At 44.7% G+C, this 72,089-nt stretch overlaps 1 protein-coding gene and 1 long non-coding RNA gene across 2 annotated transcripts in view; both read right to left on the bottom strand.

The window, feature by feature from the left end:
• LOC141917553 (BDNF/NT-3 growth factors receptor-like) overlaps positions 1 to 22,196 on the bottom strand; it is a 243,026-nt gene extending 220,830 nt beyond the window's left edge. Inside the window, exons 1-2 of the mRNA XM_074810810.1 lie at positions 22,121 to 22,196; positions 21,646 to 22,034 (exon numbers count right to left, since the gene is read on the bottom strand). Coding sequence (XP_074666911.1) covers positions 21,646 to 21,857 — 212 coding nt within the window. The 5' untranslated portion in view covers positions 21,858 to 22,034; positions 22,121 to 22,196. The remainder of the gene's footprint in view (positions 1 to 21,645; positions 22,035 to 22,120) is intronic.
• A 20,749-nt stretch (positions 22,197 to 42,945) lies between these two features.
• LOC141917696 (uncharacterized) lies at positions 42,946 to 47,327 on the bottom strand. The gene is made up of 2 exons (XR_012621409.1): positions 46,721 to 47,327; positions 42,946 to 43,249 (listed from the first exon to the last, which is right to left on the bottom strand). It is a non-coding gene; the product is annotated as an uncharacterized LOC141917696 (long non-coding RNA).
• Between the last annotated feature and the right edge of the window lie 24,762 nt (positions 47,328 to 72,089).

Genomic DNA, 72,089 nt, shown 5'->3' with positions numbered 1-72,089 from the left:
TTAAACACTGCAAAATTCCCTAATGATCTATTTTCTTACAAGCTCAAATAATAAACAAAGTTCATCAAAAGATATGCTAAAGCTTATGGACATTTTCAGCACACCTGCACTGATTTATGGTTATGCATCAAAATAATGAAAAATTTGTAGACTGGACAAAATATTTGAATTTAGCAGATTCAAATGGGTTTCATTTGCAGTCCTGTTGAAACTGTTAGGAAAATCTCGTTCCCTAACTATTGTACCAATTAGTCTTAAAAAGATAATACAGTTTCATACTATTAAGAGATACATGTGGGAGAGAGGCAAGTCGACATCGGCCTGTCAGCCCTGCGCAGCCCCTGAGAAGCAGCAAGGCTTTGATGAGAAACAGGCCTTGGGAGAAAGATAAGAAACTGCTGAGCTGTGCCAAGGTGGCAGGGAAAAACAACGGCCAGCTGCAACACTGAACTGTGGAAAAGTACTGAACTGTGAGAAGTTACCGCCGCGTGAACAGCGCGTGAACAAGAAGGTGATTGGTCTGCACAGCGCGTGTTAGAGTGGTCTGATGCTGATAGGAGAAAAGGTTGATAACTGTCTAATTGCTGATTTGCTAATTATGAAGTAAGAGCTTTGGCGAGAGCATAAGTATGTACTATTGGAAGAATAAAGGGTCTTTCCTTTTGCACTTCATGGAGAGTCCGTGCCTCAACTGCCACAGATATATATTTTACATTGTATACTGCGTAACCCTGGTTAATTCAGCATAACTAAAGGACCTCTGCTCACTACAAGGAGGACAGCCCCCACCTTGAAGATAAGGACGTTTGTTTCTCAGAATCTTAAAGCCATCCATAAAGAAGAAAAGATACCCCTGGACTACGGAGATCACACCAGCATCCTATCCCCTCTAACACCTCTTGTGAAACCCTCCCATTAGCTGGCATCGTAGATAAGGAACTGCAGCAAGACCGACTCCAGGGATGTCTAGATCAAGAAAGAAGCAGATGGATGATGATGCAATAGAATTATAGTTGCTTTGCAAAACAGTAGTATGTGTGTGTTAAGTAGGGATTGGTCAAATCATGTTGTACCTGAATGCTTGAAAGTTATAAGAACCCTGTGTAAAATTGCATTCGGGGTGCCCCAATTTGCAAAAATTTTCGTGACAAAACCAAACATAAAATAAAGCTCAAGGGGTGTGAACTCACATAGTTTGAAAATAAAACATAGAACTATATAACTTTGCATATCACGAATTACAGTTTCAGACAGATGTAGGGAACGATGATATAGTCTCCACTCAAGACAGAAGTTTTTATATGTAAGACTAAGCTCCCCCAGGACAGACTCTCTAACAACAGGCTAATGAGCATAATGTAGATACCTATGCTAGCAGCAAGTTCTTTACAGATATACAGACTCAGTCCTATTCCAATTTATGTTATTTTGATGTCTTCATCTGGTATCATCAGTCCCAGATTTCAAAAGGCTGACATCAAGAAACAAAATATTCCGTAACTCAGAAAAGAGGCCGAGTCTCCAGTTAGCACACTGTGGACTTAACTAGAATTAAGCAATTTTACAAACGGGTGCTCGACTCTTTGCCTATGCAATGTCTCCTGACAAATTCTCAGCAAGTCTTGTGGGTTTTTTTGGTTTTGTTTTTGCTTTTTTTAAACTGTGAATCATTTTGTATTTCACAAAGAGTAGAAAACTGTGACTATATCACAGGCTCCTTAAGTCATCCTTTAGGTTTTTTGTCTCCCATTTAGAGTATTTAACCATTAGTCACAGAACACTATGGGAGGTAGCTTTCCATATGCCAGAATATCAGTTATAAAACTGACAGAACTAACTCTTGGACCTTCCTTTGCAACCACTGATACACACTTTTTGGGAGCAAATTCTTCACTACATGCATCCCACATTCAGATAAGGTACTGTTCAGGGCTATCAGGAACAAAGGCCAAGGTCACAGATTATAGTTAGCTTCAAGAACCCCTTATTCTTGATCTGTGGCTGTTTCAATTGCAAGGAGAAACCAGGAGTCATTCTGCTCCATGCCAAGAGGCTATGATTGTCCAATTAGTAGTATCTGATTAGTAGCATACAGATTCCATTGTGAATTGTTTCTCCAAAGCAGACATTGTGAACAATTAGCACCAATCTACCAGCTTAAAGCAGGAGAAAGCTGGAATTAAGTGGAGATCACAGTCTTGTTTTGACACTGCAAAACCTGATCCATAACCTTACTTAAGACTGCAATTCCCTGGGAAATGGAAAGCCCGTGGCCGAAACCAGGACAGTCTCCACCCCTTATTCCATACCACTGACGTCATGCTCAGGTTCCAAATACATTCTAAGGAATCACCATCCCTTTCCCGGGTCTCACAGATATCACTCCCTTAGTCTATGGATCATCCTTCCAAAATGTCTACTGAGTTCATTTAGTCCATAAATTTGGGTTCCATCTGTCACGACAGTCTTTAAGGCTGGAGGAATGAGGTGGAGTTGGCTCAGTCAGTGGAGCAAGAGGCTTCAGATGTGGCAGGAAGATGTTGTGAGGCACCAATTGCAATAACAGGGTTATTTGACAGTTCGATTCATTGGCTATTTTCACCTAAAAATCAAATCTCCTTGAGGCACAAATTGGACTTCTCTGTCCTCCTGCATTACCCACCAAGTTCACCCAGGTCCTTGGGCAAAAGTAATCCCACGCATGGGTTTACCTTTACCTGATGCAGGAGTAACCCAGACGGTCTTACCCAGTATATTTTTCATGTGCACTACAGGGACTTTATCCCCATCTACAGTATTTAAGAGGTTTGATTGAGCAGGGTCAGCTTGCTTGGCAGATCCTCTGGTATTGACTAACCAGGTGGCTTTTGCTAAATGCAAGTCCCAGTGTTTGAAAGTTCCACCCCCCATTGCTCTCAGTGTAGTTTTTAGCAACCCATTGTATCGCTCCATTTTCCCAGAGGCTGGTGCATGGTAGGGAATGTGATATATCCACTCAATGCCATGTTCTTTGGCCCAGGCATCTATGAGGTTGTTTTGGAAATGTGTCCCATTATCTGACTCAATTCTTTCTGGTGTGCCGTGCCATGCCGCCATAAGACTTTCTCCTCAAGGCCTAAAATGATGTTCCGGGCAGTGGCATGGGACACGGCATGAGTTTCCAACCAACCGGTGGCTGCTTCCACCATTGTAAGCACATAGTGTTTGCCATGCCGAGTTTGTGGGAGCATGATATAATCAATCTGCCAGGCTTCCCCATATTTATATTTTGACTATTGTCCTCCATACCAAATCTTAGCAGCTTGATCTGCCTGTTGGTTGTTCCGATGTTCTTCAGTGGCCCGGCTCATTACCTCTTCTTCTGGCACCATTCCAAAATGTTTGCCTTCTGGCCAATTTGTAATGAACTCCAGTATTCCTGGACAGCTGGGGGTCCATATTCAAGCCCATTGTGTGATTAATGCAACCCATTTACTCCACATGGCATCGGCTGCATGGTGTGTAGAAGGGACACTCCCTTTGAACATCCAGCCCAGTACTGGCAGTCGGGGTGCCAGGAGGAGCTGTGCTTCAGTCCCAATCACCTCTGAAGCAGCTCAAACCCCTTCATATGCTGCCAGTATCTCCTTTTCAGTTGGAGTATAGCGGTCCTCAGATCCTCTGTATCCCCGACTCGAAAATCCCAGGGCTCAACCTGGAGTCTCCTCCGGTGCTCTCTGCCAGAGACTCCAGGTAGGGCCATTCTTCCTGGCTGCGGTGTAGAGCACATTTTTAACATCTTGTTCTGTACGAACTGGCCCAAGAGATGCATGGACTATTTCCTGTTTAATTTCTTCTGTTTCCAAGGCAGCTATACCGAAAGCCCATCAATACACTTTTAGGTCCATAAAGTACCCTCTCCTGAGATAATCTATACCAAGAATACATGAAGCATCTGGGCCAGTCACAGTGGGGTGTTTTTCCCACTCTTCCCCACTTAGGCTCACCTCGGCCTCCAATAAGTCAACTGTTGAGACCCCCCTGTCACTCCTGAAATACAAACGGGTTCTGCCCCTTTAAAATTTGATGGCATTAGGGTGCATTGGGCACCAGTGTCCACTAGAGCCTTATACTGCTGGGGGTCAGAGGTGTCCAGTAAACTCGATTGTCCCTGTCTTCCGCCTGGCTGGAGGCAGGGCCCCTCTAATGTTGGTCATAATACCCACTAACGACAAATGGGTTAATGTGATGTGCACGGGTTTCAGTCTCATCTTGATCGCTTACTTCTTGTGAATACAAGTCAGAAGTTCTTCTCATAGGATCATGAGCAAAGTCGACCTTTCTGCTCTGTTTGGTCACTTGATTACTGGAAACCGGAGCAGCATTTCTCCTAAAAGAACCCCGTTTTGTACTCATTCCTCCTTCCAACGTATTGTCGTACTCGGCGAGCCAATTCATTCACTGTTAGTCCCTCTTCATCTCTCCAGTCCATTACTGCTAATGCATTGGCATATGATGAGGGTGTGCTCCGTACAAACTTCCACCACATGGGCCGGGTGCATTGGACTTCATCTGGATCTGTGGGTAGCCGTGCATTATCTGGGTCATAGTAAACCATCTCCCGCACATCTCCCTCAAGTATTGGATACCTCTCTCCATAGTGGTCCACTTACTTGGACAGCACACAAAATCTTCCTTGAAGGGATACCTCTCCCTCACACTTGACAGAAGTCGCCTCCACAGACTGAGATTTTTTGTCTTCTTTCCAATGGCTTTGTCAATGCCCCCTTCCCTAGACAGGGATCCCAGCTGCCTGGCCTCCCTGCCCTCTAATTCCACACTTACTGGCCCCGCTATCCCAGCATCAGAGCAGCCAGGTAACGAGTTGCTCACCTGGATGGCAGCTGAAATCTTTTCGCACATCTCGCAACTCAGGGATAAGGATTGGGTGACTATCACTGGCTCTGCCTCCTCCTCTTGTTCTCGTGATGGGCCTGGTTCATCGTCACCCTGTATGCCATGAGGGGATTTTCTTGTGTATTTCTTCTTCTGTATGGGAGCAACTGACACTGTCATGGGTTGGTTCTCTGGTTCAGCTGCAGCGCCTGTGGTCAGGGTTGTAGTGGCTGCAGTTTCTGTTACTTGGTTACCAGGTGCAGAGCCCTTCTCTTCCTTTTGAGGGTGCTGAACAGTGTTTAATAGCACTCGGTAAGCGTGGGCAAGCCCCCAGCATGTTGCAGTGAGTTGTGTCTCTCTGGAATTACCCAGGTGACAACATACTTTTTCCAAATAGTTTACTAATTCTTCACGATTCTGCACCTGTGCAGGAGTGAAGTTCCAATACACCGGAGGTGCCCACTGTTCTAGGTACTTGCCCATGCTACTCCACACCCCCAGCCACTCATAATTCTCCAATCTTGGGGTAGATTTCCAAGGGATACTCTTAAATAGTTGCTTAACCCTGAATAAAACCTGAACCACATGCAGGAACACACTGGCTCCCAGCAGTAAGAGGACCATGTTTATATCAGCATTCCAAAGGTATCTGAAATTCCTGAATTCCTCAAACACAATTGTAAATAGCCCCAGTGCCAATGACAGCCCCCCATCATAGATAAGCATCACATAGTATAGCAAAAACAAAATCTTAACCCAGCTCTCAGGGACTGTGAGCAACAGCATGGGAAATACGTATTGCAAATGAGGTGATAAAATCTTAAGAAGCCAAGCAATCAACATTATTACCCGTTCTGCCATTATCTCAAACTTCGTGCCCCACGTTGGGCACCAAAAACTGTCATGGTTTGAACTCAGCCGGTAGCAAATCGCCACATGACTTTCTTTACTTCCCCTGCCCCCCCCCCCCCCCCCCCCCCCCAGTGAAATAGGGGAGGGACAAAAGAAGAAATTTGTAGGTTGAATAAAAAAAAAAATTACTAGCAAAAACAACAGTAATAATAGTAGTCCAAAACAGGTAAAATGCAGCAGTGGCTCACCGAGCGGTGACTGGTATGGTACAGAGCCCATCCCCAGCAGCGATCGAAGCGCACCAGAGAATCCCGCCCCACCAATCCGGAAACAGAAAACAAACAATGCCCATGAGAGAGCACAGGCCCGCCTATATGCTGAGCTTTGACATCACATGACATGGGATGCTCCAGTGGTTGATCAGGACCCAGCCCTTCAGCTGTGCTCCCTCTCAGCCCAAGGAAAGTTAACTCTAGCCTGGCCAAAACCAGGACATTACAGTATGCAAACATTAAGACAATAGTAAAAATAAATTAATGACCACAATGCAGAATTTAAGAAAACAGTTACTATATTTAGAAAATGGGAATATGAAATGTAATGCATCCTTGGGCTTACTTACATCTCTAGTTTGGCTTGAAGGCATTTGTTCTGTTCTTTTCAAGTAGCAGTGTAACAAATCAAGGTAACTCTCAAGACATTTCATGCAGCTCTCCAGATTTGGGATTCATGTCCTTAAGCAACACCTTCAGAATTACTTTCCCCACAATGAATGCAAAGCTTATTTACCTATTTTCTCCATTAGGATCTCTATTCTTGTTGCCACCCCCTGAGCTCCATGAAGTTCATACATTTGATACTTCGCCAAAGCATCAATTTTTAACATTTCTCCAGAGGACAGGCAACAGCTTTTCCTTAGTAAAGATTTTTGGGATATGCTGATATCCCTTGATATGGTCAGAAAGAAGTATCAGCTGTCCAGACAATAAAGAATTTATTTATAAAGGCATATCTTAAACACTGGCCTTATACTTTTCTACAAAAACATTTTCCTCACTGTGTATGAAATAATCTCTGGAGACTGACAGGAAGGGGCTTAAATTCCTGTACGGACCCTTTATAATATATACACAAAAAATCACACAATAAATAAACATACAAAAGGAGAGCAATGAATGTGGCCATTTATTAGTTCTTGACAAAGAGTAGACATAAGCATTAAAAAATTTTCTTTTAGATTTGGCTTGCTAGGAAGAAAGGACATCTTCAAGGGATGAATAAATACAAAGAAATATATGTCACAATTCTTTGTCCTATAGAGTCATCTAGTGCGATGACTTTTCAGAGACTAATAACACAATCTCTCTTTTTTATCACTTGCATACACCACCTCTGTAGCTGTCACTGGCCTTGATGCAAATAAGACTGACAAAACATCAGTTCCATAATAGTGCAGTAAGACTGATCCTAACCATCCTTTAGACACATCTTTTCAGGTCTTTCAGTGAATCAAAACATGAAAGCATCTTGGTTGATATCAAAACCTTTGAATTCTTTTTTTCCCAGGCACTCATGTTCAGGAAGTGACTTTGTAGAAGGTATGTCTTAAGAGTTAGATAAACACTTGCTGACATAATTCAGTGTGCTTTACAACATTTAAGTCCTTTTCCTATCTTCAAGTTTTGATACATTCAGTATTCCCCGACTCTTTGATTCAACAGAAGAAATTCCCTCAGAAATTCCCTCTGAAGCCAGTCTTCCGCCCAAGTATATTATTTCCACTGTTTGACATTAATAAGTAGTTTTGTTCAGTTAAAAATTACTGTCTCTTTTAATGTTAAATACTCTGTTCAGTCCTTTCTGATATTCACTGAATCAAGACATATGTCCATACCTGCTACACTTTCCATTGTCTCATTCATTGCATGCAATATACCTCAAGCTAAACAGATCAAAAGGTAGTACTTTCAAATGACGGAATGAAACTTCAAAGCTTAAAGCCATCTATCCAGGAAAATCCATATATATCCTGTTAATGCATTAAATTTGCTGAATAATTTGACTCCTGACATCTCAAACAACATTGTCCTTTCCATAAGTCAGCAAAAATGTTTCTTTTTCTGGTTTTATTTGTCTGAAGAGTCTACATATGGTCCTAGTCCCCATTCTTTTTTTCTCTGCAATTATTAAAGAGAGAACTCAATTTGTAGATATTTTTCTGTTCTTCAAATGATACCATCTGCTGCCTTAGTTCACAACTCATTTCCTAGCCTCTTTCTCAAGACTTGTGAAACATTCTGCATAGCCCTGACTACAGATTTGTGTCATCTCCAAGCCATATCTTGTCTCTTAATGGAAGACATTTAATCTTCATATTATGCTACTAAAACATTCAAAAAGGGCTACGGGTTGTCTTTCTGAATTTCCATTATAGTAACTCTCTTGATGCTTACCTCAGCTTTCTACGCCCAGAACAGGTTGCCACCTTCTGCATATCAACACCTATTACCATTTATATTTAACTGATACAGCATTAAAATTGCTCCTCTGTTAAAGCATTTCATAGGCAGTCTTTATTCTTCCACATTTATACGCTCTTTACAGTTCCCTATTTCACTTCCTGTTATCACATTTATTTCCATTCCATTCTCTGTCCTGTATAGTCCATCTCTGCTCATTTTAATTGGCCAATCTTTTTAATTGATAGCTTCTTCCACTAGTATTCCTAAAAACAGCACTTCATCTTCACTTGAGGAATACCATTCTTCACTTAATACAAGGAGTTTCTTGCATGCATTGCATATTTTAGTATAATGATGTGTTTATTACACTTTCTGCACATTTGTCACTATCCAGAGCATTTCTAATACTCATGCTGATTGACATATTGCTGCCACTGTTTCCATAGCTTTTCATATTCTTCTACTTGGTCAATTTAATTTCTGGGAAAATCTCCCTTGCAATGGTACACACAGTAAAACGTTCTGTGTCTTTCATCCAGGTTTTTATTTGCATTTCTTTTTGTTTTGCTGCTTGGTATATACATATTACCTTTTCTAGAGCGGGATCAAATTGATGTTGTTACTATACTTCATGAACATTTACTCTTTTGTAAGTGTTCATTTTCCATTTTGACATCATTTTAAGTCTTTGACCATCTTCTTTGTTTCCCTTCAAACTTTGTTCTCATCCTGCATATACCTCTTTCATAAGATATTATTTGGTACAATGGTCTTCAAACTTTTTTACTATTTCTCCAAAAGCTGCCTTCTCCTTACCTACCACAATTTTCATGGCATTCTTCATTTACCTTTACAACTTCTGTATCTGCCACTGCTTAAGAGAAGACTAATATTTTTCTCATTCTCCAGCCTATTTATCCTTATCCTTATGGTTTTCCTAATTATGCAACACTGCTGCACATACCTTTCAGAATTCCTCCAATCTACACACCTTCCAGCATTCCCCCAACCCTCAGGATGGGTGAAGTGTTCACCTGCAATTACATCAGATCGAGCTACCAGTTCAATGATAACTACAACTCTTTAGGGTTGTCATCTCCTAAACCTTTCACTTTAGATACCAACTGTGGAGAGCAAAACTGTTTCAAGATAAACTGTTTATTAAAAATCATAACAAGATTCAAAGTCCTGTACAGCAGGCAAAAACTGCACATACAGGCATACCGAAAAGGAGGGAATGACTGCCCTGTCTCCACGCAGACATGAATGCCATGGAGAGTTGCAAGAAATGTTCAAGGGCAAGGAAGATCAAAATGATCTTTCTTCCACCCCCTCCCACCTCCAGGACAAGTGGTAACTATTTCTGTAGCTGTGCCACCTAGGTCCATGCCCTCCAAAAACATGGGCTTTGGGCAACAAGACAGACGCTGCACACAAACACAGTCCAGAATCTGCAGTGATGTCTAGTGCTGAAAAAAACACCCAAAAGTTCTATCCAGCACTAATATTTTTTCACTTTGGTATCTTTATGCCACATATGGATTTGTGCCAATTCAAAATGTTTGTAAATCTATTTGAACCTAACCTGAAAGGTTGTTAGGCGTTGGAATGGGCTGCCCAGGGAGGTGGTGGAGTCCCCATCCCTGGAGGTAGTTCAAGAGGCGGGTTGACAGAGCGCTTAGGGCTATGGTGTAGTTGGGATCTGTCAGTGTTAGGTTAACAGTTGGACTAGATGATCTTCAAGGTCCTTTCCAACCTAGATGATTCTGTGATTCTGTGAAAAGTTCAAACTTTTGTGTACACATATAAATACACGAGGCATATACAGTATTCAAAATATATTTACATTGCTCTGACCCTAAACTTGAAAATACTTTGGCATATGCTTAAGTACACTGCATAGTTAGCCACATAGAAGTTAACAGAACTGCTCCTAGTAGGAGAGTCTGGCTGAGCCAGAATTGGTTTTCCCCTGTAGCAGCCCTCATGGTGCTGTGTTTTATGTTGGGAGCTGGCAGGGTGTTGATAGCACACTGGTGCTGTGGCTACTGCTGAGTAGTGCTTACACAGCACCAAGGTTCTTTCTGACATTTCCCCCCCACAGTGGGACGGGGTGGGCAAGATCTTGGGAGGGGACACAACCAGGACAGCTGACCCGAACTGACCAAAGGGATATTCCAGACCATATGACGTCTGCTCAGTATAAAGCTGGGAGAAAGGAGGAAGGGGGTGGGGTCACCCTTGGTCCTCCGAGGCAACCACTACGCGTATTGGAGCCCTGCTTCCTGAGAAGGCCCGACATCGCCTGTTCATGGGAAGTAGAGAATAAATCTGTTTTTTTTTTTTTTTTGGCTTCCGCGCACGGACCTTTGCTTCGCTTTGCTTATATTAAAACTGCTGTTGTTTTACCCACAAGGGTTGTTTTGTTTTCCTATCTTATTTTCTTTCCCCTCTTTGCCCTGTTGAGAAAAAAAGGGGAAAGGGGGGGAAGTGATAGAGCGACTTGGTGGGTACCTGGCATTTAGCCAAGGTCAAACCACCACATATATGTATTTACAAGCTGAGGATCACTGCATGCATATTGTATTCCAAAACTAATTTTTAAAAAATTAGGAAGGGACAAGACTCAAGGGGGAAGTAAGAAATGAAAAAGCAACAGATTATTCACCTCCCTATCCACAAAAGGGATTTTACCTTCCTTAAACAGACCCATATTCACCAAATAGGTTCATCTGGAAAAAAAGAAGAAAAAAAATACAAGTCTACGTGAGATAGAAGATCACAGATTTGGAGGAAATGCTGGAAATAATGTTCAACTATTATCCAGGAATACCAGGTTCAATTCTTCCTGAGGGAATGTAATCCCAGTCTCCCAAAAGACACTATACTATAAAGTAATCAGAGAGGGCAGTCTCAGCCTTACCTGTTCATGCTGTTATAATTTTTGTCCTAATTGAACATTCAAGTGGAGCAGGAACAGGATTCAGCTGTCTCACTATACAAATAAGTATCACAGTCACTTAGCTAAACAGACAGTTCTGCTCTGTGGCACAAAAGCATATTTAAGTATTCCACACAAATTTAGGCAACTCTGACAGGATGACTCAAGACAAATTTACATCTGTATGCCATATAGGATAGTAGTTAAGATGCTGACATGCAAAACCTTGGTTCAAACCCATGCTGTGAATCAGGCAGAGCAACCCTGCACAATACTCCACTGAAATGGTTTGTTTTGGACCACACAAACAGCTTACTCCACAGCATGATGCTGTTCGCTAGAAAGGAGGTCTTGCTTTTCTCACTCAGTGAACTAAGTCCCCAAAGTTTTCTTATAGTCAGTGGAGAGAGAGACACTTACATCAGATAAGTAAGTAGATTTGCAGTAAGAATCTAATTTAGGCCTTCTGAATCACTTCCTGGAAGAGGCGGACTCTCCATTGCTGTCAGGAGAGTAGCTGGCTGAGTTAAGTGACTTTGCTACACAATTCATAGATACTTGCCAGATTTTAAATGCTGAGGTTTGGGACAGTCCCAGACATGCTTAGCAAGTCCAGCATATGATACTAACAGCATATGCTGTGAAAAGTCCCCCATGCATGCTCAATAAGTCTGACATGCCCAGTATGCACACATGATTTATCTGCATATGCTTGCTGTGCAGTCTGGCATTTAGAAAATCAGACAGTTGTTGCAAAAGTATGGGGAAAAGTCACGTCCTATATGGTCTTCATACAGAATACAGCATCTGACTGTGTAATATAGGATATCCATGTTACACAGGACATCTGCTTAATAAGGCCCTAATTATTTTTATATGTATGGTTCAGAAATAAAAAAGGTAAAAAATATTTTGTTTAAATCTAAAACCAAAAGATTTCTTTTGTCTTAACTGCCAAACCAAGATGAAAAATAAATAAATAACTTGCCAGCCCCAATTAGAGTTCTATCAACAGATTCTCCCATAAGAAGCTTAGAAGTGTTACCATTTCACTGTTTCCATTTCAGCAATAGACTAACTTAGATCAATTGCTTGTTCTTCTTTTCTTTATACATAGGACAAACGTATATAGTGAACTAGTGAATCTAGTACAAAATTCTGTAGCAATTGCAACTGCCACTGTTTTGCACATGGAACTACTGTGCAGCTGTGGCAGGTGCCACCCACCCAATGAAAACAGGGCTTCTTGGCTGCTGAAGCGTAGCGGCTATTGATTACCTTTTTCCGTGCCCTTATTCTCAGGGCTTTATGGTACTTGGGGCCCTCAGCCAATGGGAGCTGATACTGACCACAGATCAGATTTGGCTTGGGTATAAATGGAGTCCTTTGGGGGGCCCATTTTGAGCTAGTCCCCCCTGGAGTAGCACACTGCAGTTGAAGACTCTCCCCTTGGGTTGGGATGCTGCCTAAGGAAACTCCTTGAGGTTCCTATGGGTCAGGACACTGCCCTGAGAAGTTCCTCGAGGTTGAGAGCCCTCATTTTTTTAGGTGAGCGACAGAGTGTTTTGGGTTGTTGTTAAAACCTAGGAAGTGGTGATAGTTTTGTTCTCCTCTCACAGACATTCAAATCTGCTGTTGTATGCTTGCAGAGTGCTAGTTAATTGTGTTGACAGCACATTTTTATTTTTTGGCTGTTTTTTGTTTATTTGAGACCCTCCGCAACAGCAGGTTCATTTAAACATGGAATTACTTGAAACTTTGTAAAAAAACACCCATCTAAAAAACTCAATCTCAACTTCATCTTGCCTCAACATATTTAGTCTTCACACAGTAGGAAAACACTTGGGATCCAAGAAAAGCCCCAAGCCAAAAATAAATCACATGATGGACTAATAGGCCTCAAGAATCAAAGTTCTTTTCATCCTTAGCATATGTTCTCTAAACTACTCTACATTAGTGAAATGCTAATTCCATTGGCATTTTGCCACCAATTTTAACAAGGCCAGAATCTGAGCCTTGGCTTCCCCTTAAAATAAAAGGTGTCTAAGTATCTTGCTGGATCGGGAGCAGTAGGCTTAGCAAAAGGCTGGTTCAAGTTACACCATTTAGAGATTATGATCTTTTAAACTGCTTTTACAAATGTCTTGGGTCTTGTGTCTGCCTTGTTCTACTTTCTCTTAGTTCTGTAAAAAAATTTTTTCTTCAGGCCCTGATTAGAACTAAGGAATATTAGCCTGAAATCTGATCTTCAAGAATGTCAGAAACAAGAGTAGCTGATGTGGTATTAAATATATTTAATCATTTCAGCTACAAATGCTGTTGATAATCATCAGTCAATACAGGTCATTTTCTTCCAGGAAAATTTTTTAAAATATACATATTCACAATAGAATTTTCATGGCATGGCTCCTTTACCAGAAGTGCATTAGGATTCTGTAATGCTATGGTTAATTGTAGCTATATAAGAAACAAGATCTCAATATGCATATTTCAGGGGATGCTAGTTTGGTTTGCTTTGCTTTATGCAGTTTCTGAAAACTTAGGCTCACAATCAGAAAGGAATTAAGGTGCATCCTCAATATATTTGATTTCAACAGCAGCTATGTGCCTACATACATTTGTATAAGTAGATCTTTGTAAACGCAAACAGTGTCCAGTAATAGTTTGTATTCACATCCCATGCAGCATAGGCATATGGCTTTCAAACCTCTATGAATTTATTTCTCCATTTAAAATGCACATAAATGATAAGTTAATACAAAGAGTGCTTCCCTTTTTAAAGGACAGTTTTCAAATAAAGGTTTTCCAAATATAACAAGCTAAAGATACATTTAACATCAATAAAGTATTGAGAGGGTTTTTAAAGATCTCTGCTCTGTTTTTCATCATTTTTATACTTCATTACCTACTATACTCACCCAGCTTGGGCAAAGAAATCCTACTAGCCACCTTTAGTGACACGTGACAAACACTGGAGAGAGAGAACTGCAGTCTAAAAAGTATGTTATTTTCTTCCCTTCTTACTTTAAAACTAATTCAAAATGAAGAAATAAAACCTTTATTTAGTTACAGAAAAGTTTTTGCTTTGGAGTTGTTGTGGTTTGAGCCCAGAGGGCAACTGAGCCACTCACTCCTTCCCCCTCAGGAATGGAAAGGAAAAAATACAACAAAAGGCTCAGGAATCGAGATAAGGACAGGGAGGGATGACTTACCAGTTATGGTCACAGGCAAAAGACAGACTCATTACGGGAAGAAAAAGAACATCAATTTAATTCAGACACTAACAACAACACTTAACAGAGAGAGTAGGACAGTGAGAAGTATAACCACATCTTAAAAACACCTTCCCTCCACCCCTCCCTTCTTCCTGGGCTCAGCTTTGCTCTCAATTTCTCTACCTCCTGCCCCTTAGCAGCACAGGGGGTCAGGGGATAGGGGTTGCAGTCAGTTCTGCTGCTCCTTCCTCCTCAGGGGGACAACTCCTCACACTCTTCCCCTGCTCCAGCACGGGGTCCCTCTCACGGAGACAGTCCTCCACGAACTTTCTCCGACATGAGTCCTTCCTACAGCTGCAGCTCTTCCTGAGCTGCTCCAGCGTGGGTCCCTCCTGCATTCTGTAGTCCTCCCAGTACCGAACTACAACAGTGGGGGCTTCCCACAGAGTCCCAGCCTTCTTCAGGCACAGCCACCTGCTCCAGCGTGGGGTCCTCCATGGGCTGCAAGTGGGCATCTGCTCGACCGTGGACCTACATGAGCTGCAGGAGGACAGCCTGCCCTCTCACCATTAGGGGAGTCTCTGCTCCAGTGCACCTCCCCCCCTCCTCCTTTCTTCCACTGACCTTGATGTTTGCATTGGTATCTCCTTCACAACTCCTCCTCACAACTCCCACTCCTCCCAGGTTCCCCTTCTTAAATATGTTATCACAGAGGTGTGGCCACTGTCACTAATTGGCTCGGCCTTGGCCAGAGGCGGGTCCGACTTGGAGCCGGGGGAGCTTTGAGAAGCTTCTCACAGGGGGCCACTACTGTAGCCCCCTCCCCCACTACCAAAATCCCCCACCACACACACAAACCCAACACAAGAGAGATTTGAGATCTAGAATCTCAATAGGCTTCTTTCTCTTTTATACTTTCAGCATAAAAATAATAAAGGAAAAAGAGAATCTGAAAAATCTGGTAAATGCCATTCTAAAGCTATTGGAAGCTGGACTCCTGGGCTTTCTGTTTTCTCATTAGTATGGAAAGAAGTGGAAGTTTCATAAAAGCAACATATTGTAGACCGAAGTCTCAAATTCATACAAAGTATATAAATCCCAAACCTCTCTTAAAACTCTTGAGTGACTAAAGACATAGAACTACAGGTAGTGTCTTGCTAGCCCAATCCTGCACAACACTGAACACCTCCTGAAGGATGCTGCCCTCCTCCAGCAACAGCCAGCTTGCACTGTCTCAGCATGCCAGAGACAACCCCAGATAAGTTCCTAAGGAGTCCCATGAGTCCTCACTGACTGGAAGAACAAGGATTAAAGCAAGGAATGCAAAAGGTTACCTGAGATCAAAAAGAAACCAGAATATATAAAACCCTATGGTTTGTGATATTTGGGGTATATTTAGAGCCTGGAAATTACAAAATTGATTTTTATAATGCTTAATTTCAACTCACCGTAACCAAGATCTTTAGAAGAAGATGAAAAAACATGGACAGATTCCTAAAAGGAGCTATTGTATCACAACTGTCCAAAATCCCTTTAATAATTTGCAGCCTGATGCCTTGTATTTTACTGTATCATTCCAAAACACCAGAAATAAACATTAAATCCAGCCAAGCTGTGCCATCCTGCACAGACAAAAGTGTTTTCAGGAGGAAGGGGATGGGGATTGAGAAGCCCTGTTGACAGTTTTATAATATATTTAATCTTGAACAGAGTCTAAAATTCTAAAATGAGAGAGACCCAAAATACCAACAGCACTGAGCTTCATATGAATTTAAACATGCTTTTTTTTTTTAGCATGGGCTCACATGACTTGTTAAATAATTTACTCTGTAAATTACTTATCCTGTCTTATTTATTAACAATTCTAGAGTGCTTTATATAACTGCATTAGAAATTTACTTTGTGGTTTTGAAATGTATACACTACACAATCACCTCTCTCTTTTACAGGGGAAGAGCTAAAAGACACCTACCATTTTGTTGACAAGCAGTTCTTCCTGAAATACACTAAATAATTTCAAACCTCATTCACCTGAATAATCATAAGACAACATATTAATGACTTGATACTAGAGCTGCTAAACTAGGCCAGAAATATACTTGCACTGCAAGAAGATACTTTGATAGCAAGGACTATGAAGAGTCATATACACTAAAATATACTAAGAGTACATTTTACTTAAAGAGAAAATATTAGATCAAGCTTTTTACAAAAAATCCTGAAAACTTTTGAAGTGACTCATTTACTATTGTATTAATATTTTTATTCAAGTGATCTTGCTAAGAATTACTCATGTGCCATTGTATCTATAGTGTATGGATTTAACAATATTTATATATTAACTTTACTATCACCATTCTTGCTCCTTAGCTCTTAGTTTGAGCTTCAATGCCTGATTACATGATTTTAATTCAGGCCTCACTCTGGAGTTCAGTTTATCTCTAATAACACCAATGCTAAAAAACAATTATTATGATTAAGCTGTGTTGCGATAAACAATTTTAGCATGGGCACATGCTTTCCAGACTGAGACCAGCACATGTCAGCACCCTAAGCAAAAGGACAAAAATCTAATCTTATTGGCTGATCATGGCTTGAATGAGTGTACTGTTCTCTAGGTAAAAAACTGGCTGGATGGCCAGGCCCAAAGAGTTGTGGTGAATGGAGTTAAATCCAGTTGCCAACCGGTCACAAGTGGTGTCCCCCAGGGCTCAATATCAGGGCCCATTCTGTTTAATACCTTTATCAACAATCTGGATGAGAGGATCCAGTGCACCCTCAGTAAGTTTGCAGACAACACCAAGTTGGGTGGGAGTGTTGATCTGCTTGAGGGTAGGGAGGCTCTACAGAGGGATCTGGACAGGCTGGAGCGATGGGCCGAGGCCAATTATATGAGATTCAACAAGGCTCAGTGCCAGATCCTGCACTTGGGTCACAACAACCCTGTGCAACGCTACAGGCTTGGGGAAGAGTGACTGGAAAGCTGCCTGGCGGAAAAAAGGACCTGAGGGTGTTGGTCAACACCTGGCTGAATATGAGCCAGCAGTGTGCCCAGGTGGCCAAGAAGGCCAGTAGCACCCTGGGTTTTATCAGGAATAGTGCGGCCAGCAGGTCTAGGGAAGTGATTGTCCCTTTGTACTCAGCGCTGGTAAGACTGCACCTTGAATGCTGTGTTCAGTTTTAGGCCCCTCGCTATAAGAAAGACATTGAGGTGCTGGAGCGGGTCCAAAGAAGAACAACAAAGCTGGTTAAGAGTCTAGAGAACAAGTCTTATGAGGAGTGGCTGAAGGAACTGGGGTTGTTTAGTCTGGAGAAAAGGAGGCTGAGGGGAGACCTTATTGTTCTCTACAACTACCTGAAAGGAGGTTGTAGTGAGGTGAGTGTCGGTCTCTTCTCCCAAGTAGCAAGTGACAGGACAAGAGGAAATGGCCTCAAGTTGCACCAGGGGAGGTTTAGATTGGATATTAGGAAAAGTTTCTTCACTGAAAGGGTTGTCAAGCATTGGAACAGGCTGCCCAGGGAAGTGGTTGAGTCACCATCCCTGGAGGTATTTAAAAGATGTGTAGATGTGGCACTTAGGGACATGGTTTAGTGGTGGACTTGGCAGTGTTAGGTTAATGGTTGGACTCAATGATCTTAAGGGTCTTTTCCAACCTAAATGATTCCATTATTCTATTAGAGGCACAGGATTCTGGAAATCTGTCTTTTATCCATCAGAAGATAAAACTGTGCAAAAACAACTAGGAAGGGGAAGAGTGAGGAAGATAACTAAGAAAAGCACCAGGCAGAAGTACTCCTATGTCCTCCCATACCAAGTTTCAGCAGCTGAGTCTCACAGGGCTGATGCAAAAGTGCTCTGGAGGTCTTTCTGCTGATTTCAGTGGATTTGGATGGTGATCCAACTAGGAATAAAGTAATACCTGGACTGGAAAGAGAGTGTTTATTAAGCTCTAAAGTGCTATTTATCTATGGGCCAAAATAGAGTCAAGGCACCTAGGTACTAAGTGGTGGAGGCTGTTCAGTGTGTGGGAAACTGCAGCTGTTATTCCTACCAGCACCACCTCAACTTTCTCTCCCACTTCTCAAAGCCAAGGGGAAACCCTTGCTGCCCACTCATACCCTGCCTGCTCAGTGTCATCCACCTGGCCCATGGCCAACCCTTTGCACCACCATGGGTTTTACATGCCTGACCCAACCATGCAGTATCCCACCTGCAAAATTCCCAGTGCATATGGCCTTCTTCCCAGATAAGGAACATTCCCAGGCAAATCCAGGCATCCCTCTGATATAGGTATATTAAGAAAGTTAAGCATAACTGTAAAATAGTTAGCTATAGTAAACTTAAATTATACTTTAAACTAAAATTCCTTTAAGCTGTAAAAGCAAGGCATCTCTGAGCTGTAAAAGCAAGGCATTTCTGAATTGTAAAACAAGGACAAAGGACTGGGGCCTCTGACACCTGGAGATGGAGGAGATCTGCATACCTGGAGATGGAGGACACCTGCACCCCCCCCCCCCCCCCCCCCCCCCGCAGACAAGGGACACCTGTGATTTGCAACCCAAAGGATGACTCCCCATTCAAGGATATGCATCACACATCAAACCGAGAACCAAGGACGATGGCACCGATCAAGGATGCGCATCATATCACGTTTGGATAAGATGGAGGAAAGCATGACAATGTTGATACATTTATGGCCTACGGAAGAGACTGTTGATACAGAAATTCCAGGACTAATTACACATCATTATGAATATGTATGTTTGTATTGTAAGACCTCGTGGATATGTATGAGATACCTGCATTTAGGTCGGGGTTTCACTGGCTTAAGGTGTGCATGTTTGGTGGAGAGATCCCCCATGCACCCAGCGCTGAAATAAAGAATGCCTGCTTTCTAACACTCTGACTTCTGAGTTTTAGAGAGATCTTCTCCGACCGACTTTTACGGTATCACCTCAGGCAACATTCCCAGAGAGTCAATGGATGCTTTGCCTAGGACTGTGGGACCCACTCCAATCAAGAGCAGGACATAAGCAATAAATGAAGGATTGGTCTCAAAAGACATTCAGGAAATATAAAGGAATATATTACAAGAAATTAAGTGTCTTATGCTCTTCTCACTCTCATTTGTACCAAGAGTAATTCCACCAGAGATCAATGGAATTGTGTTCCTGTAACTACAAAACATATAAAAGAAAAATCAAGCCTGAGGCTTCCTAAATAAAATGCATGCTGCAGCCTCTTGAACAGGTTGATTAGCTAGAATAAACAAGACATGCAGTGTTAAAAAATATGTTTTCACACTCTGTATCTACCATATTAGAAATGCTTCCTTACATATTTATTATTTGCTAAGTTCCCACAATGAAATAATATGGCAGCTGCAGGACTCCAATTTTTAATTTATGTCTACAAACTAATTAAAGGGCCTTCATGATTTATGTTAAAAAATAAGCATCTTAAATACATGCAATAGCATCTCCTGAGAAATTCAGTACTACAAAATGTTTTTAGATCATCAAACACAGCATGCAATGTCACAGAATGAGACAGTAAAAAAATGAAAAGAAATGTAAAGATGCTGAAAAAGCATTCAGTGATGCTGAAAAAGCACAGAAAAGAATAAAACCCAAAAATATCAATGCAAAATGACTGGGTATGTTTTAAGTTGATCATGTCTAGCATATATATTTACATATGCATTTTTTCTCTGATCTTTTAAACAGAGCTTAAGTTCTAGGGGGAAATTGAACATACTGGATAACAAGACTAGAAAAGCTTATAAAAATAAGCAATAGTGCATAGCTTGAAGCAATTTTTTTTTTAAATTAAGCAGTCCACAGAATATTAAAAAAACATCTGAAACAATAACTGTTGTAACAACTTAGAAAGATTACTTCATTCTCTTAGGTCCTAAAAATCTACCGAAGGTAGGCCCTATACAAGTTGAAGAAATTAATGTCTCCAGCTTTTTCCACACACATACATGGGGAAATGCAGCAAACTGACTATAAAAAACTGCAGAAAGGTAGCCCAAGAGCTAGAATTAATCTGAAGTCACACCAAATTTAATGGCATTTTCTCATTGTTTCTAAAGGAAACTGAAAAAGAGGAGAAAGAAGGAGAAGGGAGAGTTAGAAATCTGTATATATTTTGGAAGTAAATATTCTGTTATCTTTTATATTAAAAATGTCATGGGAAACAATGCAGAAACAGCAGGTGCTGGGGAAGATGGAAATGGACAAAACAGCTGTAGAGGGGTTTTTTCCCCATATCTATCGTCTACAAATCTGGTATCCTAAATTTTTGCTCAGCAAGTCTTTGCAGCTTTTCTCAGGCAAAGTATGTAGATTCCACAGAGCTGTAAAAAGGATGGATGACTAAACACAAAAAGCTACTGGATTCCTTTACTGAAATAATTTGCAGTCAAACAAGGTTGGAAAAAACACATGGAGTAAGAGGGGAAAAAAACCAACCAAACAGAAACCCTTCCACTTTCCTCACTATTAATGAATGAGGGTTTCCTAATGCTCCAACACTTGCTGAGAGACAGCGCAATGTTCTTCTGCAGACAGTATTTTCTCCTTCCAGCTACCTTATAGGGAAGAGCAAAGCAGACTCACGTGCCTATGACCAGGGCAAGGAAGCTAGTTTGCTCTCCCTTCTATCAGAATGTGCTGCATCGCTTTCTTCCCCTCCACACACTTTTTTTTAAATATAAAAAGAATATAAATATAAATTTATATTTATATAAATATAAATATATAATATAAAAAGAATATAAAGTGCAGATCTGAGAGGGCAAGGCCACCCACCAAACTCTCCATTTGCGGGACTAAACGGAGGGAGAAAAAATTAAAAAGGAGAAATAAAAAACCTTTCCAAATCTGCTGCCGAAGCAGAAGCAAGATTTGAGTGGTGCATACTCCACACCACCACCTGGCAGATGCAAGGGCAGGGAACGCAGGCCAGCTGCGCGCTTCTGCAACCCCGGGTATTTCCGCGGACCGCGGACCTCCGCGCCGACCTTCCGCTGCTCCGCTTCACTGCCCGTCCCGCTCCCAGGAAATCGTATCGCGGGCAACTAGGATCATCTAAATGGGTTCGAAATGATATCTCTGGGAAGTCAAGTCCAAATTAAATCACACCGGACTTTTAGGCTTCCAGCTAGAACATCAGTCCGCGGAGCAAGTGCATTTCAGCGCAGGGAACTTCCCCTCTGCCCGCCGTCCCCACGTCGCTCCGGTGGCTCCATCCCCGCCATCCCCACGCCCGGAGCTGGGGCCGAGCCGTACTCACATCTCGGTGACATTGTCGCCCTCGGCTCTCCGCTGCGGCAAGGGGAAGGACATGATGCCTGGCGTCGGCTCCGCGCACCAGATCCGCCAGGAGCTGCAGCGGCAGGACGCGGGGCAGCCCAGCGCGCCCCACCAGGAGCCCAGCACTAGGCAGCACAAGCCCCACAGCCGCGCCAAGCCGGGGCCCGGCCGTCTTTGCCGCCAGGACGCCATGCCGCCCGCGCTCACTCCAGCGCTGCCTCGATGTCCTCCACCTACAACCACTGCCGGGGAACACGATCGGAGGGTGCGCAGCCTTCGGAACCGCGGGCGAGCACCCCGCGGCCAGGGTTTACATGGACGCACCGCAGACGCCCGGGAGGCTTTGCAGGGCGGCGGGACCAGGCGCTGCTGCGAGACAGACAGAAAGGGGTGATGAGAGGCGAGAGAGGCCGCCGGCACGGCACGGCACGGCGTGGCGCGGCCCGCCCTAGTACCTGCCCTGGCCCTGCGGACGGGCAGCGGCGCCGCCTGACCCGCGGTGGTTCCCGATGATGCTGCAAAACGCGCGGAGCGGCAGAGACAGGTGGCAGAGGCAGCGCTTCCACCTGCGGGGGCTCTGCCGACCGATGCCCGCGGTAGAGAAGGAATGGAAGAAACAGCGCAGGTCGCGGCGGAAGCGGAACGCAGGGTTCTGTGCTTGCCGCTTTATGCACCGTATCCTCCTCCCTCTAGCTGACAGGGAGACAGAAGGAAGGAGCGAGACGGGGAAAGAGACGGAAACAGAAAAGAAGAAAGGGGGGAAAATAGAGGGGAGGACAGACGGTGAGACAGAAAGCAACACACGGGGAGAAAGAGACTTAGAGAGAAAGATGGGGAGAGTGAAAGACAGCCTGAGAAGGAGAGCAGATGTGAGAGAGGGAGACAGGGAGAGATGAAGACAGAGATGAGGAGCAAGAGAGTTGCCCTGTATGAGAGAGAGCTGCTGGAATGCATGGAGTTCTGTCTAGGGATGGATGATGAGCCAACTGAGAGTTTATGGCTAAGGATTAAAAACTAGACCAATACAGGTGACATTGTAGTGGATGTCTGCTTTAGGCTGCCTGATCAGTAAGAACAAGTAGATGAGGCCTTCTACAAACAGCTAGAAATAGCCTCACATTTTCAGGCCCTGTTCCTCATGAGGGACTTCAACCACCCCAGTATCTGCTGGTGTTTTACCCCGGGGGGGGGGGGGGGTATGTGAGAGAAAGAGAGATGGTGCAGGGTTCTTTCTGGATCTCAATAAGAAAGGCCTGACAACAAATGGCTTAATAAAATAGCTGTTTTAGTAAGACAGAATAAGAAGATGAATATAGATAACAAGTAAATCTTACATCCATTTAGATGCTTGGAACCCTGTGTTCATGCAGAATCAAACAGACCCTGGATGGATTTCTCCCATGGCATGCTGTGCAAATTCTGTCCATGGAGAGAGGTTCCTCCTTTTTGGTCATTCCAGCTATTATATAATTTTCTAACAAGAAAACAACTCTATTCATAAAGGATGTTTGCATGATAACTTCTTGCTGCACTTTTAGTTAAACACAAAGCCATGCAGGTAGTGCAATTACCAGTACCAAGTGGGAGCTCCCTGAAGGCTCCTTGTAAAATGAGCTAGCTAAGTTTGTCCTTCAGCCAAGGAATCTGCAGAACAATGCAGGCCCGAAGGCCACGCTGTACATGCAGCACAGCATGGTACAGCACAGGCCTGGGCCTACTCAGGTTAACTGTTATGTGGATCATTAACTCCTCGACGTACAGCAGTCTCCCCATCAGGATCCCTAAAAGTGAAGGAACAACACAGCAGGGCAAAAACAATCCAGGAGATTCCTGAAGAGCATCAATGACAATTCCCTGACACAAATGTTAGAAGGGCCAAGGTGGAGTGATGCTCTGCTGGACCTCATACTCACAAACAAGGAGGGGCTCATTGGGGATGTGAAGGCTGAAGGCAGCCTTGGCTGCAGTGACCATGAGATGGTGGAGTTCAGGATCCTGAGGGCAGGGAGCAGGGTAAAAAGTAGGCTCACAACCCTGGACTTCAGGAGAGCAGACTTTGGCGTCTTCAGGGATCTACTGAAAAAAGTCCTATAGGATAAGGCCCTGGAGGGAAAAGGGACTCAATAAAGCTGGCTAATATTCAAGGATGATCTCCTCCAAGCTCAAGAGAGCTCTACCCCAATGAGAAGGAAGTCAGGCAAACATACTGGCAGGCCTGTGTAGATGAACAAGGAGCTCCTGACAAAACTCAAACACAAAAAGGATGCATACATGTGAGAGACTGAAATGTCATATGTCTGTCTCAAAGCTTGCTTGTGTCTGTGCAAACCTCCAGGACAAGCTGCTGCGGCCTGTGAATTGGTCTGGGGAGTATCGCCCAGGAAAGCGGGAGTGTATTGAAGGATGCACCCCCCCCATTCCTTTGACGTTGCATTGTCAAACTCCTTAGATAAGCCTCAAAGGGGCAGATTGTACTGAGCTGGCCCCATCCTGTAGCCATTTGTGGCTCTATTGTGTAGGCCAGACCCCATACATGCATGGCTAATGAACTGACAAGAGGCAAAAACGTTTCTGCCGGATGCAACAAAACCTGTGGGACCAGAGAAAAAAAAAACTAAAGGTGGGCAGATATGCTAATCAGCAGATGCGATGAACTTAAAAAGGCAGCAGAAAATTTTGCTCAGTGTGCATCTACCATCAAAGCCAGATCCGTGTGCACCCACCACCGAAGAACTGAAGACTGAGGACCAACGGGATGCCACTGGATCCATGGTGGTGACTATTCTTGCAGCCATATCCCACATCCTTGCTTTATTTCTGCCTTTTCCTTCCATTCTGTCCCATTGCTACCCCTCTTCACTTATTTAATAATAAAAACCTGTTTTAGGTATACGGCATTTGACCTCGTTTGTGTCTTAATCTCACTCTTGGGATCATATCGAAACCTCCCCCGACATTGGATCAGGACAATACAGAAGGTAGAAGAAAGGACAGGAAACTTGGAGGAATACAGAGCCATTGTCTGAACATTCAGGGATGAGATTAGGAAAGCTAAAGTCCAAATGGAATTGAATTTGGCAAGGGATGTCAAAGGCAACAAAAAGGGCTTCTGTGAGTATATAGATGGCAAAAGGAAGACTAGGGAAAATGTAGTCCCACTGCTGGATGAGATGGGGCACCTGGTTACACAGGACATGGAAAAGGTGGAAATACTGAATGCATTCCTTGCCTCGGTCTTTAGTAGCAAGACTGGCCTTCAGGAATCTCAGGACCCTGAGACCAGGGGGAAAGGCTAGAGTAAGGAAGATGTACCCTTGGTGGAACAGGGTTGGGTTAGAGGATAAGAATACTTGAGCAACCTGGACATACACAGGTCCATGGGCCCTGATGGGATGCACCCACAAGGGCTGAGGGAGCTGGCTGATGTCATTGCAAGGCCACTCTTGATAATCTTTGATCAATCATGATGACTGAGAGAAGTGCCCGAGGACTGGAGGAAAGTAAATGTTACACCTATCTTCAAGAAGGGCAAGGAGGAGGACCCGGGGAACTACAGTCTGGCCAGCCTCACCTCAATCCCTGAGAAGGTGATGGAGCAGCTAATCCTGGAAACCATTTCCAGACACATGAAGGACAAGAAGGTCATCAGGAGTAGTCAGCATGGATTCACCAAGGGGAAGTCATGCATGACTGTATTGGGTCTGGCTGGGGTGGAGTTAACTTTCCCCATAGCAGCCCTCATAGTACTGTGCTTTGTAGTTGTAGCTTGAAGGGTGTTGATAACACACCAGTGTTTTGACTGAGCAGTGTTCCCACAGCATCAAGGCTAGTAGGGGTGGGCAAAAGGTTGGGAGGGGACAGAGCCAGGACAGCTGACCCAATTGACCAAAGAGACATCGTGCTCAGCAATAAAAGCTGACGGGGGGGGGGGGGGGGGGGGGCATTAATTATTAAGGCATTTGTATTCAGAAGCAACCACTATGCATACTGAGGCCCTACTTCCCAGGAAGTGGCTGGACATTGCCTGCTGATGGGAAGTAGAGAATACTTTTTTTTGCTTTGTTTCCATGTGCGGGCTTGCTTTTCTTTATTAGACCGCTTTTATCTCAACCCACGAGTTTTTCATCTTATTTGCTCCCTCTTTCATACTAAGGAGGGGAGTGATAGAGCAGCTTGGTGGACACCTGGTCATCAGCCAAGGTCAACCTACCACAGTCTTTTTTGGCACCTGTGCTGATTTTGGCTGGGACAGAGTTCATTTTCTTCATAGTTGCTAGTATGGGGATGTGTTTTGGATTTGTGATGAAAACAGTGTTGATAATACAGGCATATTTTCATTATTGCTGAGCAGTACTTACACAGAGTCAAGGCCTTTTCTTCTTCTCACCCCACTCCACCAGTGAGTAGGCTGGGGGTGCACAAGAAGTTGGGAGGGGACACAGCTGGTGAAACAAAGAGCTTCATTCAACAGTCAGAATTGAGTATAACTGTTGAGCAGTGAAGTGCTAAGGCTTGGACAACAGGCCCAAGCCAGAGTTGACCTATAGATGAATCCTGTATATTTTATAACTGATAACCATTGTGCTAGTAGGTATTGTACTAAGTTATAACAACCCACTTATGCTGGTGTAAAAAGTGCTAAAGTGTTGAAATACTGCAGCCTGAACAACAGGCCCCAAGCTGAAGCTGCTAACTTAGCATGTAGTCATTAGTGAAATATGTAAACTCGCTAGTGAAAGACAAAATATAATCAGTAGTGAGGAGAGAATGTATCCAACTTTCCTTTCGCAACCTCATTCAAGGCTGAGTACCCAAGTATTTGGCCTTGTTAGAAACTCCCTTGGTTCCCCCCCCGAGCCCTGGCCAAGCTTTGGGTGGAATCCAAAAGGAGAATGAAACCAGATATTTTCCACTCAAAACAAAGGTGCCAGCTATTCTGGCTTGTCGATCTCTGGTATATAAGGCTGGACCCGCTCACAGCGACTTTGGAAGCCTCACCTACGGGTGGACGCACCGCATAGGATTTCCCACTTGCCGAGACAGGCTCTCCAAATCCTCGCTGTAACCGGGGCTGCCCAGCGACTGCGGGTCTGGATGATGATGATAATATATGCAAGTGGTGATGTATTTCTCTTAATCACTATTCTCTCTCTCTCTCGTGTAGTAATGATTTGATGCATTACCCTGTATTTCCTTGTTTGTTGCTTTAAGTGCACTATTCTGCCTTTTCTTACTGTATGTTTTCTGTATTACTCTGTTACATTATTTAGTTATCACCAGTAAAATACGCCTGCTCTTTTCACTCTGGTGTCCGAGTTTAATTGGTATCCTTAATCAGCAAAACAAGCAGGGATTCTTTATTCACAGCGCTGGGCAGCACTGGGGATTGCTCCACCACGAGTGCCACACTTACTAACAAAACTCTCTGACCAATATACACAAAAAGCATACATATGCATCACATCTCCTAGAAAAGGCAGTCTTATGCTAATGGCTTCTCAGAATTCATTTACATAGTCTGAGCATGCGTAGTAAAAGTAGAGTGAGGGTCTTCTCCCCTCCTTAGGGGTCCCCACAGCCTTTCTCACACTGTCCGTTAGTGAACTTTAGGTTTCTCATGTCCATATGTGGGCATGGAGTGACCTCATCTGTCCTTCAGCTCCTGTTTGTTCCAGCTTTCAGTCAGGTATCTTGACACTGGCGTCTTCTTAGGCCTTTGTTTTCTTTAGGTTCCTGCTATTAGGGATGTACTCAGGGAGTTTTTCAGACTGTCCAAGGTCTGTCTTATCTTTACTAGGCAAGGAGTTAAAGGTTTCAAAACATCTTACAAGTGGTTAATGACTACAGAGGGTAGTTAGGAAAAAGTATAAATTAAATTATATACATTACAGCAAAATACAGGAAAAATACAGAAAAAAAATAGTAAAATACCAGTGATGTCTATCGTTAAAACTAAATGTCTTATTTTACAGGTCCCTGTACATTAGCAATTTCAAGTATACTTGTAGCAACTTCCCTTCACTGGGACAGCTGAGCCCAACTGACCAAAGGGATATTCCATACCATATGACATCAAGCTCAGCATATAAAGCTGGGGGAAGGAGAAGGAAGGGGAGGACATTTGGAGTTATGACATTTTGTCTTCCCAAGTAACTGTTGCACGTGATAGAGCCCTGCTTTCCTGGAGATGGCTGAACACCTGTCTGTTGATGGGAAGTGGTGAATGAATTCCTTGTTTTGCTTTGCTTGCATGCACGGCTTTTGCTTTCCCTATGAAACTGTCTTTATCTCAACTCACGAGTTTTCTTGCTTTTACTCTTCTGATATACTCCCCCATCTCACTGCAGGGGGAGTGAGCAAGTGGCTGCATGCTTATTTGCCAGCTGGGGTTAAACCACGACAGAGCCCAACCTGAGGAACGAGACAAGAGCAGTTTTGATTTGAGCGTGCTATAGCTTTAGTAGTTATTAAATAGCATGCATCTGTGCAGCTCATGGAGTTTGCTGGCCCCACTGCTTATCTCTTTATTTTGCTGAGCTTGGGAACATGTTAATACAAACAATGGCTATGTGCTTTTCCTGGGCATTGATGCCTTTACTGTGCTGGGAGAGCTATCTTGTGGAGAGGACAAGGGAATATGCCTCCCTCTTTCTATCTGGGTTTGATGTGGGTGGTTTTATTACACAGGCTCCCGGGGTCCTTGTTCACCCTTATGTGAGCTGTTTAATACTACTAATTAACACTGTTGGCATATTGTCGGGTTTGTGAAATCTGGTGTCATCCTGACATAAGAGGAGACAACTTTTGGGTGAGGTGATACTGACACATGCCCTGAGGCAGCTGGTCCCTGGGTGGCAGGGTGTGTGGAAGGATTTGGGCAGGTGCCTAGGGCAGTTATCACCTCCCATAGCTTGGGAGTTTACACCTGGACAGGCAAAGTAATCCTGGTAAACTGACACATCACCTGATAGAAGGGTGCCTTGCCTACCCCAATGAAAACCAACAGCTTCTAGCACTGTACTGGGGCCGTGCCTGTGCCTAATGAGCCACAATTCAGTACTATCAGAGGGCTGTGGTTAAGATAGGGGCCAAAACCACCTCTGAGAATGCCATATTTAAGACCTGGATACAAACTACATCCAGGAACATAATTGAGACGGGGACCCAAGCTGCATCTGAGGACACCATGGTTGAGATAGGGACCCAAACACTAGCTACAGTAATTGCCCCAGTAGTGAAAAAGAAACAGTGGACAAGGAGGTCAATGGGTCCATATCATTGATTAGTAAAGGAGGAGGAAGAGGAAGGGTCTGATCAGGTAGACAGTCCTTCAGAAAAGGAACTGGAGGAAAAAGTGAGAGAAATCACACAAGAGGCAGAAACTACACAGTCCCTGACCTTGAAAGAACTTCAAGACATGTGGAAAGATTACAGCCACCAGCCAGATGAGCAGATTTCTGCCTGGCTGCTCCAGTGCTGGGATAGCAGGGCCAACAGTCAGCAACTAGAAGGTATGGAAGCCCAACAGCTGGGATCCCTTGCTAGAAACCAGGGAATTGAGAGAGGAATTGGAAAAGAGGCAGCAATCTGCAGTCTCTGGAGTCAGCTCCTCTCAAGTGTGAGGGCAAGATATCCATTCAAGGAAGATCTTGTGAATTACAAAGGGAAGTGGACTACTGCAGATGAAGGCATCCAGTACCTGAGAGAATTAGCAGTGCTGGAAGTCATCTATGGTGACCTAGATAACAACGAGGTCTCCAAAGATACAGATGATGTCCTGTGTATACAGGCCATGTGGAGGAAGGTGATTCAAAGTTCCTCAGCATCATATTCCAACAGCTTGGCAGCAATGTATTGCCCACATACAGCTGCACCAACTGTGGAGAGAGTGTCTTCTTGGCTCCAAAATTCTGAAGACAATCTCTGTACTTCCTCATCCCCACAGGCCAGCAACTCAGCTGTCAGGGGTGCCCCATCGAGTCAGTCCCCTCCTGTCTGGGTCAGAGGGAAAGGGAGCCCCAGGCTCATGCTATGTGGTGCACTCTGGTTCTTCCTGCGTGACCAGGGGGAGGACATGAGGAAGTGGGATGGTGAACCCACCTTTAAGCTGGAAGCCATTGTACATGAAGTGAGAGGGAAGACAGCTGTTAAGAAGGGGTCACCCAAGAAGGCTGTCAGCATAGTTGCTGTAGAGACCCAAGAAGGCAATCAGCGATCTCCCAGACATAGAAGAACTGAGATCACCTCCCTTGATCCTGGTGAGGGGACTTCTGGTCTGGCACTGCAAGGGTCAGACAGTGAATACTCTGACCAGGAACAGGAATAGAGGGTCCCTACCTTTGGCCAGGAGGAGGAAAGGGATGACCAGGTATACTGGACTGTGTGGATTTGATGGCCTGGCACATCAGACCCACAGAAGTATAAGGCTTTGGTATAGACTGGTGCACAGTGTATGCTGGTGCCATCAGGGTATAGGGGCACAGAACCCATCTGGATCTCTGGAGTGACAGGGGGATGCCAAGAATTGTCTGCATGGGAGGCTGAGGTGAGCTTAACAGGGGACAAGTGGGAAAAGCACTCCATTGTGACTGGCCCAGAGGCCCCTTGTATCCTTGGCATAGACTAGCTCAGGAGAGAGTACTTCAAGGACCCAAAGGGGTACCAATGAGCTTTTGGTGTAGCCACTGTGAACACAGAGAAGATCAAACAGCTATCTACCCTGTCTGACCTCTTGGAAGATCACTTCATTGTAGGATTGCTGTGAGTTGAAGAACAGCAGGTGCCAATTGCTACCAGGATGGTGCACCGGCAGCAATATTGCACAAACCGAGATTCCCTGGCTTTTATCCATGAGCTGATTCATCAGCTGGAGAGCCAAGGAGTGATCAGCAAGACTCACTCACCTTTTAATAGTCCCATATGGCCAGTGCAAAAGGCTGATGGAGGGTAGAAGTTAACAGTAGACTACTGTGGCCTGAACAAAGTGACACCACCACTGAGTGCTGCTGTACCAGACATGTTAGAGCTCCAATATGAACTGGAGTCAAAGGCAGCCAAGTGGCATGCTACAATTGACATTGCCAATGTGTTTTCCTCAGTTCCATTGGCAGAAGAGTGCAGGCCACAGTTTGCTTTCACGTGGAGGGGTGTCCAGTATACCTGGAATCGACTGCCCCAGGGGTGGAAGCACAGCCCCACTATTTGTCATGGACTAATCCAAACTGCCCCTGAACACCTGCAATACATCAACGACATCATTGTGTGGGGCAACAAGGCAGAAGAAGTGTTTGAGAAGGGAAAAAGTGTAATTCAGATTCTTCTGAAAACTAGTTTCCTCATAAAGAAAAGCAAGGTCAAGGGACCTGCACAGGAGATTCAGTTCTTGGGAATAAAATAGCAGGATAGATGCCATCATGTGCCTATGGATGTGGTCAACAAGATAGCAACTATGTCTCCACCAACTAACAAGGAAACACAGGCTTTCCTAGGCCCTGTGGGATTCTGGAGAATGCATATTCCAGGTTACAGTCAGATGGTGAGCCCTCTCTATTGAGTAACCCAAAAGAAGAACCATTTTGAGTGGGGCCTTGGGCAACAACAAGCCTTTGAGCACATCAAACAGGAGATAGCTCGGGCGGTAGCTCTTGGGCCTATCCAGACAGGACCAGATGTGCATAATGTACTCTACACTGCAGCTGGGGATCATGGCCTCACCTGGAGCCTCTGGCAGAAAACATCAGGAGAAACCCGAGTTTGATCATTAGGGTTTTGGAGCCGAGGGTATTAAGGATCAGAAGCCCACTACACCCTGACTGAAAAAGAGATACTGGCAGCATATGAGGGGGTTCGAGCCACTTCAGAAGTTGTTGGTACAGAAGCACAGCTCCTCTTGGAACTGCTATTGCCCATGCTACACTGGATGTTCAAAGGAAACATCCCCTCTATACATCACGCAACCAGCGCTACATGGAGTAAGTGGGTAGCACTGATCATGCAACGAGCTCGAATGGGGAAACCCAACCACCCAGGAATCCTGGAAAAGAGTAATCAGAAAAAATGTCAGCAAATTTGCTACTCTGGATTTTAAGAGAGCAAACTTAAAGCTACTCAGGGAGCTACTTAGCAGTGTCCCCTGAGAATCTGCTTTTGAGGGTTTAAGGGTCCATGAGTGCTGGTCAGTTTTTAAGAACCACCTTTTAAAAGCACAGGCACAGGCAACTGCATTGTGTCATAAGTCAAGCAAGTGGGGCAGAAGACCAGCTTGGCTGAATAGGGAGCTCCTCCTGGAACTCAGGAGGAAAAAGAAACTGTATGATCTCTGGAAGCGAGGTCAGGCTTTGCAGGAAGATTACAGAGCTGTGGTTCCTATATGCAGGGAGAAGACATGAAAGGCCAGAGCTCAACTAGAGTTGAAACTGGACAGTGTGATGTCAGACAACAAGAAAGGCTTTTTTAAAGTATGTTAATAGCAAGAGGAGGTCCAAGGAAAACATTGGACCAATAGTTGTTGAAGATAGTCACGTGACTAATAGGGATGAAGAAAAAGTGGTGGCAGTCAATGCTTTTTTTGCCTTAGTCTCAGACCTTGGGCTGCCCGGTCCTCTGAGTTGGAGGACCAGGACTGGGGGAACAGTGACTTTCCATTTGTGGACACTGCATTTGTAAGGGACCAGCTGTACCAGATGAATGTTCACAAGTCCATGGGGCCTGATGGGATTCATCCCAGAGTACTGAAGGAGCCAGCGAATATTATGGCAGGACCCCTCTCCATCATCTACCAAAGGTCTTGGGAGTCTGGGGAGGTCCCTGCTGACTGGAAGCTAGCCAGTGTTATTCCAATTTACAAGAAGGGTGTGAGGAAACTACAGGCCTGTTACTGCTGAGCAGTGCTCCCACAGCATCAAGGCTGTCTCTCCAAACCCCCCATCCCCAAAGGCCAGTAAGCTGGAGGTGGGCAAGAGGTTGGGAGGGGACATAGCCAGAACACCTGCTGATGAGAAGTAGAGAATAATTTTTAATTTTTTTTGCTTTACTTCTGCACATGGGCTTGCTTTTCTTTATTAAACTGCCTTTATCTCAACCCATGAATTTTTCATCTTATTTTCTCACCCCTTTCCCACTGAGGAGGGGAGTGAAAGTGTGGCTTGATGGGTACCTGGTGGACAGCCAAGGTTAAACCTACCTCAATGACCAACTTGATAACCTTCTATGATGAAATGACTGTCCTGGTAGATGAGGGGAGAGCAGTGAATATTGTCTACCTGGACTTCAGGAAGGCTTTTGACAGTGTCTCCCATAAGATCCTTATAGAGAAACTTTTAATGTATGGGGTGGATAAGCAGACAGTGAGGTGAATCAAAAGCTGGCTGAATGACCGGGACCAGAGGGTAGTGGTCAGTGGAACAAAGTCTAGTTGGAGGCCAGTGACTAGCAGCGTACCCCAGGGGTCAATACTGGGTCAGTCCCATTTAATGTCTTCATTAATAATCTGGATGATAGGTCAGAGTGTACCCTCAGCAAGTTTGCAGATGACACCAAACTGTGAGGAGTGGCTGATAGGCCAGAGGGTCATGCTGCCATCCAGAGGGATCACCATAGGTTGCAGAAATGGGCTGACAGGAACCTGTAGTTCAAGAAGTTCAACAAGGAGAAGTATAAAGTCCTGCACCTGGGGAGGAACAACCCCAGGCACCAATATAGGATGGGGGCCACCCATCTGGAAAGCAGCTTGGCAGAAAAGGACCTGGGGGTCCTGGTGGACGCCAGGTTGAACATGAGCCAGCAATGTGCCCTTGCAGCAAAGAAGGCTAATGGTATCCTGGGCTGCAATCCTGTTGTCAGCAGGTTGAGGGAGGTGATCCTTCCCCTCTACTCAGCACTGGTGAGGCCACACCTGGAGTCCTGTGTCCAGTTCTGGGCTCCCCAGAACAAGCAAGACATGGACATACTGGAGGGAGTCCAACAAAGGGCCACAAAGATGATGAAGGGACTGGAGCATCTCTCCTATGAGGAAAGGCTGAGAGAGCTGGGACTGTTTAGCCTGGAGAAGAGAAGGCTCAGGGGGGATCTCATCAATGTCTATAAATACCTGAAGGGAGGGTGCAAAGAGGATGGAGCCAGGCTCTTTTCAGTGGTGCCCAGTGACAGGACCAGAGGCAATGGACACAAACTGAAACACAGGAGGTTCCATCTGAACATCAGGAAACACTTCTTTACTGTGTGGGTGACTGAGCACTGGAACAGGTTGCTCAGGGTGGTTGTGGAGTCTCCTTCCTTGTAAATATTAAAAAACTCTCTGGACATGGTCCTGGGCAGCCTGCTCTAGGTGGCCTTGCTTGAGCAGAGAGGGTTGGACCAGATGACCTCCAACCAAATGTCCCTTCCAACCTCAGCCATACTGTGATTCTGTGGATACTCTCCATGGCCTGCAGTCTTTCAGGAATATCTGTCTGCTCTGGTGTGGGTCTTACACAGGCTTCAGTGAATATCTGCTCTGGTGCAGGTCTTCCATGGGCTGTAGGGCCTATCTGTTCCACCATGGAGCACCTCCTCCTCCTCCTTCTTCTCTGACATTGGTTTTCCCTCTGTTTTTCACTCTATTTTTTACCTTGTCCTTTACCTTTCTGGTGGTTTTATGCCCTTTCTTAAATATGTTTTCACAGAGCCATCACAAACTTTGCTGATTGGCTAAGTTGTGGCCTGTGGTGGGTCTTTTGCCAAGCTGGCTATGTCCTGACCTCTTCCCACAGAGGCCACCCCTGTAACCCCCCTCCAAGACCTTGCCACATACACTTAATACATTCATCCTGAATAAAAATAGCATCGCTTGATTAACAAGTATGTTAAACACACAAGATCTCAGCTTTTCTATACTAACAGAAAAAAAAAAAATCCCCCAAACAGTGCAAAATAAGGCAGACATTGATGATTAATACAGTACCACTAATGGTAGAAAGCTTTTATGTATGTTCAACTGAGGGCATAATACATCACAAATAAAAGTAATGAACAGAATGAAAAAGAGGGTGTGAAAAAGATCAAATGCATTGTTACTTCAGAACTTTTCGGTAAATTAAAGCTTTCCATATCTAGAGGAGGATTAGTACAATATCCAATTCTGATAAATGTCTGGAAACTCAGTTTGTGATCAAAGCCTTTCACCAAAATGAATGAATGCAATTCATATTGTTCCTTGTGCCCTTCAAGAAGTTTGTATGGGGCTTCTTTCTCTAGTTCAATTTTCTGCTCCTTTAAGCAATCATCTTGGGAATAGTCATGGGAACCCCTATCTGTAATTTGTTGTGTGGCATTAGAAGAAATTTTTACTTGAGCAAAAATAATGCCTTTCTTCCCTGCCCTTTCACCCTGCTGAATTTTTCCTGTTTGTATGCATGAGCTAGCCAGATATGCATTCAGACTGTGCTAATTTGATACCCTTGTTATCGATTTACCAATAAGTAGAAGTAATTGTGTTTGATTTAACAGAAATATAGAATCATAAGAAATATTTAGTAAAATTTTTTTATTTGTTGTAGTTTATACCAGCAACCGACTGCTACTTTAAAATCCCCTATACAGTCCCATACCAAGACCGAAGAGTTTGGTCATAATCATCTAGTAGAAATGTTTGGAACCTAGGTAACCAAATACAAACTGATCTGTAAGTTGATTTATAATACATATACAGGACCAGGAGAATACAAGTAGTTGTCAAAGTCTAGGATTAATAGGAACTGGGGGAAACAACCGTAACAGCTTACAAGTACCTGCCAAGGAAACTGTGTCCTTGGGAATTGTATATGTGTAAGTTCTATATAAGATGAGTGATTTTAGTGCTTGGCGTGCGTTGTTGGTGAGAACACTCCCCTGCGCGCCCGGCCGTCAATAAAGAAGTGTCTGCTTATCTGCATCAAATTGGTGTTGATAAGTTCTTTATTCCGGATTTTCAGTAACACCCTGAGCTCAAAACATCACAGTTGCCTATACATAAATGGAGCTGGAGAGGCAAGGAGTGAGACAGGTGAATCTAAGCAGTATGTAGCAGATGGTAAAAATCATAAGCAAGTATCCTTCTGGCTTTTAATGCATGGATGAAAAGAGCTGTCAGGTGTTACTGTGATTTGGTTTTAGTTGAAGGAGTGAGGAAACAATTCTATGTCTATGTTGGCTGACAGCTGGCACCTCTATGAACATTCCTCTGAAAACAATTTAGATAACTTTCAAACACGTTTTTCCATGTTTGCAGTTGCAGGCTGTGTGAGCCGGCACAGGCAGGACACAGGAACAACCACAAAACCATGGATGAAATGCAAAGAGTAAATTTATTCTCATTACCTTGCAATCCGAGGGATCTCCGCAGCAACACCTGGGTAGAGGCACACAAGCAGGGATGCAGGCACCACGAAGCTCAGTCCTTGCTAGCCAGAAAGAGGTGAAGAAAGAAAAGATCTCTGGCCTACTGCTTTTGCCTATATATATCCGGGATTTTCACAGGCGTACTTTTCCACTGTGCTTTGATCTTTCCCACAGCAGGGCAGGAATCTCAAGGATGTTTGATAAGGTGCCTCCGAGTCTCTTGCAGGCCTATGTTATCTAAACGCAGACATTCTACCCATCAGGCACACAAAGCTAAACAGCAATTAGTGTGGTATATGTGTATTTTGGCACCCCAGCTGCAAGTCACTTGAGCGTGTTTACAATCCTCCTCGCCAATCTTCCATTGCATTCCCACACAGGCAATTTGTCTTTACAAAACAGGGAGTTTGTTTTCCAGTTGTGATAATTTGTGCCTTGACTGCATGTGCTAGGTTTGGTTTGATAGAGTATGATGTTCCACAGCCCGTATAGTGCTGTGTTTTAGATTTGTGACTAAACCAGTGTTGATAACACACCAATGTTTTAGCTATTGCTGAACAGTGCTTGTACAGCTTCAAGGCCTTCTCTGTTTCTCACTCTGTTTCCCTGGTGATTAGGCTAGGGATGGGCAAGAGGTTGGGATGGGATACAGCTGGGACAGCTGACCCAAATTGACCAAAGAGATATTGCATATATAATGTCAAGCTCAACAATAAAAACTGGGGGTAGTCTTTCTAAGGTAGCCATTGTTTGGAGACTGGCTGGGCATTGATCTGCTGGCAGGAGGTGCCGAGTGATTGCCTTTGCATTGCTTTTTTCCCCTCTTGTTTTCACTTCACTTATTAAACTGTCTTTAACTCAACCTATGAGTCTTTTCTTGCTTTTTCCTTCCAATTCTCTCCCCCATCTTGCTGGCACAAGGAGTGAGTGAGTGGCTGGTGGGTGCTTAGTTGCTGGTCAGGGTCAATCCACCACACTGCATAAAGAGGTTGGGGACTGTTTTATGAGTAAACCCTCCTGTCTGAATGCCCAACTATTTCATGTGATACCTAGTATGTTATGTCTTCATCAGAAAAGAATAGCAGCCATTTAATAGGTAAATAATCATTGAAATGATCTGTCATGCCTGGACTAGCTTTTATCTAGGGCATAAAAAAATCCCATACAAAATATTGGCAAATCCTTACTCTAAAATAAGCAGAATGGAAATAAGCTACTTACAACACATTGCATTGCAGTGGGTTTAAAATTGCACTGTCTGCAAAGATAAACACAACAGAAAGCACTTAACATAAAATGACTAGTTCAACTGAAAAAAAAAAAACAGAGCTTTTTTGCAGAAAGGCTCCCTGTGGTATGAATACACATCAGTATTTTTGAAACTTGGGAGCAGGGACAAAATTCTGGCCTGTGTCTATCGTTCTTTCCCCATTGTGCCTGCTCACCCCTGGAGTGGTGGCCTCCTCCCCAAGAGGAGCCTCACCATTCTGATCACATGAGGGCAAGAGGACAGGCTGCAGGGCCATGCCTTGCAGATTGGACAAGAGCAAGGGAGAAATGGTAGGACAGGGGCTGCATCTTCTCCTACTCCTTATCTTCTCCTTTCCCCCCCCTCAGGGTGCCAAATGAGAGAAATAGATAGCATAGGGTCAATAATGTTGACAGGCTCCCTCTGAGGGCACATCAGCATCAAGATTTGGGCAGCAGGGTGCATGTGTCAGGTAATATCTCAGTGGTGAAGAGATGTGCATGAGGCCTGGGAGAGGGAGTGACACGCGGAAACAAACTCTACAACTCGGAGAGAGTTATAAAGCAGGTATGTTTATTCCGGCCGGGGTGCAAGGGGATTTCTCCACAAAGCTTGCACACCGTCTCTGGCAAGTAGCCAAATATTTATTACACCAAAGCATACCTATTCATTAGGAAAGGCCCGGTTATTACAATTAGTTCAGGGGATAGGCGTGATTATTATAATTATTTCTTTGATGGTCAAGGGGAGAAGTACTGGGTCCTCCTCACGGTGTCTGCTCTTTCCAGGGGATGCGCTGTGAAGCAAAGTCCAGGTGTCTTCTTCCTAAATCGGTGAGATCATCCTCCCTAGATAGCATCTCTGAGTCCTTTTGTTCAAGTTTAAGTTTGCCTAAGTGCCCATTGAGGGCTTTGAGTGAGTGCCCATTGAGAGCTTTGCGTCTGCCATCAGTGAGTTGTCTTTTTAATTCATACCCCAGGGTTACCTGCTACTTTTTATCATAGCCAATCCCCAAACTATCTGGGTAAGCTTCACTGAATCCACAAAACAGTCTGGGCAAGCAGGATTCTTAGGCAACGTTCAGAAATCATCATATGTTGTTATAAGTAAATAATTTGCAAGGAAAGTGGACATTTCTCTGTATCAGGAGAGGAAAGCCTTGGTGGTCCCTGGAGCAGCTCTGCTCTGGGGATAGGCACCCAGCAAAGCACTGAGAGGGGAAAGGAAGCCCTTACTGGAAGCAGGATTTGGGGAGGGTGGAAGAAGCTAGGTCCATGCTTGCTGGAGCTGAAGGTACAAGATTTGGTGAGACAAGGAGGAGAATAGACAGTGCAAACCTTTATATTTGAAGGGGGGTCTGGAGAGCTAGGGGGGTGGGAGGCATATGTATGTGGAGGCAGGACTGTTATAGGAAAAGAGGCATAGAAATGGTCCAGGGAGTTTGAGACCATCTTCCTTCTGTAATTATGTGGCAGTGGCACACATTGTAAGTAATATAGGTACCACTGCTATACAAGATAAGAAGCAACAGGTAACCTGTCCTCAGCTTCCAGCAGAAGGCCTGTTCCACTCCCAGCAGCCTCCTGGGCTATTTACCTAGGAAGTCACTCCCCTCTTCTGGTTACTTGCGCTGTTGTGATTGGCTGGAAGGATTAGACACCCCTACCAGTTTACCCGGAAGTACATCAGACCTGGAAGGCCCTTCCCTTACATACACAGGGGGGCTCCCATTTTATGTCAGGAAGCTGCCATTTTCTTAAACATCATAACCCATGTGTTTTCACACTGCATGTGATTAGTTGACAGCCATTTCCTGACACTGTCATACCCATGTGTTCTCAGGCAGCCCTGTGATTGGCTGCCTGCTTCCTTTGGACCAGGACATGCTCAGATATAAAAATATATAAATTTATATACAATAAATACATATATAGAAATATATATAAAGGACTGTACAAATATGTATAAATATGTATTTTGTTTATACACAGATACACTATTTTATATATTTATATCTGTATACATTTAGAAAGCTATAGAAATTTAATATATTTAGCCATAAAAACACATGTATAAAATGGATAAAACATTATTTAATAAGAACCAATGGAATGAATAATTATGTGAATAGAAAGTAATTAAACAAAAGTAAAAGACAAGGTTGGGTGTGCTGCAATTTACAAGGCTGCAGAATAAGCCCTGAGATGTATGGGGTGGGAGGAAACTTCAAGAGGGTAGATCCTGTCACATGCAAAGAAGAGATCAATCCTGTGAGCTGGACTGAAAGGTCCCAACATCTGGGCCCAGCCCAAGAGGATGACCATGCAGGGTTATTGGGGCAGTGGAGGGGGAGGTGCTGATCTCCTCTCTCCGGTGACCAGCAATAGGACACAAGGAAATGGAATGAAGCTGCATCAGGGGAAGTTCAGACTGGACGTTAGGAAAAGGTTCTTCACTGAGAGGGTGGTCGGTCACTGGAACAGGCTCTCCAGGGAAGTGGTCATGGCACCAAGCCTGTCAGAGTTCAAGGAGTGTCTGGATGATGCTCTTAGTTATACAGTTTAGTTTTAGGTAGTCCTGTGAGGAGCAGGGAGTTGGACTCAATACTTATAGGTCTCTTGCATTCTATGATATTGCATATGATATTGTCTTTTGCATATTCTATGATTTTTTGCACAGTGCTGCAAGACACAGGGAATACTGTCTGCAAAAATGGAAAACTAAAACAAAATGCCAACCTTAGAAGAACATGTGCATGGGGACAATAAGGAAAAGACTCTAAGGGGTTCCCAAAAAGACTATGTGAACCAGAAGAACCAGTCATACCCACATGTTCTTAGGCAGACGCGATTGGCTGGCAGGACTAGACACCAGTCCTGTTGTACCCAGAAGCATCTGTTGTACCCAGAAGCATGTCAGACAAGGAAGACCCCCGTCATTACGTGCATGGAGGACACCACTTCTGGCAGTGTTATTTCCCCACATGTTCTCATACTGTGCCATGATTGGCTGACAGCCATTTCTTGACACTGTCATGCACATGTGTTCTCAGGCAGCACTGTGATTGGCTGCCTGCCTCTGTTATAAATTGAGACCACAATGGACTATAATTCAATCTTTATTAATTATAGCAAGTAGAATATGAGCAAAGACAGCGCTGGACGGCAGGGGAGTCTGCGCTCCGCCAACTGCCGTGCTGAGTAGTTCAAATAGTCCCCTTTTTATACATCTTTACTTCCGTGCTCATGAGGTAGTGGAGGTACTCCGCGCATGCTTCAGTTGTTGTTAGGGGGGGTCGTTTCCTGCCTCCTGGTATTTGTTGAGGCTGAAGTAAGAAGTCTTCCCTCTTTGTCTCATAGTTGATCTTTCACTCATATATCCTTATATGGGGCTGTCTTGTCCTGTTTCTTGTCGCTTCCTGGAAATCTGGCGGTTATCTTGCATGAGCAGTATCTGGTTCAGTTTGTGTGAGAGATTACAGTTATCTTATCTCACACAGGCGGCGTCCAGTGGTTGTTTGCATGAGTGGTTTCTGTCGTCTAATTTTACATTGAGCTTAACATAAATCTTAATAAACAATACCTTAGTCCACAGTTTCTCACAATCCCCCCTTTTTCTTTTTATCCTATTGTTTATTAGGTGCTACTTTCATCTTCATTCTTGTAAACAATTTCTTTTTCACAATTTCGACATTTATTATAGCACTCACAATAATGATTTTCGCGTGGCATAATACATTCACAATAATTTTCATCTTCATTATTAGATACACTTTCATATTCTACTCTCGAGGTTAAAATAAGCAATTTAGCTGTGTCAAACCGTTCTTTAATAAAATGAAAAATATAGCGTAATATACAAGGCCCAAATATAAGTCCCAGGATCAACATAATAAGCGGTCCTGCTAAAGCCGACAACAAAGTGGTTAGCCAAGGTGAAACATTAAACCAGTTTTCATACCATGACCTGCCCGCTTCACGATCCTTTCTACGTTGGTCTAACCTTTTCCGAAGTTCGGACATGGTGTCTTGGACGACTCCCGTATGGTCAGCAAAAGAACCACATTCTTCACTGAGAGCTACACATAACCCTCCTTCCTTCAAAAATAATAGGTCTAATCCTCTTCTATTTTGTAGTACTACTTCTGATAAAAACTTTACTGAAGTGGCTAAATTTTGGATAGATTGTTCTATTTTCGCTAAATCCTCATCTACAGCCATTTGCAAACCTTGTAATTCCTGACCTTGTACTAGAGAGGCTTGCATTAGATTCCATAAAGGGTCTTTGGATTCTAACAACTTTAAATCCCTAGATAAGGAGAATTCAGTCATGGTACCATTAGCTGTTTTCAAAAAGGAGTCTGGGGAAGGGGTTGCGATGTTCACGGGGACAACCTTTTTTTTTTTTTTTTTAGAGAAAGTGGGTGGATTCAGGACCGGATTTGGTCCTACTGGTAAAGGATCGTGGGGTATCCTTTCTTTTATTATTTTGAAAAAGCTTCCTCTATCTGCTCCAGGTTCCCAATATCTAATTCCCCAGGTACGGCCAATTAACCATGTGTCATCTTCTGGTTGTTTAACTTCAATTTCTATTCTGTCGCATTCTGATGGAGATGATTTCACCCCCCTTACGGATCCCCAGACCCCGGAGCCGTCAGATCCATGTTGTGGTGGAATGCAACCTGGAGGTCCCCAAGTGATACTTATATATTTGTCTCCTTTTGTTGGCCAGTCTGAGGCTATTGTCTCACAACCCCAATAACCGCAATAAAAATGGCCTGGATAGTTGCAATAACTCTTTCCAGGATTGGAAGCTGGACACACATAGAAGGCTTTGGAGTTGGCTTCCGTCGCCTCCCAGCCTCTCTGGATATCGACCGGAATCATTGAGACTAATTGGACAGTAAAATTCCAATTTCCCGGAGAGGTCTGGTTTTGTATTAGTCTAGATTCCTGTAAGTTATATAGTTTCCAGAGCATTGGTTCATGGGGGTTTCCATTTGCTTGGGTTATTATCAATAACAAAACTAGCGGTACACCAGAAAAAAAGGTGTCTGTCAATTTTGCCAATTTAAGTATATTTTTATCATCCCTGGGGAAGTTTGGCCATTGTTGCTTTTGTGTCCCATTGTTCTGATTCTTTTCTCCACAGTTTGTTCCTCCTCTGCCTCGCCCGTCGACTCGGTTGCTTCGAGCCACGGGGTGTACCATCTTCTCGGCAGCAAGGGAATTCTTCAGGAGAACAGCTGTTTTGGGCTTTCTGCCTGTTTATATATAGGCTTCCCACTTTACAGCTTTAACTAATGGGATGAGGCAAGGCACAGTTGGTACTTCCCTTCTTACACTTTATAGCCAAGATTTCAGTTACAAAGGGGATTGGTTCATTGGAATAGTAACAATAATATTGAGGGTTTATTCCTTTGGTAAAAATTTCCCACCACTCATGGGATTCTTAAATAATTTCTTGTTTAGACTCTAATTGCTTTGATTTTCACTCAGTGAGAGTTCTTTGGATTTTCCAACACTGTGTGCAAACCCCTATTGAAGGGTATCCACATTCACAGTGAGTCCACCATTTGTCCTGGCATACCATACACTTGGAACAAGCAAACGGATAACAATTGCGGTTCAAATTATTACACTTAATTCGTATATCTAGAGTGTTTATATCAACATATTTTCTATATTCAATATTGTGTGGTTGCATGAGTTTAACAATTTCCTTTAGTACATTTTGTATGCTTCCATATATAATATACGAAGAGAGAAATAATTATTGCAAATATAAACAACAATACACACTTTATACCAAAAGGTAATGCGACAAAATGATCAAGCAAAGTTTTTATCATTACTTTATCTTTTCAGGGTTATCTTGGTGTCACCTGGAGTACTGATTACTTTCCAGTGGGGTCTTGTCACTGGGCCTTTAACGCGACTGGCATGAGTCCATCCACGCTCAGCAGTCCGGACAGCTGTTTCTGTTGTAAGCAAAACAAGATAAGGTCCCTCCCAATTGGGTTTTAGGGTTTCTTCTTTCCATGTTTTAACTAATATCCAGTCCCCCGGTTTGAAAGTGTGAATTTTTAAGTCCAATGGAGGTCGTTGCACAATCAGCCCATGTTCCCAAAGTTTGTTACGATGCTCTGCTAATTGTGAAACATATTCATTAATTACACGATCTCGAATTAAAACATTTGTTTGTGGACTTTCAATTCTATAGGACATTCCATATACCATCTCAAACGCTGATATTCCTATATCTGCTCGGGGTCTGGTTCTGAGTATTAATAGTGCCATGGGTAGGCACTTGATCCATGATAGTTTGGTTTCTATCATTAATTTAGTCAAAATAGTTTTGATTTCTCCATTCATCCTTTCAACTTTTCCCGAACTTTGTGGATGCCATGGCGTATGGTATTCCCACTTAATTCCCAAGTTTTCTGCTAGATCTCTAACAATTTTTGACACAAAATGTGTTCCTCTGTCTGAGTCGATTACATCAGGTACTCCATATCTAGGTATAATGTGTTCAAGTAATACCTTAGTAACCTGGTTAGCAGTTGCCTTGGAGGTAGGAAAAGCCTCAACATAATGTGTTAAATGATCCACCATTACTAATAAATGTTTGTAACGCCCTACTCTGGGTAGTTCAGTAAAATCCACTTGTATGTGTGAGAAAGGTCTGTATGCTGGGGAACGTCCTCCAAGAGGTTTTTGTCTCGTGTTGTTTTGATTAACCTTTTGACAGGTCTCGCAGGCTGCTGTGACTGTCTTTGCTATATTATATACGCCTATACAGGCAAACTGTTGATTGAAATGATCAACTAATGCCTGGGTTCCCCAGTGGGTTTTACTGTGTATTTTTGAAAATATTTCGAGTGCTATGCCCTTCGGCAAGACTTCTCTCCCATCTGGTAATACGTACTTACTATCCCGTTCCTTAGCTCCCATTTGTTCTAGTTTTTCCTTTTCTGCAGACTCAAAACTCAAATTTTTACTAACAGGTACTGGTTGTATAGTCAAAATCGTATTATAATTGCCTGCCACTCGTTTTGCTTCTATATCAGCTGCGTTATTTCCCCTGACTTGATAATTTGTACCTCGCTGGTGTCCCTTTATATGTACAACTGCTATTTTATTCGGCACTTTCAATGCCCCCAGAACTCGCCGAATTAATTCCGGGTGTATCAATTCTTTTCCTTGTGAGTTAATAAATCCTCTTTCCTCCCATATTTTTCCAAAGGTATGTACCACTCCAAACGCATAGCGTGAGTCTGTATATATAGTTCCATCCTTTCCCTTCAGTGACACTAATGCTTTCCACAATGCATACAGCTCACAGGCTTGAGCTGACCAGCTGGCACTCAGGGGGCCTGATTCTATTGTCTTAAATTCTCCTTTTTCCAACTTAACGATGGCATATCCGGACAATCGTTTACCTTCCACTATTCGTGATGACCCATCTATAAATAATACTTCTCCACATTGTAGTTCAACAATTAAATCCCGTCCCAACAGATTAAATTCTGCTTCAGGGACGAGCAAGAGGTCACCCATTCCAAATTTATTTTCAGTTTCGAATATCACATTTTTGATTTTGCTTACTTTAAAGGGTTCTCCTTTTGCCCCTATTAGTTGTACTTTTTCAGAGGAAGTTTTACATCCCTCAGGTATTTGCCTAATAGTCGATTTCTCAGCCCCTGTGTCTACTAAAAAGGTGAACTCTTGTTTATGGGGACCTATTTTTAACTTTATCAAGGGCTCATGATGACTCCGGTCCCCTAAAATATAGAGCCCCTGACTCTCCTATTCTGCTTTCAATATTTCCTCATCTCTGATCCTTTCTCTGCAATTCTTCTTTATGTGTCCCTTCTTTCCACAGTAAAAACAACATCTCTGTTCCTTCTTTACTACTGCGTTCTCTTGTTTTATTCCAGCAGATCTGTGTTCACCAGTCCGCCCATTGCGATCCTCTCTGACAGCTGCTACCATCATTTTTACTTGTCGCTTGCTGCTCTCTTCTTCCCGCCTTACGTAGACTTTCTGAGCTTCCCTCAATAATTCATCCAACCCTCTATTTTGCCAGTCTTCTAGCTTTTCAATCTTTTTTTTTTTTTTTTTTTTTTTTTTTCCTGATATCTTCCCATGATTTTGCTACAAACTGAGTTTTTAGGAGCGCTTGCCCTAAAGGGTCGTCTGGATTTACCCCAGAGTACAGTTGAAGGACTTTCCTCAGTCGTTCCAGCCACTCAGTAGGGCTCTCATCTTTCTTTTGCATTTCATTAAATGCTTTATTGATATTCTGGCCACGGGGTACTGCTTCTCTAATCCCCTGAATTACTATAGTTCTCAGATCTTGCATATGAGTTCTATGCACTGGATCCTGATTATCCCAGTTAGGTCTTTGGAGTGGCCATTTGATATCTGCTTGGGGTCCCTGGGCATGCTGAACATCCCACAGTCTCATTCCTGCTCGTCTAATCATATCTCTTTCCTCGGTAGTAAATAATTGACCAAGGATAGATTGCATCTCATCCCAAGTATAAAGGTTTGGTCCCAAAAATTGATCTAATCTTTCTGCCACTCCAAGTGGGTCCTCAATCAAGTTTCCCATCTCGGTTCTTTTAAAATCTCGTAGGTCAGCCGAGTTTAGGGGTACAGAAATATATCCAATCATAGGCTGAGGTCCCCCCATGGGCATTTCCCTTAGAGGATACATCTGAGCTGCCCCTTTTTGACTTCTAGTCATGCGTCTAGGAGGAGGGGAAGACCCTTGTTCCGACTCCGGTGGGGGAGTGGGAGCTCTGGGGACCTTGGGAGGGGCTACGGGAGCAGGAGGAGGAATGTAAGGAGGGGGGGGTTAGAAGGGTTTCGTCTAACTCTTCCTGCTTTTTCTTTTGTTTAGTTTTTACTTCATTCAGTGGGTAAAGTTTAGCTCCCGGTCTTTTTATCCATAATTCCGCATACTGACTCTCCTCCGGGTTAAGGGGTTTTTTTTTTTATTATTGACCCAGAGGTTTAATTGCTGTCTTACCCAATCTTCTTCTGACCCATAGACTGGCCAAAAGGTATTTTTAGAAATCTTCTTCCCTCCCCATATCTTAGTACAGTATTCTATCATTTTCTGCTTATCTTTCCCTAGGGTTCCAGGGAAATACCTCCAATTGTCTAAGACATATGCCAAAGGGGTATTCTTAGGTACAGTGTGTACCCTTCCCATGGGAGTCGAAGGCTTGCTGCCCTTCGCCCCCATCTTCTGGAATATCCACAAACATACACTCACTCACTCCCCTTGTTCCTGGCCCAATCCCTCGCGGGAGATGGGAAACGCAGTACTTAAGAGTCCACACTCGCTTGGTTCAGTATATCGAACCTCTCATTCGTTATATTCCAGGAAACCCAGTCCCGCCCGAACGGCAAACCTGCGAGCAAATTCGCAATATACTTACGCGTCCTGCGTCTTCGTCCGGACTCCCGTGCACAGAATTTTTATGGGATCTTACCGGTTTTCTCCTTTGCTCACTATTCTAGAATTTAGGTTCGTCGGTAAGGTTGAGGTAGGCTGTCAGTCGCGGGGCCGCGGATTGCCGCGGGGCGCCTCCCCGGAGGACAGAAGCCCACCGTTCCTTATCCGAGTCACGGCACCAGGAATTGTTATAAATTGAGACCACAATGGACTATAATTCACTCTTTATTAATTATAGCAAGTAGAATATGAGCAAAGACAGCGCTGGACGGCAGGGGAGTCTGCGCTCCGCCAACTGCCGTGCTGAGTAGTTCAAATAGTCCCCTTTTTATACATCTTTACTTCCGTGCTCATGAGGTAGTGGAGGTACTCCGCGCATGCTTCAGTTGTTGTTAGGGGGGTCGTTTCCTGCCTCCTGGTATTTGTTGAGGCTGAAGTAAGAAGTCTTCCCTCTTTGTCTCATAGTTGATCTTTCACTCATATATCCTTATATGGGGCTGTCTTGTCCTGTTTCTTGTCGCTTCCTGGAAATCTGGCGGTTATCTTGCATGAGCAGTATCTGGTTCAGTTTGTGTGAGAGATTACAGTTATCTTATCTCACACAGGCGGCGTCCAGTGGTTGTTTGCATGAGTGGTTTCTGTCGTCTAATTTTACATTGAGCTTAACATAAATCTTAATAAACAATACCTTAGTCCACAGTTTCTCACACCTCCTTTGGACCAAGAAGCAGCTCTGTGATTAGCTGTCTATCTTCTTTAGATCAGGAAGTGCTCATATATAAAAATATATACATTTATATACAATTTATCCATATATAGAAGTATATATAAAGCAGTGTGCTATGTATAACTATATTTTTATTAATTTATACATAGATACAATATTTTATATATACTTCCATATATATGTATGCATGTATGTTTTTATATAGGTATGTGCATTTATAAATCTATAGAAATTAAATACATGTATCCATAAAAACATAGATTTTAAATGGATAAAACATTATTTAATGTAAGGGAAAGAATGTTGTTTTCGCATAATAAGCCTGATGGGAAGGGCAGGAGCATTCACCAAAGCAATCAACAAGAGCAATTCACAACCATTGAAATCCCTGGCCTAGGGCTAGAAGGCAAGTGGTCTTTTTGTCAACTGTGATGACCCAGTTCTTGGAACTGGCTTTAGATGGATGCAGATACCGAAAGACTTGGGGAACCTGAATTTCGAACTTTTCCCTCTTAGTACGCTTGCGTGATGAGCTCATGCATATTAACTTCTCCGCCCTGGAGAAAGCCAAGGTTCATTTCCATGAACATGCGACGTATGAACACATACATGAAGGGGCGTATCGGTAGGCGGTTCGGGAAGTCTGTACACCCTGTAGTACTCAGCCAATGAGGAATCAGGGGAGGGAACTCGCGGTCGGGAGAAAGGGATATAAACCATTGCACGATGGCTGTTAGGTGCGTCCACCTGATGGGGGCGCCCGGTCTTGCAAGAACGTAATAAAGAGTGCTTCACACCGCATCCTGTCTGAGCTATGGATAATTGGCAACTGAGCGTTTCTCACATTTAATAAGAGCTAATGGAATGAATAATTAAAATTTAAATGTGAATAGAAAGGTATTAAACAAAAGTAAAAGGTCAGGTCAGGGGATCCCACTTTTAAGGGGCTGCAGATCAAGCCCTGGCATGTCTCGAGGGGTGGCAGGGGAATTCAAGAGGGCATAGGGATGCCAAAAGGGGGCAAGCTGGAACATGCCCAAGGGCTACAGACCCCTCCTAGGAGGCCCACCAAGGGGCCCTGGCAAAAACCCTCTCACATGCAAATAAGAGACCAATCTTGTGAGCTGAAATGAGACGCCCCTGCACCTGGGCCTGGCCCAACAGGATGACAGGATTACTGGGGAAGACTTAGGGCTTTGCATGATGCTGCAAGACACAGGAAATCCTGTCTGAAAAAATGGAAAACCAGAACAAAATACTAACTTCAGAAGAAAATGTACATAAGGACAATAAGGAAAAGACCGAAAGGGGATCCCCAAAAAAGCAATACAGACCAGAATAACTGGCCAATGGGTCTGTGAACCACAAACTAGATTTTGAGGCGTCACACAGAGAGAGCAGGTGATGGTGGGAGAGCTCCCTTTCCCCATGGTTGTGAGGGATCTACCTGTAGGACCACTGTGAGATGCAGGCTGGTGCTATATGTGTTTCCTTGTCCTTAAGTCAATGCTGCAAACAAGAGGCACAGGACCAAGCATGCAATCGAGACTGTCCTGTTAGACTGAACTGATTACTGCAAAAGCTGCAAGACCCAGACTTTGGGACACAGACTGCAGCCCCATGCTCTTAGAGACCACAGCTACTGCAGAAAAAGCAAGCGAGTCAGTAAGCACAATGGAGCTGAAAGACCATGTTTGTTATCTGGTACAGAAGAGTAACTGTATGATGGTGATAAAAGTGCTTTTGGTGGTGCTATGACAGAGGCTGTTGGAAGTCAGGTCAGTGGTCATACAAGTGCTAGCTGTGCTGATAAGACTATGGCTACTATTCACAGGACACTGAAGCAAAACACACAGGTACAAACAAGGCCGTTAATTAGTACAGCTAACTAAGCCATTTTTGGGGGGAGTGCAACAGTAATCAAATAGTTTTAGCACACAAAGATCATATTTATTCTTGGTCAGAGAGGATTAGCAAGCATGATGGTGGTGTTAAAAGGGTTGGTGGGGCTGTTAGTTCTGAAGCCTTGACTCACAGGCTAGCAAAACAGAAAAAACTGTTACAACAAAGACTGCTAATTAGGAAAGCTAAATGAATTTTGCCTTGCAGCAAGTATCTTACTGGCAAAGGGTTATGGGGACCACAAGGGCCCTTATATGCAAACTGGTTTTATCAACATGGTGGGCCAGTGATCAGGTGTCCCATGAGGGTGTAAGGGAAAGAATGTTGTTTTCGCATAATAAGCCTGATGGGAAGGGCAGGAGCGATTCACCAAAGCAATCAACAAGAGCAATTCACAACCATTGAAATCCCTGGCCTAGGGCTAGAAGGCAAGTGGTCTTTTTGTCAACCGTGATGACCCAGTACTTGGAACTGGCTTTAGATGGATGCAGATACCCAAAGACTTGGGGAACCTGAATTTTGAACTTTTCCCTCTTAGTACGCTTGCGTGATGAACTCATGCATATTAACTTCTCCGCCCTGGAGAAAGCCAAGGTTCATTCCCATGAACATGCGACGTATGAACACATACATGAAGGGGCGTATCGGTAGGCGGTTCGGGAAGTCTGTACACCCTGTAGTACTCAGCCAATGAGGAATCAGGGGAGGGAACTCGCGGTCGGGAGAAAGGGATATAAACCATTGCATGATGGCTGTTAGGTGCGTCCACCTGATGGGGCACCCGGTCTTGCAAGAACGTAATAAAGAGTGCTTCACACCGCATCCTGTCTGAGCCGCTGATAATTGGCAACTGAGCGTTTCTCACAAGGGTAAATGACCCCCTGAAAGGAACTTCCCAGTTACTGCAGCCCCCTGGAGAGCAGGATCCTACTTCTTTGCATGGCTATGCAGTCATTGATGGGGTGCTGACAGCTTTTGAATTTAATGGATGCTTTTTCTGTGGCTGTATTGAATGCTAACATGAAAAGGACTGGAATCCTCTGGTGGGGGCCACCTTTGGCTATTTGTATTACACAGCACAACAAAAGATGGACCACCAAAAGAGAGTGCGGGTTTTAACATCAACTATCTATGGGAGCATGAGTGGGTCACTATAACAAAATCAGATGGGGAGCTTGCAGAGTTATTAGCCAAGATCAGACTGCCCATGCCACTGATCCCCAAAGATGCACTTTTTGGTGGCAGGATGTCACATCCCACTCAGACGAGGGACACAAGTGACTTTTAGATTCGTAAATCCCCAATGGAGTGGACAACGGTGAGACAAGTCTCAAAGTCCATGCACAGACATTTATTAATTTCCCACAATGTACTAATTGGATACACGATAACTGTCTAAGTATATAACGAGTTGTGGCAAGTGATACAGTATGCCCTGCGTTACCTAATGATAATAAGGAAAAAGGGAAAAAAAGAAAAGAAGAGAGATAGAGAGAGAGAATAGAGAAATAGAGATCACCGGTCTGGGTTCCTGTGTTGGTCCCGTCCGAGTTCATCAGGAATGCATCCGTCTTCTTCACTTCTTCATGTCTTTTTTCTTTTCTCACCCCCACTCCTCGCCCCCCCTTCCAATTTATGCACACTTTCTTTGGGTCTGTCCCCTAGGTCAACCCACATACCTACGTATCCCATATATGGGGAGGAGTAAGGTGCTTCATGGGATGATGTAATTAGTATGATCTTGTTAATATTTATTAGCATATTCAGAGGTGTCAACTTTAATATGCATTTTGTGGATAATGAAGCAAAGGTCATTCACCAGACAGATGGCCCTTGAAACTTTACAAGATGCACCACAGCAGAACTGTCCTGCCTTCACAGGGCTCCCTCCTCCAGCTGCATCCTGTGCTGTCCAGGCAGCCTTATCAGCTCCTAACTCCACACTATCTGAAGGGAAGTTGCTACAAGTATACTTGAAATTGCTAATGTACAGGGACCTGTAAAATAAGACATTTAGTTTTAACATTAACCATCACTTGTGTTTTACTAGCTTTTATTTTTTCTGTATTTTACTGCAAGGTATATAATTTCATTTATACTCTTTTCCTAACTACCCTCTATAGTCATTACCCACTTGTAAGATGTTTTGAAACCTGTAACTCCTTGCCTACTAAAGATAGGACAGAGCTTGGACAGTCTGAAAAACTCCCTGAGTACATCCCTAATAGCAGGAACCTAAAAAACAAGTGTCTAAGAAGACGCCAGTGCCAAGATAAGAGACTGGAAGCTGGTCTGAACTAACCTCCTTGGAACAAACAGGAGCTGAAGGACAGATGAGGTAACTCCATGCCCACATATGGACATGAGAAACCTAACGTTCACTAACGGACGGTGTGAGAAAGGCTGTGGGGACCCCTAAGGAGGGGAGAAGACCCTCACTCTATTTTTACTACGCATGCTCAGACTATGTAAATGAATTCTGAGAAGCCATTAGCGTAAGACTGCCTTTTCTAGGAGATGTGATGCATATGTATGCTTTTTGTGTATATTGGTCAGAGAGTTTTGTTAGTAAGTGTGGCACTCGTGGTGGAACAATCCCCAGTGCTGCCCAGCGCTGCGAATAAAGAATCCCTGCTTGACAGTTATACTCAGTTTTGACTGTTGAGTGAAACTCTTTGTTCCATATCCACCCTGTGACTTGCAAGTGTTTGAGACATTCCTTGGCTGGGAGGGCATCCACTCCCCCCCCATCCCTTATCTCTCTCAGGCTGTTTTTTCTCACAGGCCTGTTTCTCTCAGGCCCTGTTTTGGGGAGTTACAAGTCGTCTCTCACACAGGAAAAATGCCATTTGTCTGTATTACAACGCAGTCCCTTATGAAAAGATATATTACTATGATTTTACTAGCCTCTATCCTTTCCTCAACAAAACAAAACAATATCCTCTTGGGCATCCCAAAGTTATTTTTGAGACTGTTGACACCCTGACAAGATGGTCACGGTAAAGGTGTATCCACTTCATGGGCTCTTTTTCCCTATGCTTCCCGTAAAGGGTAAATGGCAAGCTATTGTTTACCTTGTGCCACACTTGCTGAAACCTGCCAGGCCCTCTGCACCCACAGTGATGAAGAAAGAGCCCTTGTGAGTACCTGTTGTTCCATGGAACTGAACAAGGTTCTGGAGCAGGGCTACAGGGTTTGTGAAATCCATGAGGTTTGGCATTTTGAACAGAGGGGTAGTGTGGGGATTCGGAAGGAGTCCCTGCGAGAAAATGGACGTGTGAGCAATCCTGCATATGAGCAAGACTGGTAAAGCCTCAGCGTCGGCAAGGATGTGATGAAATGACCCTGGAAGAATGAGGAAGAACCCAGGAAGTTAAACAACTCCAGGGTGTGGGTCTGGGCAGAGAAGGAGTTTGTACAATGTCGATGTGGCAGCTTCCATCCAATCAGAAGAAAGCTTAAGGCGCATGTGCAAGGCTAACTGTGCAATCAGAAAGAATTGTACCATGTGATTATATCATGTGATTCTCAGCTGCATTATAAAAGGCTTGTTCCACCATAATAAAATTGGCATTGCTTAATCACAGTGTGATCATCCGCATGTCTGTATCTCCCGCAGGGTAGCAGTCTGTTCTCAGATTATATAAAGCTCCACCTCCACCAGAAGCAGGAAACTTCAGGCTACCCAGCCTGGTACACAGATGATGACCAAAAAGCTAAATATGTTGAAGTTTACAGGCAGAAAGAAGATGTCATTTTGGAGCCTGAACATATTAAGAAAACTCCTGTCAAATGCCAAATTGCAAAACTGTTTTTAAATTCTTTGGGGGGAAAAATGTGGACAGAAATCAAACCTACCCAACAGCGTTGTTTTGAATAAGAGAAAGGAGGAGGAGGTAGGGGCATTCGTTATTAAGGCATTTGTATTCCGAAGCAACTGCTACACGTACTGAGGCCCTACTTCCCAGGAAGTAGCTGGACATCGCCTGCTGATGGGTAGTAGAGAATAATTTTTTTTGTTTCCTTTGCTTCCACATGTGGCCTTTGTTTTTCTTTATTAAACTGCCTTTATCTCTACCCACAAGTTTTTCATCTTACTTTCTTCTCCCTGTCCTGCTGAGGAGGGTGAGTGACAGAGTAGCTTTGTGGGAACCTGGCAGCCAGCCAAAGTCAACCCACCACAGCATGCAAGTCAAAAACTGTGCATTTCTGATCTGCCAGGAAAATTGCTAGCAAGTGCTCTCCAGGCTGGTTATGTGTATGTGTATTCACAACTATGCTTGCTGGTCTTGGAGAAACATGGGCCCTGGGGAGCCAGTTGCCAGGGTACATGTCTAGAAATATTTCCCTGGTGTAGGGATCTGCTGAAAAAAATGTAAGAGATCTGTTTGGTGTCCATCCTCACATGTAGTCAAAGAGCACATTTCTCCACCAGTTAATCATGTTGCCAGATACACTGTACGTGATCATATCAACAGTGGTGGTCAAGGTCCCTGCAAAGTGTACTTCTGCTCTCAGGTTTCCTGTTTTAATCAGGGAATAGTGATCAGCACATTCTTGGCCTGGAGACAGGTCAAAGGCAAACAGAGTACAGCCAGGGGCAAACTCTTCTGTATCAACCAGCAGGGAATGGTCTTTCATGTCTGCTAATAGTCTGAACGAGCTGCATGTATTCTTTCACACAGGAACCACTCTCAAAATCAGGCTGCAGCAGTTTCAATGGCATTTGTTCACTGTCCACATAGAGGGCCAAAAAGTTTATTTCATAATGTTAAAAGCTGAAAGAGCTCTTAGCATAAATGCCACTAAAAGCATCGTTCTCTATGAACCCAATAACAACAAGCTTGGGTAGCTGTCCCAGAAACAATTTTCCTGGTTGCTCACACAGATGCCAGCCAGTATGCTGAACACTTCCATGACACCCAATCCACTGGGTATTTAGTGCTGGACATAAGTAATGCCCCAGCATATCACAACCCCAGCCCAGGTGCCACCCACACTTTCTTCACAAACAAGGCATGACCAGTTTGTAGTCTCCTGCTGCCAGGGAGTTCATAAAACAAAAGCTGTCTTTGCTGCATGTCAGCTTAATTTTTACATCCACACTGTTCAACAAAAGCTTGTCTCAAGGAACACCTTGAAAACCAGGAAGACCACTGCTGGCTTGGGCTCTGTAATAATTCACATACAAGGACGTGTCCCTATAATTTTTTACCACTATCATGTAAGCGTGATTTCTTGAAATGTTAGAAGCTTCCAGGGCTAAAGATGGAGCTTTGCAGTCACCTTTCCAAAGCAAAATGTTCTTCTCAGTCCTTTGCCAGAAAGGGAAATTTCTTAGCCCAGGAGAAACCCCAATAATATGTACCAGATCCCCAGCTGCAGGAAAAGTGTAAGGCTTTTCACCTATTTTGAGTTTTGTTTTCCTCATGACAGGGTCATAGACCAGGCCCACTGCTGGAGAGTCAACAGCTGAAACTTTGTTGTGGGGGTTAATAAGATGGTTCATATGTTCCATCAACATGGAGAGGGATGGATAATAGCCTTTCCACAAAGTATACTGCTGTGTCTCACCCTGCAGCCCTATTTCAAAGATGGCATCTTCACTGATGTTATTCCAGCTGTGCTGGTACTGTATTTCTGCCAGCTCCACCTCCTACTTCCCCGAGAATTCCAGGGGCCTCACCAGCTGTACAGTAAACATCAAGCTGGTGTTTTGTGGGAAGGTTCTGGTGCTGGCCTTGCTGGGTAGCGTGATGTAGAAAACCTCATCTGCCCCTGCGACAGGCACTGCAGCTACTCCAACCCCCACAACAGGCATTGCAGCTGAACCAGAGAACCAACCCATGCAGGTATCAGTCACCCCTATACACAAAAAGAAATACTGAATGTGAAAATCAGCTTCTTTAGGAAGAAACTCCTACTAAGAAGGGGAAGGAGGAAGAAGTGGATGAGGCAGGATACTCTGAAGTAGGGCCATCATGAGAAGAGGAGGAGGAAGAGGCAGAACTCATAAACGAGGCGGTAACCACCCAATCCCTATTCCTGAGTGAGCTGTGAGATATGTGAAAAGATTTCAGCTACCATCCAGGTGAGCACATTGTCACCTGGCTGCTCCAATGCTGGGATAACGGACCCAGTAGTCTGGAATTACAGGGTAGGGAAGCCAAACAGCTGGGATCCCTGTCTAGGGAAGGGGGCATTGACAAAATGATTGGAAAAGGGGCACAAGCCCTCAGCCTCTGGAGGCGACTCCTGTCAGGCATGAAGGAAAGGTACCCCTTCATGGAAGATGTTATATGTCACCCAGGCAAGTGGACCACCATGGAGAGAGGTATCCAGTATTTGAGGGAATTAGCTGTGCTGGAGGTAATTTATGACGACCTGGAAAATGAGCAGTTATCCAAAGATCCGGATGAAGTCCAATGCACATGACCCATGTGGCGGAAGTTTGTACAGAGCGACGCACCATCATCATATGCCAACTCATTGGCAGTAATGACCTGGAAAGATGGAGAAGGACAAACAGTGGTTGGATTGGCTGGCCAACTATGGCAATATGAAGAAAGTCTATCTTCCTCCTTATGGGCCTGCATCTTGACTGTGGAGAAACTGTCCCGAGAGATCCAGCAATTCAAAGAGAATATGCTGTACTCCCCACCTGTACAGACCAGTATGTCAGCTATTAGGAGTAAGCATACTTCTGCTCAAGAGAGAGGATATAGCGGGTACACACCACGAGCCACCCTATAGTTTTACCTACATGACCATGGAGAGGACATGAGGAAGTGGGATGGAAAACCTACCTTGACCCTAGAGGCATAGGTACATGAGTTGCAAGGAAAAACAATCACAAAAGGGGTTCTTCCAGGAAAATTGTTGCTCCATTTTCCAGTGGGCAGTTTCCCAGACAGAGTAGAAGGGCTGATCTTGCTTCCAATCTTAATAAAGGGACTTCTGATTCATATTTAAAAGAAGTGAGTAATGATCCTTGGAGAAACAAAGAGAGGGGTTAGTAAAACTGCCACCTTAGACTTCCGGAGGGCTAACTTTGACCTGTTCGAAAGACTGATTAACAAAATCCCGTGGGAGGCTGCCTTGAAGGATATGGGAGTCCAGGAAGGCTGGACATACTTCAGGAGCGAAGTCTTAAAGGCACAGGAGCAGGCTGTTCCCGTGTGCCAAAAAACAAGCAGGCGGGGAAGGAGACCGGCCTGGCTAAACAGGGACCTCTGACTGGATCTCAAGAACAAAAGGAGAATCTATGACCTTTGGAAGAGGGGCCAGGCCTCTCATGAAGACTATAAAGATGTAGTGAAGTTATGCAGGGAGAACATTAGGAGAGCCAAAGCACAGCTAGAGCTCAACCTGGCTACAGCTGTTAAAGATAATAAAAAATGTTTCTATAAATTCATTAACAGCAAAAGGAGGATTAGGGAAAATCTCCCTCCTTTATTGGATGCAGAGGCAAACATAGTAACAAAGGATGAGGAAAAGGCTGAGGTGCTCAACGCCTACTTTGCCTCAGTCTTTAGCAGTGGAACTGGCTGTTCCCTGGACACCCAGCCTCATGAGCTGGGAGATGGGGAGGGGAAGCAGAATGAGGTCAGCACAGTTGAAGAGGAGGTTATCAGAGACCTGCTACACCACTTGGATGCACACAAGTCTGTGGGACCAGATGGGTTACACCCAAGGGTGCTGAAAGAGTTGGCAGATGTGCTCACCAAGCCGCTTTCCATGATTTACCTGAAATCATGGCTAACTGGGGAGGTCCCATTGGACTGGAGGGTGGCAAATGTGACACCCATCTACAGGAGAGGCAGAAAGGAGGATCCAGGAAACTATAGACCTGTCAGTCTGACCTCGGTGCCAGGGAAGGTCATGGAGCAGGTCATCTCGAGTGCCATTAAAAGTCATATAATGGACAACCAGGGGATCAGGCCTAGTCAGCGTGGGTTTATGAAAGGCAGGTCCTGTCTGACAAACCTGATCTCCTTCTATGACAAGATGACCCGACTATTGGATGAGGGAAAAGCTGTGGATATTATCTACCTGGAATTTCGAAAAGCATTCGACACAGTTTCCCATAGGATTCTCATAGAAAAACTGGCTGCCCATGGCCTGGATGAGCAAACGGTCTGCTGGGTCAAGCAGTGGCTGGATGGACGGTCCCAGAGAGTGGTGGTCAATGGAGTTAAATCCAGCTGGCGGCCCGTCACAAGTGGTGTTCCTCAGGGCTTGGTGTTGGGACCATTTCTGTTCAACATCTTTATTGATGATCTTGATAAGGACATAGAGTGTATCATCAGTAAATTCGCAGATGACACCAAGTTAAGCGGGAGTGTCGATCTGCATGAAGATAGGGAGGCCCTACAGAGACACTTGGATAGATTGGATCGGTGGGCCAACGTCAACGGGATGAGCTTCAACAAGGCCAAGTGCCAGGTCCTGCACTTGGGCCACAACAACCCCATGCATCGCTATGGGCTTGGGGAGGTGTGGCTGGAGAGCTGTCTGGAAGAGAAGGATCTGGGGGTTCTAACTGACAAGCAGCTGAATGTTGCGGGAGGATATCGGACCTGCACAACTCTATGAAAGTTGTAACAAGCAAAGCCGTTTATTTTTCCAACAGTACATACTTATGCTCTGGTTAAAGCTCTTACTTCATAATTAGCAAATCAGCAATTAGACAGTTATCAACCTTTTCTCCTATCAGCATAAGACCACTCTAACACACGCTGGGCAGACCAATCACCTTCTTGTTCACGCGCTGTTCACGCGGCGGTAACTTCTCACAGTTCAGTACTTTTCCACAGTTCAGTGTTGCAGCTGGCCGTTGTTTTTCCCTGCCACCTTGGCACAACTCAGCAGTTTCTTATCTTTCTCCCAAGGCCTGTTTTTCATCAAAGCCTAGCTGTTTCTCAGAGGCTGTGCAGGGCTGACAGGCTGATGCCTCCCACATCTCCCCCTTCATTGTTTTACAGCTGCACCTGCAAGACTTGTTTCAGAGCTTTATCAGTTAGGGTTTAGAAAAACTTCAAAAAACACAGCATACTTAAAATAGTTTCACAGAAGGCTAGGAACAATACAGCAGTTACAGTTACTAGTTGAAAAGACTAGGACAGTCTTTGACTAAGTATTACAAAATAAAGAACATACAAAATAGCACACTTACTTAATGGGGTACTAACATTCAGATCCGCAATTGCTGGGGAACCCTGGATGCAGCGAGAATTTAGAGTGCCCTTCCTCGCAAACCGGAAATCCTACGCGATGCGTCCATCCGTAGGTGAGGCATCCAACATCGCTGCAAGCAGGTCCAGCCTCTAAATCAACAGGCCAAAATAACTGGCAATTTTCTTTGAGCGGAAACATCTGATTTCATCCTCCTGTTGGGTTCCACCCAGAGCCTGGCCACCACTCAAGGGGGAAAACCAAGGGAGTTTCTAATAAGGTTAAACACTTGAGTTCCTAATACTTAATATTGCTAAACAAAGGAAGTTAAATACACACATTCTTATAGCATTTCATCCTTATTAATAACTACATTTTGTCTAAGCTACATCTTTCACTAGTGACTAGTAAGCCTATATATTTCATTAAGGAGTTGCAATTACTGTCAGCATTTTCTCTTAAAAGAGTTGGCAACTGTAGTGTGATTAAGGACAGAGACAGTGTATTTGGTCCTATTGCAGCAGCAAGCATTACCCATACATTCTGCTTAAATGATCAGTCGAAGAGACCGCAAACTGTCGGCACAGGGGCACCCACAGCACCCACAGCCGGCTCCTGAGTGTCCACCAAAAGCTGCCTCTCACGCCTCAGGTGTGGTCGCACACACCTTGCCGGTAACCACCGGGGACCGTGACCTGTGGAGACACAAGCATAACCTCTTCCCCAGGTTATTAAAGGATATGGTCCTTCCCAGTTACCACTTTCCAGGTTTTTTGCTGACACTTGAGCCTTGCCCTGGACTTCTTGTTGATCTGGTATCTGCGATGAGAAGTGACGCAATATTGGTGGCACCTGTGAGGCAGGGGAAATGTTTAAAAAGTTCATGGCATATAATGCCTTATTTAGCCTTTCGTGAGGTGTAGATTGATACCCTCCATCTCCCCCTTTTTGTTGTTGCAATAGATGCTTTAGCGTGCCATGCGTACGCTCCACAATGGCCTGTCCGGTCGGTGAGTGGGGAATGCCGGTCAGATGCTTGACTCCCCACTGTATGGCAGGACGCAAACACTGCTCCAGAAAAGGTATCAACAGACACAGGTACATATTTTAACGTTCCAAATGCAGCGAAGTGAGTGACGTCAGATTGCCATAATTCTGAGGAGGTGAGTCCCCGAGGGTTGACACCACTGGCTGTTGAAGAGAGGGAGTCCTCTGGTATTCAGGGCAAGTGGCAATGATGTCTTTAGCCTGACGCCTTGATAAAGAAAACTGGTTTTGTATTGCCCTGGTGTTTTGGTGGAAAAATGCATGTGAAAGACGAGCTTGCTCGAGGACATTTGTATTAGCCACTGTAACATGTGCATAGTAACCGGAACAATGATACACACAGGTTCCTGTGCTAAATCCTTAAGGTAGCACAGCTTTGGCAAGGGCCACTGACCCACCCACACAGGTGATTCTGTTTTCCAGGTTAGTTTCAGGGTGGGTTTAGGGGTGAGTTGTGCTGCAGTGGCAATTAAGACAAATTTGATCCAATTTGAGTTCCCCATCGAGCCATACAGTCACGACCCCATGATGTAATAGGGGTTTCCAATATAAATGGATGAATATTTGCTACCCAGTTTTCTGGGCCCCTTACATGAATGAGATCTTTGCTTTGAAATGTTACAGCATGACCACCAACCCCGAAAAGCACTTGAGTTACCCGAGCTAACAGCCAATCTGCTCACAGATATTACAGTCACATCCGCACCAGTATGTAAAATGCCTGTCAGTTCAACAGATTCTTCTGCTTTAGTGAGGGTACATTTTATCAGAGGTCAACCTTGTGTCACTGTCTGAGCCCAAAATATTTGAGGAGTACCTGCTGATCCAAATCCTGAGTCACCCCAGCTTCTTGGCACACTATTAGGGGGAGCCGCAGTAAGATAAACAAGCTGAGCAATTTTTGACCCTTTTGTTACTGAACACGGGGGTACAGGGGTCCAGGCCATAATTCTGATTTCCCCTTCATAATTGGCATCTATGACCCCTGGTAAAATGAACAACCCCTGTAAGGTTGTAGATGATCTTCCCAGCAATAATGCACTCTTTTTTTTTTTTTTTTTTTTTTTCCCATTTCCCAACGGTCTATATACTCCTGTTGGTATCAAGGATACCGTGGTGTCTAATGATGTTACTGACTCAGAGGCTGCCAGGTCCATGCCTGATCGGTATCGACTAAATTATTATAAACCACCACTGATTGCAATATTTGATTAGTGTCTTTTTATTCACACTTGCGCCTGGAGGTCCCCCTATCTTCTTCCAGCGTTTTAAAATACAGCCTAGGGGACTCTTTTTGACTATTCCCCCACTCTGGCCGCTGCCCATCTCATCTACTTTACCTTAAAACGCTACCCAATTAAGCGACAATATCCCCTCAGGCAGATGGTACAAGGGTGCACTCTCCCCACAGAGTATGCACCTAAATTCAAGACAACAATTAACACAGAATTACTGCCTCCCGCTAGAGGAGATATCTCACCTATGACACTTCAAACACTGAGCCCGAACAAACAGGCAGCCCCAGTGACCCAGCGGGCGGGCACTAGGGCGCTCTGTCCTAAGGAATGTTCACTGGTCCTGCACTACCCCCCCACTGGTATAGAGTCTGCCCTGCGCTTCGTTCCTCTCCGGCCGCTTCCCTCGCGGGATAATGGAACTGCGGGTCAGAGAACTCCGCACTCCGCAGCTGCAGCTGGGCTGCGCCTCACACCCGCAGAACAGTCACACACCCACACAAAGGGGCCCTTACACTTATTACTCACACAACATCAAATGACAAACACTACAAACATCAAAACACCATTAAGAATATATAAAGCCATTGCCAGTTGATTATGTGGTGCGTCCAGAAAATTCCCCTTCTTTGTTTTTAAACCAAGGCCTTTAGTGCACCGACCATCAGAAAGGTTTAAAGTTAGTCCTTTTAGAATGGACAAGGGACTCGGCATCACAGTGTCAGCACCTTCTGTAAAAACTGCTGCTTTTGGTGTTCGGGGGAGGTGGGACAGACGATCGCGTGGTGCCAGATGGCCGCAGGCAGTCGCTCTGCGATGGGGGGGCTCGGGGAGGCCCGGGGCCGCCGCTGCCAACTCCGCGCTTTAGGAGTGTCCGAAACCAACTTCCAAGTGGTCGCGAGCTCACTGGCATGCTGATCCCCCTTGGAAATGGCATCCCACAACCGTTCACCTATTTCAGCCCATTTTGCTGGTTCAGAGGCTGTGAGGGTATCGGCAGGATAGCCGTGGTTTCTGCACCATTTAAGTAACCTTCGTACAGAAGTTTCGTTATAAGTTATCCCTCTCTTAGAGTATAAGTTATCCCTCTCTTAGAGAGTATATGCAGCAGGAGTCTGGCAGTGGCCATCTCCCCTGGGGACATGTTCTGCCCCATGCTGCCCCCGACTGATCACCTCTCCCGGGTGATTTTCCGTCAATCGACTGTTTTCTATCCTCCCTGCCACACCCCGCTGCAGACAGTACCTCCAACCGGGGATCCTCCCACGGCGTCTTCTGCGCTCCGTCCTGGGACATCGGGGTCACCATTTGTTGCGGGAGGATATTGGACCTGCACAACTCTATGAGAGTTATAACAAGCAAAGCCGTTTATTCTTCCAATAGTACATACTTATGCTCTCGCCAAAGCTCTTACTTCATAATTAGCAAATCAGCAATTAGACAGCTATCAACCTTTTCTCCTGTCAGCATAAGACCACTCTAACACGCGCTGTGCAGACCAATCACCTTCTTGTTCACGCGCTGTTCACGCGGCGGTAACTTCTCACAGTTCAGTACTTTTCCACAGTTCAGTGTTGCAGCTGGCCGTTGTTTTTCCCTGCCACCTTAGCACAGCTCAGCAGTCTCTTATTTTTCTCCCAAGGCCTGTTTTTCATCAAAGCCTAGCTGTTTCTCAGAGGCTGCGCAAGGCTGACAGGCCGATGCCTCCCACAGCTGAACATGAGCCAGCAGTGTGCCCAGGTGGCCAAGAAAGCCAACGGCATCCTGGCTTGTATTAGAAATAGTGTGACCAGCAGAAGTAGGGAGGTGATAGTGCCCCTGTACTCTGCACTGGTGAGGTCGCACCTTGAGTATTGTGTCCAGTTTTGGGCACCTCAATACGAGAGAGATATCGAGGTGCTGGAGCGAGTGCAGAGGAGGGCAACGAAGCTGGTGAAGGGCCTGGAGAACAAATCCTGTGAGGAGCAATTGAAGGAGCTGGGACTGTTTAGTTTGAGGAAGAGAAGGCTGAGGGGAGACCTCATCACTCTCTACAGCTCCCTGAAAGGACATTGTAGAGAGGTTGGTGCTGGTCTCTTCTCACAGGTGATTAGTGACAGAACAAGAGGAAATGGCTTTAAACTGCAACAGGGGAGGTTTAGACTGGACATTAGGAAAAATTTTTTCACAGAAAGAGTGATCAGACAGTGGAATAGGCTGCCCAGGGAGGGGGTGGAGTCACCATCCCTGGATGTGTTTAAGGGTCATTTAGATGAGATGTTGGGGGATATGGTGTAGGGGAGAACTTTGTAGAGTAGGGCTGATGGTTGGACTCGATGATCCCAAGGGTCTTTTCCAACCTGAATGATTCTGTGATTCTGTGAGTCTGTCTTTTGCTTGTGACCATAATGGGTGAGCCATCCTTCCCTGTTCTTGTCTCAATTCCTGAGCCTTTTGTGTTATTTTCTCCTCCCCATCCCTGAGGGGGAAGGAGGCAGGATGGGAATTGACTTATTGCTGTGAATGGTGACATGCGTCCTGAAGCTAAAAAAAGAATGGAACCACAGCTTGGGGGGATATTAGGTCAGAAAAAAAAAAAAATGGCTAAGTTAGACCATTATGTGACTTGTAATGAAACTGAGTTCTGTCCATGCTGACTTGAGCAGAGAGCAGGGACTGAATCCTGACAGACACTTATGTTGCTCCTAGCCAGGTGGTTTGAAAGAACTAGCTGCTAAAAAGTAACAAGAGAACTGTGATTACTTTTAGGAGCCAGAAGTCTCCTCCTGGCCATGCCAGGAAGTGACCCTTCCACCACAGCTGGTTGACAGTAACTCAGTGCACATCCCAACCTGAAGCTGCTATGAAGGTGTTTTGCTAATTTCTTAGTAGATAATGCCACAGGGGTAAGACCTTCAGGGCCTTTTCATTAAAGCAGTGGTGCCAGGATAGTCAACTTGATATAGTTTAAGGTTTATACTTGACAGTTTGTCATGGTTTAACCCCAGCCCGCAATTAAGCACCACACAGCTGCTTGTTCACTCCACCCCGGTGGGATGGGGGACAGAATCAGAAGGGTAAAAGTAAGAAAATTCGAGGGTTGAGATAAGAACAGTTTAATAACTGAAATATTATTATAATAATAATTATAATAATAATACAAGTCATTAAAAGAAAAATTAAAAAAAGAGAGACAAATCAAACCCAAGTTAAACAGGTGATGTAAATGAAAAACAATTGCTCACCACCAACTGACTGATGCCCAGCCTGTTCCCAAGCAGCACCCCCCCCCCAGCCAGCTTCCCCCACTAGTTTATATGCTGAGCATGATGTCATATGGTATGGAATATCCGTTTGGCCAGTTTGTGTCAGCTGTCCTGGCTGTGTCCCCTCCCAGATTCTTGTGCACCCCCAGCTTCCTCACTGTCAGGGTGGTGTGAGAGGCAGAAAAGGCCTCATCCTAAATCCAAAACACAGCGCTATACCAGCTGCTAGGAAGAAAATTAACTGTATCCCAGACGAAACCAGGACAATATCCACCCCTTATTCTATGCCATCTACATCACGCCCAGGTTCCACAGTTTCCAATATATCCCAATTAATTCCCACCACCTTTCCTGTCTTTTGATATATATACACAGATATTATTCCCTTAGTCTATAGGCCATCCCTCTAAAATGTCTGTTGAATTCATTTAGTCCATAACTTTGGGCTCCATCTGTCGCAACAGTCCTTCAGGGCATAAGAAATGGTGTGTGGTGGTGGACTGTTGCATACTGAAGCCAGTTCTGGTTCCATTAAAATTCATTCTTCCTTAATCTGGGTGATTCTTACCATAATACCATTGATATGGCATATAGCAATCATAGTAGTGATGACATACAGTATTATATAGCAATTAACATCATACAATTCAAATCATTTGCTATTCTCACCTAAAATCAAATCCCCTTGAGGCACACATCGGACTTCCTCATCCTTCCACATTACCCACCAAGTGCACCCAGGTCCTTGAGCAAAAGTAATCCCACAGATAGGTTTACCTTCACCTGATGCGGGAGTAACCCAGACTGTCTGCCCCAGCATATTTTTAATGCGCACTACAGGGACTTTATCCCCATCTAAAGTACGTAGAAGGTTTGACTCAGCAGGGCCAGCTCGATTGTCAGATCCTCTAGTATTGACTAACCAGATGCCTTTGCTAAATGTGTATCCTAACATTTGAAAGTTTCACCACCCATTGGTCTCAGCGTAGTTTTTAACAGTCCATTGTATTATTTGATTTCTCCAGAGGCTGGTGCATGACAGGGGATGTGATATACACACTCAGTGCCATGCACTTTGGCCGAAGTGTCTATGAGGTTGTTTCGGAAATGAGTCCTGTTCTCTGACTCAATTCTTCCTGGGATGCCATGTCACCATAAGACTTGCTTTTCAAGGCCCAGAATACTGTTCCAGGTGGTGGCATGGGGCACAGCATATGTTTCCAACCGTCTGGTGGCTGCTTCCACCATTGTAAGCACATGGCACTTGCCATGCCATTTGTGAAAGCATGTTATAATCAATCTGCCAGGCCTCCCCATATCTATATTTTAACCATTGTCCTCCATACCACAGAGGCCTTAACAGCTTGCCTTGCTTGATTGCAGAGCATATTTCATATTCATGGATAACCTGTACAATAGAGTCCATGGTCAAGTCCACCCCTTGATCACGAGCCCATCTATATGTTGCATCTCTTCCCTGATGGCCTGAGGAGTCATGGGCCCAGCGAGCCATAAATTGTTCACCCTTATGTTGCCAGTCCAGATCCACTTGAGACACCTTAATCTTAGCAGCTTGATCCACCTGTTGGTTGTTTTGATGTTCTTCGGTGGCACAACTCTTGGGTATGTGAGCATCTACCTGAAGTACTTTTACAACCAGGTTCTCTACCCGAGCAGCAATATCTTGCCATAATTCAGCAGCCCAGATGGGTTTGCCTCTGCGCTGCCAGTTGCTCCATTTCCACTGCTGTAACCACCCCCACAGGGCATTTGCCACCATCCATGAGTCAGTATAAAGTACTGGACACTTTTCTCAGTCAGCAATGTCTAAAGCCAGCTGGACACCCTTCACTTCTGCAAATTGTCTCAATTCACTTCCTTCAGCAGTTTCCGCAACTTGTCATATGGGACTCCACACAGCTGCCTTCCACCTCCAATGTTTTTCTACAATACGACAGGACTTGTCAGTGAACAGGGCATATTGCCTCTCATTTTCTGGTAGTTTATTATACAGTGGATCCTCTTCAGCATGCGTCACCTATTCCTCTGGTGCCATTTCAAAATCTTTGTCTTCTGGCAAGTCCGTGATCACTTCCAAAATTCCTGGGGGACCAGAATTTCCTATTCGAGCCCATTGTGTGATCAGTGTGACCCAATTACTCCACGTGGCATCAGTGGCATGGTGTGTAGAGGGGACCCTCCCTTTGAACATCCAGCCCAACACTGGCAGTCAGGGTGCCAGGAAGAGCTGTGCTTCAGTCCCAATCACCTCTGAAGCAGCTCGGACCCCTTCATATGCTGCCAATATCTCTTTTTCAGTTGGAGTATAATGGGCTTCAGATCCTCTATATCCCTGACTCCAAAACCCCAGGGGTTGACCCCGGGTCTCTCCTGGTGCTTTCTGCCAGAGACTCCAGGTAGGGCCATTCTCCCCAGATGTAGTGTAGAGCACATTTTTAATATCCTGTCCTGCCTGGACTGGCCCAAGGGCTACTGCATGAACTATTTCCTGTTTAATATGTTCAAAAACTTGTCATTGCTCAGGGCCCCATTTGAAATCATTCTTCTGGGTCACTTGATAGAGAAGGCTTACAATCTCACTGTAATTTGGAGTATGCATTCTCCAGAAACCCACAATGCCGAAGAAAGCTTGTGTTTCCTTTTTGCTAGTTGGTGGAGACAGAGCTGTTATTTTATTAATCACCTCCATTGGGATCTGACGACATCCATCTTACCATTTTATTCCTAAAAACTGAATCTCCTGTGTAGGTCCCTTGACCTTACTTTGTTTTATAGCAAAACTAGCTTTCAGAAGAATTTGAACTGTTTTCTCCCCTTTCTCAAAGACTTCTGATCTGTTGCCCCATACGATGTTATCAATGTATTGCAGGTGTTCCGGAGCTTCACCCTGTTCCAGTGCAGTCTGGATCAGTCCATGGCAAATGGTGGGGCTGTGTTTCCACCCCTGGGGCAGTCAGTTCCAGGTGTATTGGACACCCCTCCAAGTGAAAGCAAACTGTGGCCTGCACTCTGCTGCCAAAGGGATTGAGAAGAATGACTTAGAGATATCAGTTGTGGCGTACCATTTGGCTGTCTTTGGCTCCAATTTGTACTGAAGTTCTAGCATGTCCAGCACAACAGCACTCATCAGCAGTGTGACTTCATTCGGGCCACAATAGTCTACTCTCAATCTCCACTCTCCATTAGACTTTCTCACTGGTCATAATGGGCTGTTAAAGGGTGAGCGAGTCTTGCTGATCACTCCTTGACTCTCCAGCTTATGGGTGAGAATTACGGAGTCTCAGTGGGTGCGATAATGATGCAGTTGCACCGTTGTGGTAGTGATCAGCACCATTGTTCTTCAACCCTCAGCAACCCCACAACAGAAGGGTCCTCAGAGAGACCGGGCAATGTAGACAGCTGTTTAATTTCCTCCCACCCTCCCACCAGTACCCCTTTGGGTTTTTAAAATACCCTATCCTAAGGCAGTCTATGCCAAGGATGCACAGATCTTCTGGGCCAATCACAATGGGGTGCTTTTGCCAGTAATTCCCAGTTAGGCTCATCTAGGCCTCCAATACAGTCAGCTGTAGAGATCCTCCTGTCACTCCTGAAATGCAAATGGGTTCTACCCCTTTAAAATTCGATGGCATTAGGGTGCATTGGGTACCGGTGTCCACTAGAGCCTTTTACTCCTGGTGGTCAGATGTGCCAGGCCATTGAATACACACAGTCAGGCAAACCCAGTTGTCCTCTTCCTTCACCTGGCTGGATGCAGGGCCCCTCTAGTCCTGGTCATAGTATTCACAGAATCACAGAATCATTCAGGTTGGAAAAGACCCTTGGGATCATCGAGTCCAACCATCAGCCCTACTCTACAAAGTTCTCCCCTACACCATATCCCCCAACATCTCATCTAAATGACCCTTAAACACATCCAGGGATGGTGACTCCACCCCCTCCCTGGGCAGCCTATTCCACTGTCTGATCACTCTTTCTGTGAAAAAATTTTTCCTAATGTCCAGTCTAAACCTCCCCTGTTGCAGTTTAAAGCCATTTCCTCTTGTTCTGTCACTAATCACCTGTGAGAAGAGACCAGCACCAACCTCTCTACAATGTCCTTTCAGGGAGCTGTAGAGAGTGATGAGGTCTCCCCTCAGCCTTCTCTTCCTCAAACTAAACAGTCCCAGCTCCTTCAATCGCTCCTCATAGGATTTGTTCTCCAGGCCCTTCACCAGCTTCGTTGCCCTCCTCTGCACTCGCTCCAGCACCTCGATATCTCTCTCGTATTGAGGTGCCCAAAACTGGACACAATACTCAAGGTGCGACCTCACCAGTGCAGAGTACAGGGGCACTATCACCTCCCTACTTCTGCTGGTCACACTATTTCTAATACAAGCCAGGATGCCGTTGGCTTTCTTGGCCACCTGGGCACACTGCTGGCTCATGTTCAGCTGCTTGTCAGTTAGAACCCCCAGATCCTTCTCTTCCAGACAGCTCTCCAGCCACACCTCCCCAAGCCCATAGGGATGCATGGGGTTGTTGTGGCCCAAGTGCAGGACCTGGCACTTGGCCTTGTTGAAGCTCATCCCGTTGACGTTGGCCCACCGATCCAATCTATCCAAGTGTCTCTGTAGGGCCTCCCTATCTTCATGCAGATCGACACTCCCGCTTAACTTGGTGTCATCTGCGAATTTACTGATGATACACTCTATGTCCTTATCAAGATCATCAATAAAGATGTTGAACAGAAATGGTCCCAACATCAAGCCCTGAGGAACACCACTTGTGACGGGCCGCCAGCTGGATTTAACTCCGTTGACCACCACTCTCTGGGACCGTCCATCCAGCCACTGCTTGACCCAGCAGACTGTTCGCTCATCCAGGCCATGGGCAGCCAGTTTTTCTATGAGAATCCTATGGGGAACTGTGTCGAATGCTTTTCGAAATTCCAGGTAGACAATATCCACAGCTTTTCCCTCATCCAATAGTCAGGTCATCTTGTCATAGAAGGAGATCAGGTTTGTCAGACAGGACCTGCCTTTCATAAACCCATGCTGACTAGGCCTGATCCCCTGGTTGTCCATTATATGACTTTTAATGGCACTCGAGATGACCTGCTCCATGACCTTCCCTGGCACCGAGGTCAGACTGACAGGTCTATAGTTTCCTGGATCCTCCTTTCTGCCTCTCTTGTAGATGGGTGTCACATTTGCCACCCTCCAGTCCAATGGGACCTCCCCAGTTAGCCATGACTTCAGGTAAATCATGGAAAGCGGCTTGGCGAGCACATCTGCCAACTCTTTCAGCACCCTTGGGTGTAACCCATCTGGTCCCACAGACTTGTGTGCATCCAAGTGGTGTAGCAGGTCTCTGATAACCTCCTCTTCGACTGTGCTGACCTCATTCTGCTTCCCCTCCCCATCTCCCAGCTCATGAGGCTGGGTGTCCAGGGAACAGCCAGTTCCACTGCTAAAGACTGAGGCAAAGTAGGCGTTGAGCACCTCAGCCTTTTCCTCATCCTTTGTTACTATGTTTGCCTCTGCATCCAATAAAGGAGGGAGATTTTCCCTAATCCTCCTTTTGCTGTTAATGAATTTATAGAAACATTTTTTATTATCTTTAACAGCTGTAGCCAGGTTGAGCTCTAGCTGTGCTTTGGCTCTCCTAATGTTCTCCCTGCATAACTTCACTACATCTTTATAGTCTTCATGAGAGGCCTGGCCCCTCTTCCAAAGGTCATAGATTCTCCTTTTGTTCTTGAGATCCAGTCAGAGGTCCCTGTTTCGCCAGGCCGGTCTCCTTCCCCGCCTGCTTGTTTTTTGGCACACGGGAACAGCCTGCTCCTGTGCCTTTAAGACTTCGCTCCTGAAGTATGTCCAGCCTTCCTGGACTCCCATATCCTTCAAGGCAGCCTCCCACGGGATTTTGTTAATCAGTCTTTCAAACAGGTCAAAGTTAGCCCTCCGGAAGTCTAAGGTGGCAGTTTTACTAACCCCTCTCTTTGTTTCTCCAAGGATCGAAAACTCAATCATCTCATGATCACTGCACCCTAGACAGCCTCCAGCCTTTACTTCCCCCACAAGCTCTTCCCTGTTCACTAGAAGCAGGTCCAGGAGGGCACCTTCCCTGGTCGGCTCACTCGCCAGCTGTATGACGAAGTTATCCTCCACACATTCCAGGAACATCCTGGATTGTTCCCTCTCTGCTGTGTTGTGATCCCAGCAGATACCCGGGAGGTTAAAGTCCCCCAGAAGAACAACGGCAAGTGACCGCGAGATTTCTCCCAGCTGTTTATAGAAAGCTTCATCCACCTCACTGCTTTGGTTGAGGGGTCTATAGCAGACTCCCACAGCAAGATCTGCTTTATTGGCCCTTAACCTAATCCAAACACTCTCAACCCCGTTATCACTATACTTGATTTCTGAGCTGTCATAGCATTCTCTTACATACAGGGCCACTCCACACCTCTCCTTCCCTGTCTATCCCTCCTGAAGAGCTTGTAGCCATCGATTGCAGCACTCCAGTCGTGTGAGGCATCCCACCACGTTTCTGTTATAGCTACTATGTCATAGTTCTCGTGCTGCATCATGGCTTCAAGCTCCCCCTGTTTGTTGCTCATACTGCGTGCATTGGTATAGATGCACTTGAGATGAGTTAATGAATCCAACACCTTTTTGTGAGTGTGGGCCCCATTTCCTACCAGACACTTCTCAGGTGCTTCCATGATTTCTAAACATCTATCCCTTCTCTCAAATGAAGTGGCAGAGGGAGACCCCTCACCAGTCCACCATCCTTCAAGCTTTGGCATGCTTCCCTTGAGCTTATTCCTAACAGGCCCGGTTATCTCCCCGTCTGTGGTGGTGCAATCCCTCCCCCCCCCCCCCGCCCCCCCCCCGCCCCCCCCCCACCCCTCTTTGTTGGGCTGCTTGGTGCTAGGTGTGATTCCACCCACATCCCCCGAGCTATACACCAGTCTGTGGAGATAAGGACTGACAATGTTAACGAGCCTGGCTCCTGCCCCTCCCGATTGCTCGGAAATGGTTAAAATGGCCCATCAACTCCTAAGGGCCTGGCACACCTGTGCCTGGGATGTGGTCAAATGGGAACAATAACAGAGTCGCACATTAATCAAATTCTTTTGTAACTGCTGGAAGGCACCAGAAGGTATTTGACAAAAGTCAATTATCTTGGACCCTATAAATGGCGACCACCAGGGAGACCCTTTGAGCTCTCCTGGATTGCAGCCGGCCTGTGACCAGCATCTCCCCTGAGCTGGGACGCCTCTCAGGTACCAAACCCTTAAGGTGTCGTCTGCTCCAGACGGAAGGCCAGGGCGAAGTCCCCCGCTTGAGTCTCAATTATCGCCCGTTGAGGAATGCCAAGGCATTGTGAGTATTTGCTCTAAACTCGAGAGGGAAATTTTCTTTGAGCTAGCTTCTCTTTACTCTGTGTGTGTGTGTGTGTGTGTGTGTGGGTACGTACCCTTGTTTCTGTGTGTCCGTTCTGTGTTCATTCCACTGAATCCAAACACCTTTGTTTCTGTATGTTTGTCCATTTTGTTATGTGCATGCATGTGTATATATGTATATATAGGTACCGTTAAGTAAGTTAGTGTGAATCTTGTCATTTTAGAATCTGAATAAGTTGCTTTTCTTTCTTTTAGTATTTCTGAATTATTTTATAATAACAAATTGCTGTTAGTTATTAATAAACCTAGATTTCTTACTAAATATTACCGTGTCAATACTTTCATCCGCGACAAATTGGCGTAGTCGGAAGGATGACAAGCAAAATCACCAAATACTTACAAAAACATGGTATCCAACCAAATCCCACCTTCCCAGAGGATTGGGCTTATAATAATTGGCACAACTGGGAAGAGGTAGAAAAACAGTTAACTATTGTGATAGACAGTAAACTGTTTGTTCATCAAATTCCATTGAAGATACTGGGAGCTCGTGACATGTTATTCCATAAACTATGTTGGCCTAAGCTTAATCTTAACTATTACACTGTGTA

Source organism: Strix aluco, chromosome W (assembly GCF_031877795.1).
Source record: "Strix aluco isolate bStrAlu1 chromosome W, bStrAlu1.hap1, whole genome shotgun sequence".
In the NCBI taxonomy this organism is placed as follows: Eukaryota; Metazoa; Chordata; class Aves; order Strigiformes; family Strigidae; genus Strix; species Strix aluco.
This window is presented reverse-complemented; position numbering and strand designations above follow the sequence as displayed.